Source organism: Dipodomys merriami, unplaced genomic scaffold (genome assembly GCF_024711535.1).
Source record: "Dipodomys merriami isolate MVZ:Mamm:240054 unplaced genomic scaffold, mDipMer1.0.p SCAF_291, whole genome shotgun sequence".
Taxonomy (NCBI): domain Eukaryota; kingdom Metazoa; phylum Chordata; class Mammalia; order Rodentia; family Heteromyidae; genus Dipodomys; species Dipodomys merriami.
The window spans coordinates 1400579-1465000 of record NW_027204393.1 but is presented as its reverse complement, the minus strand read 5'-3'; the positions used below and the strand labels follow the sequence as shown (position 1 = coordinate 1465000).

At 40.3% G+C, this 64422-nt stretch overlaps 1 protein-coding gene across 1 annotated transcript; it reads right to left on the bottom strand.

Moving 5' to 3' along the window:
* Positions 1-11676: 11676 nt before the first annotated feature.
* On the bottom strand, positions 11677-38452 carry LOC138839065 (somatomedin-B and thrombospondin type-1 domain-containing protein-like). Its single transcript, XM_070038727.1, has 5 exons — positions 38143-38452; positions 28132-28326; positions 19252-19342; positions 15983-16159; positions 11677-13816 (listed from the first exon to the last, which is right to left on the bottom strand). Exons 1-5 carry the CDS (start codon positions 38441-38443, stop codon positions 13699-13701), a joined length of 882 nt encoding a protein of 293 aa, XP_069894828.1. The 5' UTR covers positions 38444-38452; the 3' UTR covers positions 11677-13698.
* Positions 38453-64422: the final 25970 nt, after the last annotated feature.

The window sequence follows — 64422 nt, the reverse complement described above, 5'->3', positions numbered from 1 at the left end:
ATTTGTCCTTTTCCTATCAACTGTTTAAATTAGCCTAGGGCCCTCAAGATTCATCCCTGTTGTAGGATTTGCCAGAATTTCCTTTTGAAGACTGAGTAGTTAAGCTGGCACTAGTGGCTCATCCCTGTAATCCTAGCTACTTGAGAAGCTGAGATACGAGGATCATAGTTTAAAACTAGCCCAAGCAAGAAATTCAATGAGAGTCTTATGTCCAATTAACCACCAAAAAGTCAGAAGTGGAGCTATGACTCAAGTGATAGAATACTAGCCTTGAGCAAAAAAACTCAGGAACAGCACCCAAGTCCCTGAGTTCAAGCCCAGAACCAGCATGCACACACCTACACAGAGAGAGACAGACAGACAGACAGACAGAGAATGAATAGTTTCTTGGCAATGGTAGCTCACTCCTGTAATCCTAGCTACTTGGGAGACTGAGATGTAAGAATCACAGTTCAAAGCCAGCCCAGACAGGAAAGTCCATGAACATTTTATTGGACATCAGAAAAGCTCGAAGTAATGCTGTGGCTCAGTGGCCAGGCCCTGAGTTCAGGCCCCAGGATTCTCACTCTCACACACACAAACATAGATATGAATAGTATTTTTTATATCTACATACCACATGTATTTGATTTATTCACTCACTGATGGACATGAGTTGATTCCACAGAGGGGTTACAATTACATGGGCAAGATAATGAGTACATTTCTTATCAAGCATTGCAGCCTCCTCCTTTGTTTACCCTTCACATCCCTTCCTAGCCTCCCCCCCCACCATCCAATCCTCCCCCCCACCACCAAAGTTGTAAAGTTCGTTTTCGACATGACAACTTGTACTTCTCGTTGTTGCAACGGGTCCATCTGTATCTTAAATGACTTGTTTTTCCCCTTCTCCTCCACAAATTTTTTTTTTTTTTTTTTTTTTTTTTGTCAGTTGTGGGGCCTGAACTCTGGGCCTGGGCTCAAGCCTCATGCTTACCACTTGAGCCACAGCTCCACTTCCGGTTTTTTCTGCTTATGTGGTGCTGAGGAATCGAACCCAGGGCATCATGCATGCAAGGCAAGCACTCTACCACTGAGCCACCTTCCCAGCCCCTCCTCCGTAAATTATACCGACATCAAATATAGTGAAAACAGGGGTTATACTGTGGGGTGATTCCACATTTTTGTATTGTGAATAATGTTACTATGAACATTACTGTACACGTAATTCTTGGAATCCCTATTTTTCTATTTTTTTTTCTGAATCAGGGGAGAGGGATGTTTTTATAGTAGCCATCCAAATGAGCATGAGGTCTTGTTTTGTTTTGTTTGTGTGCCAATACTGGAACTTGAACTCAGAGCCTCATGTTTTGCTTAACATTTTTGCTCAAGAAGCACTTTTCCACTTGAGCCACACTTCTTCCAGGTTTTTATTGCTTAATTGGGGAAAAGAGTCTTGTCTGTCTGGCTTGGTTTTGAATTGTACTCCTCAAATCTTAGTCTCCTGAGAGCTAGAATTGTAGCATGAGCCACAGACACTTAACAAACTAGATTCTTTCTAAGTGTAATAATGTCTTCCTGGGGCATTTCTCATAGGCTGATCACAGTAAATAACCATCTAGAGTAGTCATATTTGTCCTTTAGTATGCCAAGAGAAGCAGTATTAGTTGGTCACCTGCTGCAATGTAAATATCAGTACTTTTTCATGTACAATATTATATTTCTTTCCACTTAAACATAATGTATTTTATTAGCATACATTAATATTATTTTTGTGTTTTTGAACAGAAATAACTACCTTAATATGTTATATGAAATAGTCATATGAAGTTCTTAAAATAAGATGAAATTTTTTTCACCTTTGAGAAAGATATTAAGCAGTTTTAATTAAAAATAGCTGCATTTATAGTAGATAGATGCATTCTTTTTAAAGAATTGCTTCTGTAAGTAACTGTTCCACTTTTTACCAAAAGGCATGGCTTTGGGAAGAAGACAGTAAGTTGAAGTCTGGTGTGAGGAAATTTGGAGAAGGACACTGGACAAAAATATTATTACATTACAAATTCAAAAACAGAACAAGTGTCATGTTAAAAGACAGATGGAGAACTATGAAGAAACTAAAACTGATTTAATCAGACATGACAATGAAGACTGATTACATTTGTCAGAACTTGGAAAAGATATTAAATACTGTCCCTACATTTTTTTGGAAACTTGGTGGCCATTATTTTATCTTAAAATTTTGTATAGAGCATTAATTTTTTTTCCTGTAACCTTAAGTGAATGAGGATTTTTGTGAACTTATATGCCATCATTGTATTCTTCAAAAATCTTTATTTTGACAAAAATGTAAGTATATTTTATGTATATAAAAATAAAGCCTAATTGACAACTAAAATAGTGTTCTATGAGAAAGTATATTTCTGTTTGTTTTCAGTGTCCATGGGATAACTTCAGCCTTATAAAATTGCACATAAAAATGCATTTTCTAAATAATTGAATTAGGATAGCCCTTTGATAATAAGGATAGCCCTCAGATAATGAATTGATTTATAACCTTAATAGGCTTCTTAATTATTAAGACATGTTACTAAAATGATAAATGTAATCTATTTTAACAAAATGTCTCAGTGGTTTCCTATAAAGAAAAAAAAACAAACATTATTGCCTGTAGGACAAAATTTATACTATTAGCAAGAATGGCTTTTAAATTTTACAACTTGAACAAAAATAAAGCTTCTTGAAACTTGATATTTGGTTATCTGATACTTCGATTTAATATATCAGTATGGGGTTTATTCTGTAACTGCTTTAGTTTGTATCAACTGTGATGTTCTTAACATATGTAAGTACTAACAAATATGGCACCGTTTTGATTAATTTATTCTTTAGAAGATTTAGCCAGAGACTAACAGAATTAGTTACCATTTAGGCCTTAGGTGCTGGACATAGTGACAGAAAATTGACTAGTGTATTCCTAAAATGTCATTTCTCACCTATTTTTAAAAATTAGATTATTTTTTGTTGGGTGCTGGTGGCTCAAGCCTATATATTCTAGCTACTCTGGAGGCTGAGATAAGAGGATCATAGTTCAAAATCAGCCCAGGCAGGAAAATCCATGAGACTCTCATCTCCAGTTAACCACCAGAAAGCTGAAAGTAGAACACTAGTGATAGTGCACTAGTCTTGAACAGAAAGGCTCTGGGACAGCGAACAAGTCCTGGATCAGCAAAACTAAGTAAAGATTATTCTTTCTTTTTTTTCTTTTTTTTTTTTGTCGGTCGTGGGGCTTGAACTCTGGGCCTGGGTGCTGTCCCTCAGCTCTTCAGCTCAAGGCGAGCACTCTACCACTTGAGCCACAGAGCCACTTCCAGGATTATTCTTCTTAAGATAATTCTAAGTACATATTCAGCTAATAACTAAAAAGATCTATACTTGGTACAGTTTTCCACAGTATTAGTATTTTCTAATAGTAATACATATCACCTCCAGGAAATAGTGATTGATATAGTCTTTAGTTTTGTACTCTGCATCCAATTCTGATTACTTGATTATCATTGTTTTTCTACCTCCAAAAGCAAGATCCTGAACATCCTTGATAGCAGGAGAATCTATCAAGTTGCTTATTTATTTTTTTTCATAATTCATATTAGATTTTATTGTTACATTCTTCACAAAGCTTTAGAAAGTTATTCCTAAGAGCTCAAAATATGCACTTAGATTGCATACAATGTTCTCACAATAAAATTATTTTAGCCTGGCCCAATAATATAAGTTGCTCATTTATAAGCCTCACTTCCCTCCATCCTTCTTTCTGCCCCTGACAACCACTAACTTAATCTGTTTTGAAATTTTAATTATTTCAAAATGTTACCCAGACTGATGATACTAAAACTGGCAGCATGAGGGATCTGTTCATTCACTGGAACCACCATTAAGGTGACTTTTTTGGAACTCTAATATCTGATTTAAAAAAAAATAACTTAGAAGGTGCTTAATGAAGATGTCATAAATTTTGAGCCATTTTGATATTTCCACACTCTCAGCTTGGCAGTTGTTAAAACAACCTGCATTCCTGGTACAGCTTGGTGGTGCCAAAGAAAGAGTACAATTCAGATCTTGTCTTCACAAAAATAGTGTGCATTTTGACCTGATGTTTCCTTGAGATCCAACTCAGAGATTCACTTTTGTTTCATCCTCTAGTTTGGATCAACCTCACAGGCAGTATTTGTCACAATCATTTAAAGATACAATTGCAGCCAAATGGGGCCAAGGGTAAGCTGCATATAGGTCAAAAAATCTGATAATGGAAGGCCAGAGAGGGGATATGTAGGGTTCATTAGGATTTGTGTGCACCAGGGAACCTGGAAAGTCATGCACTTGCCCAGGAATGAGAGGTCTTAAGACTTGCAACCCTAACTGATCTTTAGGTTCAGTGTAGTAATTATCAGAAAACAGAGCCTAAGACCCAGTTGTATATAGCCTGGCCACAGATTGAAGGAATGTCCCAATTCTAATTCAGTCTTCAAACAAAGTCTTGTTTTAATGTTTTCAAGTTTGTACCTTTAAAGAAATTAGATGAAATGTTGTTTTTTCTATCTTAATATGTTTACAGTATCCAATTTGTAGGTTTTATAGCTTATTCATTTTCCTTTCAAATCCATAATCCAATATAGTTACATGACATTATGCTATTGGTGAACATTTGGATTATGAAAATAAAACCATCCAAAGTAAGGATAACTGTTCAGACTTAGCTGCAAAGCAGTCAAAGGTGATTGCTTTTGTCTGATAGACTTTGTTTATAGTGGAACAGCTTCACAATGCCAGAAAAGCTCAGACAGTTAAGCTCAGTTGTTAAGCCCAAGGAAGTTAAGCCCAACGAACATCTGGCATTCTGTTTATCTTGGAGATATATTTTTTAGGCATTGGACATGAATTGGATGTAGTGGTGAAATACTGATGCTGACAGTCACTGAACTAATGCTAGCCATTTTGAATGGATGGCTACAAAAGTTGTCATTCTAGGATTGGTTGTTGCTGCAGAGGTTGTGAGTCAGTATTGTGTTGCATGCAGACTGTCCATTGTTAATATGTTCAATGTCACAGAATTGTTCACAGTTTCTGGCTGTTAAACTTTGGTATGACAAGAATTAACTCTCAAGCCATGGAAAGTTTGCGGTGAATATTATAACCTCTAGAGCAACCATTAGATGTACATACATAATAGACATGCAATAAAGTGTGTAAACAATCCAGAAACTAAAAGATGCCAAAACACAACAGGGAAAAGCAAGAAAAGACATACTTAAATCCAATCTAATCAATAATTAATGAATGTTAATGATGTAATTCCCCAAGTGGAAATTAGAAAAGTATGAAGACCAAATAGTAAATATTTTAGGATTTAAGGGGTCCTACAGTTTGTTTACTTGGAATTAATCAGATAATGAGTGCATATGGCTGCATAAATCTACAAAAGCACACTACAAGCTGTAGTTTGCTACCATTTGCTCTTGTTTCATCCTTTAGATTTTGTTGGAGTTTCTTCTGGCCAGATGTTCCTTGAATCAGAACTTTTTCGTGTGTGTTTGGGGTGGTTGGCTGGTTGACAGGTTTTTAGAAGGGTCTCACCATATTACATTAGGTTGGCCTCAGACAACCAATTCACCTGCCTCAGTGTCCTGAGTGCTGGGATTACAGGTAATATCACACCAAGGATTTCACTTTTTTTTTTTTTTTTGTCTTTTTTCGGTTTTGGAAGTTTCCAGGTTCAATTCAGAACCACTTTTGTTTTTCTTTTTCTTTGTGGGAGGGTAATGCTGGTTGGAACTCAGAGCTCTGTTCATATTAAGTATACACTCTCCCATTGTGTTATACCTCAAAGTCCCAAAGCACTTTTAAACTAAATTAACAAGTTGGGGTTCTGAGATAAATTGAGGATGAGAATTTGGGCTGCAAATCCATAAATTGGCTGACTAGCAACTACCTCTTTAGCCCAATACAGTGCTCCTAGAGTTTCTTTGGGAGAAGAGTGGACTTGTTTCCAATTCACCGTTCCCCTAAAGTTAAAACCTATTTGGTGTCCTTGCTTAATTATTCCCACATAGGTCTTTTATTCCCACATTGGGCTGTTACTTTTGCTAAAGAGAGGACAATGAATGAACCCTAGATAGCAAAAGAGCCCCCCTTTCATCCAAAGCTAAAGTTCAAGCCTTTTCCAAGAAGATCTACCCAGGGGACCGCCTGCTAGTGATGAAGAAACTGTCTATAGGGTGTAAGTGGTACTCATGTGGAATACAAAGCATACAAGCTACAGACTATCTATGTAACCCCTCTTCTGGAGGACCCAGGTCCATTGTGCATGCTTGTAAACCTAGCTACTAAGGAGTTGGAGATCAGAGGATCATTGTTCAAAAACAGCCCAGGCAGGAAAATCCAGGTGATTCTTACTTCCAATTAACCAGCAAAATGCTAGAAGTAGAGCTGTGGATCGGGCAGAGCAAAACCTTTAACCAGAAAAAGCTATAGCACACAGACACTGAGTTCAAGCTCCAGTAACAAGTGCTGGTGTACACACACACACACCACACACACACAAACACACACAGCTATAGCACACAGACACAGTTCAAGCTCCAGTAACAAGTGCTGGTGTACACACACACACACACACACACACACACACACACACACACACACACCTTTTAGTTAGCAGGCATAGGCAGTAATTATAGAGAGATGTTACAGAGTCCAACCCAGTGTCCAGTTATCAAAAAGTCAGGCAAAGAATCATGCTTGGAGCCAAAAGCCAGTAAGTTGGTACTTGGCACACCAGTGCTTTTATTTTTACCAAATTATGCTGCACCCACCTCCACCCCAAAACAATTTAATATTACATTTTCCTTAGTGATATTCCAGTGCTTTTCTGTTTTTTTTTTTTAACAAGAGACATAAGTAACTATTAGCTTTTCCTTCCTAATTATTATTTTTCCTCTCCTTGAGAGCTCACATCTGTCCTTAGGCTTTATCAATGTGCATACTGTTTTGCCTTGAATGGATTATGTCACATCTAATTCTTGCAAACCACTCATACATAATAATTGCATATTATAGATTAGGAAACTAAATTTCAGTTTATTTGACTTGTGCAGAATCACATTGGTGAGTGACAGAACTTTTATTTAATTGCTGATATTTCACAATAAAAACTTTTCATTGTTCAGGAAGAATTCTCTTTCCCTTTATTCCATTCATATATGTTGGTCAGGTAACAATATGATCAGGTGAGAGACCTCAGCCAACACTGATACAAATCTGTAGTTGCACAGATGGTAAAATGTACTAAACCCCTACTAATGTACCTGTGATTGAGGTATGTTCTTCATAAGTGTATGCTTTCATTATTCCAAGTGTTTTTCCTCTCATATGTGAGTCACCAGTTGGCAATAAATAATATCAAGTGCATTCATGTTTCTCTAAACTCCAAGCCTTTCTTCCACTACCACATGGGAAAAATAACTGTAGTCACTTTGATCAGCAGTTATTTGCAGGAATTCTCTGGTGAGTAATTGGAGAGGAGGAATATAAAATTGGAATTTTGAAAAGGATGTAGATTATACATGTGCTCAACACTTCTTAATCCTAGGGGACAGAGTCCTAGTATATGTTACGCATAAAAGCAAATGTGCTTCCAGCCAGTGTGCTTTAAGACTCTTGTTATTGTTGTTGTGGTTTGGTTTGGTTTGTTGTATTGTGTTGTATATCAGTACTTAGGGCTTGAGCTCAGGGTCTGATGCGCTCTCTTGGCTATTTTGCTCAAGGCTAGTAGACTACCACTTGGGCCACATTTTAGTTTGCATGGATTTTTTGCATAAAATTTTGATCATACTTTAATTTGCAATTTCTTACTGAAACTTTTATTTCCATTCCTATGAAAATAATACACATTCATGATCCTTTTAAAAACTAGAATTATTCTACCTGGCTTAAGATGAAGAACATTTTTACCTTGCATTAATTTTCAGCGCTCCCTAAAGGCATCCTTCTCAACTCCTTTAGCTCTTTCACAAGGTAGTTTTGTTTTTAAGTTTTTTGCAGTAATAAGATTTGAACACAGGGCCTCTACTACAACTATCCCTGCCAACACACACACACACACACACACACACACACACACACACACACACACACACACACACACACACACACACACACACACACACACACACACACACACACACACACACACACACACACACACACACACACACACATTTCTCCCACACATGAGCTTCTCTCCTGTTGTCTTCCAGTGTATTTGTCAACTTTTAGCTAAATGAGTAGTCAGCGTTTATGTTGTTATAATTCTGTGACTGTGATTCATACCTCAGAGAGTGTAATTTCCATGTGCCTGTCACTCATATCCAGACATGTGACTGACATTGAAATATGTCAGCCATTCTATTGATGACCTGATTTTGTGCCAACCCTCCTCTGAATCCCAGGTAATCTGGCTGGTCCCCAGGCCTGCTTCAGGACGTCAGGCTCCATTGTGCTTCTTCGGTGCCATTTATCTCTTTTCTGAGTATGTTTCCTATTTCTATTTTTTCCCCCATCGGTCATGGGGCTTGAACTTTGGGCCTGGGCAGCCCAAGGAGAGAGCTCTACCACTTGAGCCACAGTGCACTTCCAGTTTTGTAGGGGTTTATTGGAGATAAGAGTCTCATAGGCTTTTCTGCCTAAGCAGGCTTTGAACTGCGATCCTCAGATCTCAGCCTCCTGAGTAGCTAGGATTACAAGTATGAGCCACCAATGCCTAGCTGTTTCCTATTTCTTGAATGATCTTTCTTGGTTTACAGTAATGTTTAGATTGCATACCCCTTTCTTTTCCCTTTCAGAAAAGGTGCATAGAGAGGAAATTTTTGTATCTTACATATCTGAAAGTATCTTATCCTTTCCTCACATACGAGTCATAGTTTTACTGGATGCAGAACTAGAGATTGGGAAATGTTTTCTTTGAGTTTCAAAGGCATTATGCTCTGTTGTCTTCTAGCATGAAATATTGCTAAATTTAGGTTAACAGTCTGATATCTTTGTAATTACTAATCCTGTACAGGTGAACAACTGTTTTTTGTTTCTGAAATATTTTAGGCTCTTTTGTGCTCTGATTGTCTGGAATTTCCTGATAATGAGCCATGGTATGATGCTTTCCTTAAAAGAACACGATTGAGCCAGGTATTCTATGGGCTTTGGAAGATTCCCATTATACAGATGTTGTGTCTCTGATTCTCTAAGTCCTCATACCTCTGACAGTCCGCATTCTGCTTTCACAACTTAACTACCAATGGCTGACACAGAATGCTGGTTCCCAATTTATTTTCCCTAAGAGCTTGAATGTTTATTCTGTTCAACTTCACTCACTCATGCTAATATCTTCTCACAGAGTTTCCTACTCCTGAATTGATTATCTGTTTTGCTCTCTTTGAAAGCATTTGGATTTTTGTCTTTGTTGTTGTTATTGTTTGGTTTTTTTGTTTGTTTTGAGGGGTTTTTTTTGGCTTTTTTTGGGGGGGGGTCCTGTAGTGGGCCTGAACTCTGGGCCTGGGCACTGTTCCTCAGCTCTTCAGCTCAAGGCTAGCACTCCACCACTTGAGCCACAGCGCCACTTCCGGCGTTTTTTTTTTTCCTGCTTATGTGTTGTTGAGGAATCAAACCTTGTGCATGCAAGGCAAGTGCTCTACCACCGAGCCACCTTCCCAGCCCATTGTTTGGGTTTTTAATCCTTGATTTTCAATATTATAGTTTCTGGGCTGGGATGGTGGCTCAGTGGTAGAGTGCTTGCCTTGCATGTATGAGACCCTGGGCTCGATTCCTCAGCACCACATAAGCAAAAAAAGAAAAAAGCCAGAAGTGGCGCTGTGGCTCAAGTGGTAGAGCGCTAGCCTTGAGCTGCAGAGCTGAAGGACAGCGCCCAGGCCCAGAGTTCAAGTCCCACAACCGGACCCCCCCCCAAAAAAAAAAAAGTCAATATTATAGTTTCTTTATAGGAGAGTTTTCTATTTGGTTTTGGTTGGTTTGGGTTTGGCAGTACTAGAATCTGAATTCAAGGCCTTAACAACTTGCTAGAGAAATGTTCTATCAACTGAGCTTACCCCTCCTCCCCCATCCTCACCACCTTTTGACAAGTTCTTATTACATAGTCCAGTCTGGTCTCAAACTTACAATCTTCCTACCTCAGCCTCCTGAGTGTTATTATTACAGGACTGCAACAGCACACCCCAGCAAGCAGAGTTGTTGTTGTTTGAAATTCATCCTTCACTTAATGAGCTCTGCTGACTCTACAACAATGTTTTACACCTTCTTCTACAGAAGGGTAAGTCCTTCTATCCAATTCTGGTTTGGCCTTTAGTAGAATCTCATTTCCTTTGATCTTCAAAAGAAAATTCCTCACAATCACTGAGCTGATTCTTCCCATCCCTCCTCTGGTCTACTTCATAAACTTATACTTTCTCTTGCCAGTCCTGTAGCCTCTAGGAGGAAGAGAGAGTAAACAAGTCCATCTGACATCTAGAAGTATGCTCATCTGAGGCTTATACCACAGAAACCCCGTAAACAAGTCCATCTGACATCTAGAAGTATGCTCATCTGAGGCTTATACCACAGAAACGCCAAGCCTTGCTTTCTAAGTCAATTTATAATTATTGGTGTGAACCTCTCCAGAATATTCTCACAAAACAAACACCAGGTTTATTTTGCATGTCTCTGTGGATACCTAGAAAAGATGGCTCTAAGTAGCAACAAAAAAGATGACATTTTTATGTCTAAGGCATCCAAACAATTTAAATAATTTATATGGCTATGTATGTTGAATTATGTCATTCTCAAAGAAATAACCAAAGAAAGTCTCTTGAAAAGAGACTGATGTCATAATAGCTAATCTTTTTCTTTTTCCTACTTTTTTATCCTTTCTCTTTCTCACTTTTCTAAATCACTATAATTCCTAATTCCTTTCCCATTATTTTATTATTGGTTATATTTATTTTTGCTCAAATTATTTTCCATGTGTACTTTTAAAAGTCAGTCTAATAAGTAATTTTCAAGTCTATAAATCATTGTAAATTGCCCGTGGAAAGAGATCCAACACTCAGTGACTCAATAAAAAAGAATGCCATGTGGTCTTTAAATCCTTTGTTCTTTAACTTTGAAAATAAAAACTTTTGATTCACTAATCACTTGAACTACATTCAGTTCTGAATTGTTTCCTATGGCTTTCCTAGAATAAATAACAAGCTGTGCAAAGCCATCATTAAATAGTGAAGTCATCTAACCTTATGAAATTTTCTCAAGAATACAAATAACAAAAATTCAACTTCAACTTGATGGTAATTGGTGGTCATGCACCAAAAATTAAATGCATGAAGGTGCAAAACTGATTTCTTATAACTTCATTATGTTAGATGTTGTAATAGTATTGGAGCCATAAATGAGTCATAACTAAATTGCTGTTAGTTTTCAAGGTACCTATGCTATACCTATTAATTCTGAAGGATTTTAGGGGGTAAAATTTTATTCATTCATCTTAGAAATGTTGGATTTTTTTTTTTAGTCAAGCAGGTGCAACGTTTTTTATAAATGTGAACAGAAAATTTATTTACTAGTATAAAATATTTAAGAAATATTGGAAAATATCCAGACATATCTTCAAAAATTCTGTTGTACAATGTTTAAAACAGCCTCAAAATGTTAGTACTAAACATAGAATTGAAGTTAGCAGCCTTGTTAAGATTCAAATCTTTCTGATCAATTTCTGAAGAATTTAATTTTTTATGAAACAATGCTGGCAGTTAAATGAACATACAAGTCAGAAATACTGTTACTCTCCATGTTACATACTGGAATTTTGGCATTCCCTTTAAGTTTACTATTGCTATTCTGTCATTGCATGTTAAGCACCAAGAAGTACATATTTCCGTTAACCCTCGGTTAGTGAAAGACTACATAATACATCTGAATCCAAAGAAATTTTCCAGATAGTTTAAATCTCAGTTCTTAAGGGAAAACTTCCCAAATCTAAAATATGTTTCAAAACTGCAATGTGCAGTGCAGACTTAGACATAGCTGGGCTGATTTTCACCAAAGCTGAGTCTGAAGGAAGGACTCTGCACTTGGCTCCGCAGCTGAAAACCTAAGGATTGTTGTTCATCCTAGACCTTAACCATGCCACTCTGCCTGCGGTCCTTTCAGCTACTCATCATAAAAGAGACTTAATGTCTCTCTCGTTTTGTGTGACATCACAGCATCTACTATGAAATGTATGCCTTCTATCAGCTATCCTGCAGCCTTCCAGCCCAAACATGAGAAAGTGTATGCTGTTAAAAAAATGTAGTAAACATATTTCAACGTGGACTCTCAAAGATTATTTTCATTCAGACTCTAGTTTAAAAGCCTTAGAAGTTAATACTCTTAAATACAAACAGTGGTAGAATTATTATAATTAAGGCATTTGTTTCATTTATCAGTGCCAATTTTTTGCTTCGTAAAAATAACACTTTAGCCAGGTGCTGGTGGCTCATGCCTGTAATCCTAGCTACCCAAAAGGCTGAGATCTGACGATCACAGTTCAAAGCTAGCCTGGGCAGAAAAGTCTTTGAGACTCTTATCTCAATGAACTACTCAGAAAAAGCCAGAAGTGGTGCTGTGCACTAGCCTTGAGTAAAAGAAGCTTAGGGACAGCATCCAGGCCCTGAGTTCAAGGCCCAGAACTGAAACACACACACATACACACACTATAACACTTGAAGCAACTCCGGTTGCTCTATAATGGGTGTTCTTTTCAATTGACAAAGCAAATTTCTTCTTCGCCAAAAACCTTTTGCACACAGTTGTTGATTTCTCGGGAAATGCTTACTGAAATTTTAAACATTTTTCCCTGTGGAAAATTACCTGTGACAATTTGCTTAAAATAATTATGGGATGATATATGAGAAATAATGTGTTGAGAGTGTCTATATATGCACATTTTTATAGTTAGATGTTGCTTACTATTTTTTTTAATTTTTATTTATTTATTTTTGTCAGTCATCAGGCTTGAACTCTAGGCCGGCGCTCAGCTCAAGGCTCAAGGAGAGCACTCTACACTTGAGCCACAGTACCACTTCCAGTTTTCTAGTGATTTACTGGAGAAAAGAGTGCCAACAGACTTTCCTGCCTGGGCTGGCTTTAAACTGCCATCCTCACATCTTGGCCTCCTGAGTAGCTAGGGTGTGAGCCACCAGCATCTAGCCTTAACTTTCTATTATTATCTTTAAGTAGTTGTACAAAGGAGTTTCAATTCAACATGTCAATTTATGAGTGCACTGATCCAAGTCAGTCTCCCTAAAGTGAGAAGCTTTTAAGAGATTATAAACTGGAGAGAAATTTTACAAGATTCAGAGCAGGGGCACTGGACAGCCTACCCATCATAGGCCACATAGTAATAATTCCAGTGCAGACAGACAGGTACCTGTGTCGGGGCGGAAGGTCAAGGTCATAAGACCACAGAGGTTTTGAGCATAGGAAAAATTCAAAGAAAGATACTGTGCTCCCAACAGCAGATTATGAAGAAGACACGCCCAGGTCGTCTAGCCTAGCATTTTGGGAAGGTTTAAGAAGCATTAAACACAAATTAACAATATTAAGTACATTCACATACAAATTTTGAAATATTTCCTTGGCTATCTATATAAAAATGAAACTGTGGACAGCTGGACAGGAACATTGCTCCACTCGTCGGACTTTCCTCCAGGTCCCTTGACATCGAGGATTACCAATGGCTTGCCAATGGAGAGTCTGATTTCTGAAATGGGATTTTGGAAATGTTAGTTGTGCTAAAAGTGAACACAAGAAAACTCTTTATTACAGAATTATAAATTGAATCTTTTTAAAAAAATAAAACTGTATGCTGAGACCTGAGGATCACAGTTCACAACCAGCCCAGACAGGAAAATCTGTAAGACTCATTATCTCCAGTTAATCACAGAAAAAGCTGGAGGTGGGGCTGTGGCTCAAGTGGTGAAGCACTAATCTTAAGTGAAAGGAGCTCAGTGCCCAGGACCAGAGTTCAAGCCCCAGGGCCAGCAAAAAAAATCCCCAAAAGCAAAAACCCTGTGTGAACAGTTTTAATGTGAATTACAAATCAAGTTAAAGAATTATTGCAAATGGAGTTTCTCTCCCTTAGATAAAGTATGTTAGCAATAAATCCCCATTTGAGGTCATTCTCATGTTTTGGGGGTTACTGTATCTGATTCTACCACTTGATCTGAATATAAGCACTACGTAAAGGGAAATGGTATTCTGTGTGCATTTAAATAAGAAGGGTCTAAACCAAATTATTCCTTTCATTCCTTTCCAAGTCTTTGATTTTGCAATGAAAAACTGGGAGATGTGGAAAGAGAACAAAGGCAGGTTATTAAAATTACTGTTTTTTAAAGTCCATAGTACCTGAGCTAGGGCTTAAGTGCCCACTTTATTAAGTGCAAATTGAATTATAAATTCATTTAAAGACATAATATGGATGAGGTATTCAGAAAAGCATTAAGTCTAAATATTAAGTTTCATTTGATAGGCATTCCTTAGCCACTTTATTATTTATATGGTATACTCAATATAGACCACTAGGCACAGGTGAGTAATAAACATAAGTTCAAATGATTAAATATTAAAACATGCAATGGGAATAATGAATAATTGGGAATAGCAATGTTTTACTGCTTAATCTACATTTTCCACCTGATATACTGAAAACATAATCCATGTGGGACCTAAATTGGTCCTTATCCAATAGTTCTTTCAGTGTGAAATAAACCCGTCTTAATATGAATGATAGTATAAGATGCACTGATAAATGAAAGCAGGAGGGGATAGATTTGCAGATTTTTGTTTAGAAAAATCTATAATTATATAGGATTATCATCCTGCAGAACTGAGCCAGCCACTGTCCCAGGTACAAATTCATGTGAAAAGCCCCACTACACAGCAGATCTGAGACAAGAACGGGTTTGAACAACCTGGATAGGGTCAGTAAACTATGAGCCCTTGTAGACGAATTCCAGCCTACCTCCTGTTTGCAACGGACCATAACTAGAGTTGAGCTCTGGTGCCTCATGCCTGTAATCCTAGTTACCCAGGAGGCTGAGATCTGAGGATCTCAGTTTGAAGCCAGCCCATGCAGAAAAGTCATGAGACTCTTATCCTCAATTTATCAGCAAGAAGCCAGAAGTAGGGCTGTGACTCAAGTGGTAGAGCACCTGCCTTGCACAAAAGGCTAAGGGACAGCACCCAAGCACTCAGTTCAAGCCCTAGTGCTGGCAACATTGATTAATTAGTCAAGTAATTAAATGAATGAATTTTAGGACTTGAGAGCTAAAAGAAAGTTATAAATAACAATATTTTGTGACATATAACATTATATGAAACTTACGTTTCAGTGTCCAAACAGAAGGTTTGTTGGGACAAATCCAATGTATACAGTGGTCTGCCCTCATGCCTCTCTGGCCAAGTGAAGTGGCTGAGTTTGGTATATGATAGAAGCCATATAGGGTGTAAAGCCTAAATTATGGACTCTGGGGCATTTTCTAAGAAAAGTTTCCTGACTTCTGATTGAAGGGATTATTCAAAATCTACTGACAAAGACTCTGATTCCATTGGTCTGAAATAGGGCCAGAAATCTGCATATTTTAAATCTCTATTTCAAGAGAGTCAGATCAAGTGGCCTTCAGAATAGCTCTATGGAGCAACGGGGCTTTGGGTGGTCATTTGGGAACTTCCAAACTGACCAATTCTAATTCTGGCAGACAGAACCTCAGAATCCCATAGTGGGAACTGAAGCCTTGGACAGATTATTCTCTTCACAGTCCTAATCATGCCTTCACATGTAACATGCTGGTCAGCTGTGCTAGACAGAGAAGATAGATTCTCAGAAAGAACAATGAGAAAAGTCCTCTTATCTGTTTGTTTCTCTTACCCATCGGAGTCCAGGCCATCTCCTGAACAACGAAGGCTCACTGAGTTCATAGCTGGAGGCTGACAGTCCACACATACTGTGTATCCTTCTCGAAGGTACTGCATCCATCGAGTCAGGGGCCGGTTTTCCAGGGCACAGTGAGGCGTCAGCGACTCAGTCTTGAACTCCATACAGTAACTAAAGTAAAAGAAGTGATTATTTCACATGCTGTAACATGAGGGAGGCTAATGCTGTAGCAAATCTTAGGAAACCAGTGCATCTCGCAGACAGGAGCAGGGAAGGAGTGCATCTTCACAAGAACACATCGCGTGCATCATTCACAGAATGCATTTAAAGTCTCTCATTCACCTATACTGGCATAAACCTAACCATAGAACCTTTCTTGTTCCTTTTCAATCCGTGACTAAATTATGTTGGTTAACATGAATGTAAAGATTTGAGTAACTTGTATCCTCCAACCAATAAATTGTGTATAAAATCACCAGCACCTGTGACTCACCTGTAATCCTAGGTATTTAGGGGATTCAGGTCTGAGGTGCAAGGTTCAAAGCCAGCCCTAGCAGACAAATCCAAGCAAAAAGCCAGAGGTTGAGGTATGGCTCAAGTGGTAGAGCACCAGCTTTCAAGAGGTAAAGGCCCTGTGTTCAAGGCCCAGTATCTATCAACACACACACACACACACACACACACACACACACACACACACACACACACACACACACACACACACACACACACAAAAGCATGTGTTTGCCAGGTGCTAGTGACTCACACCTGTAATCCTAGCTACTCAGAAAGCTGAGATCTGAAGATGGTTGTTTGAAGTCAGCCTACGCTGGAAAGTCCATGAGACTCTTATCTCCAATAAACTACTCAGAAAAAGCCAGAAGTGGCTCTGTGATTCAGTAGTAGACCAGTAGCCTTAAGCACAAAGAAGCTCAGGGTCAGGGCCCAGGCACAGAGTTCAAGCCCTAGGACTGGGAAAACACACACACACACACACACACACACACACACACACACACACACACACACACACACACACACACACACACACACACACACACACACACACACACACACACACACACACACACACACACACACACACACACACACACACACACACCATGTTTTATAGGAAATTAGCCCTTGGTAATGTTGCAGCTATTTAAAATATACACATACACACATATTACATATGTATATTAAATATATATATTATATATAATAAGGATTTGTATGAGCCTGAAGGCCCTGAGGAAAGCTTGTCCTTGACACCAGGGCATCCCTGTGCTTTTGTGCCCCTCAAAAGTTGCTTGGGGCTTTCCCTATCTTCCCTACCCAGCCCACATGTGTGGTATGGGATCATGTCAATGAGTCTTGAAGTCAAGGGTCAAAGTTGTATCAGGCACCACAAATGAAAACAGAACGGAAGATACATTTTTCTGCAACAGGGTTAGAGTCACTTTATACTGAGCTGTGGAAAACTTTTTTTTTCTAGATTCTGAAGGCCGCAGGGACCTTCCAACTATGGGTGAATATTTAAAGCCTTAGTACTTAAAAGCAACACAATTTTCTAATTCTCCAGAGAAACAAAACATAATTTTTAAACCCCATCAATGTTGTAGAAAAAAACTTGTATTTGCAGCTCAATGGCTAATTTCTTTTCCTTTTTGTCTCTTTCTTTCTTTCTTTCTTTCTTTCTTTCTTTCTTTCTTTCTTTCTTTCTTTCTTTCTTTCTTTCTTTCTTTCTTTCTTTCTTTCTTTCTTTCTTTTTTTCCTGTTGTTGGTGGGGCTTGAAATCAGAACCTGGGCGCTTTCCCTGAATCTCTTTGTGCTCAAGGACATTGCCCTACTACCTGAACCACAACACCACTTCCGGTTTTTAAGCAGATACTTGGAGATAAGAATCTCATGGGGACTTTTCTACCCAGGCTGGCTTCAAACCTGGATCCTCAGAGCTCAGCCTTCTGAGGAGCTATGATTACAGGTGTGAGCCACCAGAGCCTGGCTGCCTCGTTTCTTTTGGGGGGAGAGGAGGAAGTGGTACTAGGGCTTGCCTTCTTGATTAGCTTTTTCAAGCTCAAGGCTGGCACTCCACCACTTGAGCCATACTTCGACTTCTAGCCTTTTGCTAACTAGTTGGAGATAAAAGTCTCTGGAACTTTCCTGCCTGAGTTGACTTTGAACCTAGAACCTCAGATTTCAACCTACTGAGCAACTAGGATTGCAGGCACGAGCCTCTGGTGGCCAGCTAATTTCTTACTAATTAAATTGTGAGTTGTAACAGATTATACAGAAGATGTTTAGAAATTCTGCCACAATGATGTTTAACCATAGTAGTGACTGCTTATTAGTAACTTCAATGATGGTTATTGAGGTAGGAAGTTCAACAATGCATCTTTAGTCAACAAGATACTGCAGTCGTCCCTCAGTACTGTTTTCTCATTAACTGTTTATACCAGCCCCATGTGATGGGTACTCACATTCATTTTGCAGGAATAAAAAAACCCAAGGTAGAACAGCTCATGGCTAGTGAGTGGCAATGTGCGAAGTGAGCATGCAACCATCCGGTCCTTCTTATCTGATGGCACAAGAATGAACCTCATTTGAGCAGAGGGGTGCCTTCCAGCCTTAGCCATGAGGTTTCAAACAGGAATCCTCTGAATTGACAGTATGCCACTTTCCATGATTCCATAAAGACTTATCAGAAGAGCATCTCATTGTAACTAATCAAATAATATTATTTGATCAGTGGTTCATGTCTGTAATCCTAGCTTCTCAGGAGTTTGAGATCTGAGGATCACAGTTCCAAAACACCCCAGGTAGAAAAATCCATGAGATTCTTATCTCTAATTAATCACCAAAAAAAAAGGTGGAAGTAGACTTGTGGCTCAAATAGTAGAGTACCAGCCTTAGGCAAAAAAAGCTAAGGAACAGTACCTAAACCCTGAATTCAAGTCCAATACAGGCATGTACTCACGCTCGTGCGTGCACACACACACACAAACACACACACAGGATTATTTCAATTTTATGTAGCTTGTTTCTTCTTGGAGATCAGAACTTGAAAATGGATAAATCTTCATATCTCACAAAAACAGAGAAAGGACAGATATTTTCCCAATTCAATGATTAAGTCATGTTTTACTCAAAGTTAACGGGCAAGTATCAGTCTAAGAAAACAGTCACAAGTTCACTCTTTTGGACAGACTTAACTGCACAACTAGAAAAACATAATGATAATTTAAACAATACCAAATTACCCAGCATCCTCTGTGTGTGTAGACCACTGTGGAGATGCAACTTGTCTTGTTCTCTCTTTGTTGAATGCAGAGGTAGTTATAAAGGCAGGGACTAGAAAAGAGAGAAGTACATTGAATGCATGCCACCAAAGTACTCGGAGATCTTTCTCACAAACTTGGTTCATGAGAACCTCTTGATCTTCTCACAAATTTTCTTCACAGACTTGGCTTCCTACCTGCCTAAAGATCATTTCTAAAGCCAAAGACTTGGGCACACCTTCAAGTAGCAAGGTGAGGCTCAGTTACAAGGCATGCAGAACCAAACTGACTGAAGATTTGTGCGCATGCAGATGGGCAGGGAGGGAACCATAGGCAAACACTTAATGTCTGCAAAGATAAAATTGGAAAGGAAAGAGAGGAATCCCAAAAGAGAAGCCAGCAGGAAACAATAAAAAGACGGGGGAAAAACAAGGGGAAAAAGGATGCTTATTGTGAAATGAGAAAGAGAATGCATCTTTTTTAAAATAAAGAGAAATTTTTTTCAAAAGGAAAACAGGAACAATGAAATAAGAATAGACCAAAAAAAGAGAAGGAAAGAGAGGGAAAGAAAACCAAAGAGAAAAAAAACAATGGAAGGAGAGTAAATGGAGTGCCAGAAAGAGAGGAAAGAAAAATGATAAAAAAAATAAAAAATAAAAAACAGAAACAATCAGTCACTGGTGGCCTGTAATAAATGTTAGGATCAGGGTTGAAACCCGCCCAGGCAGGAAATTCTGTGAGTATCTTATCTCCAATTAAAGATAAAACAACAACAACTAGAGCCCAGAAGCTTTGCCCACCAAAGAATGTCCCCATGTGACTGCCCAGTGCCAGCCAGCTCAGCGAGTCCCTCACAGCTTAAGAAAGAAAGTCTCCTGCAGCCTCCTTTCAGCCCTTTCCTTCTCCCAGCCCACCCTGACTCTGCCTCTCTGGGTCAGTGAAAAGAAGAGGTGCCAGGCACCTTTCCTTCTATCTCTGATTTCTTTGCCTTGTTTTTTGTGTCTCATCTTTCTTTCACAATAAGTCAAGGAAGGCATTTGCTATACTTAGCACCTCCAAGTAACCTTTTGACTCCAGTCTGCTTCCAACTCAAGAGGGGCTTACCTTATTCATCACTATACCTCTTCCTCATGTACACACCCAATGAATAGTTGTGCAATGGGTGAGTGGATGACTGAATGAATGAATGAAGTCATGGGATTGCCACCAAGGCACAGATGGCTGCTATATCTCTGTGGGTTCCTGTTCTGATACCACCACTCCTCTTTATCTATGCGTGATCATTTGTAGGACCTCCCTGGAGAAGACTAAGGTCCTAAAATACTCAAGACCCTCAAATAAGCGTGTTCTAGGTCTTACATCATCTATGCACAAGCTCTCGTCTCCTTTAAATACCCTAGATTATTATAATACCTAATATAATAAATGCTAGGTAAACAGCTATGTTTCAGTATTGTTTGAAGAATAATAACAAGAAATGGTCTGTCCGTGTTGAATACAGACACATCTTCCCCCCTGGAAAATTTTCCATCTTCTATTGATTGAATGTGCAGATTCAGTGTGTGGATGTGAAAGGCTGACTACTTAAGCTTTGAGGCTGAGACGGTTCAACCGTTCTTCCTGTCTTTTGTGTTAGAACCTAGATTGTCCTGAGAAAGGTGGATATAAGCAGATACTGCTTTGTGAGATGCCCAAATCATCAGCATGAGCAAAGCAGTGTGAGGGTGCTGGTAGCTAAGAAAATGCTGTAAGCCTATAAGCATGTTGACTTTATCTGGCTCCTCACTGCCACAAGATGGCAGCCCTTCGTTCTTTCTTTTAGCTTTTTCATACTGAGAGTCATGTTTCTATTACGATGGGAATATAAGACAAGAGTAGTCTGGTGTTAGGCCACAGGCTGTCAAGGGTTGCAGATACAGTTCTTGTCTCCTGTGGTTTGGTGCCTTCATCTCTCTGGCATGAAAATTATCCACACCTAGAGTATACCCTACCATCCCAGGCAGTGACATGTTCGTTTTCCAAATGGAGCATGTCACGCTTCATAAATGTGATTGTAGCTTTTGCATTTCTAAAATTCACAGACAGAATTAAGAGGAACAAGTGAGCACCTGTATCTGGACCCTTTTGTTCTTCTCAGACCCAGTAATCAGAAACAAAACACCTAAAGGCTTAGTTTTTCCACATGTTTTCATGTCTATTCTTTTGATATGTTTATGTATTTATTCACTAAGTGAAGGAGTAATTTACTGCTAAAGCCTTCCAGCATCATACAAGCATGAGTGTAAAATGTTTGGGCTCAAAACCTTCACCCTCTTATAATTTACACTTTCTATAGCCTTACAAAGTTCCAAGGTAACATAATGTTGTAGTTCAGAAAAAAATAGGAAATTAGGAAGAAGAAAGGAAGTATGAGCATAGCTCCTGATAGAAAATCCTTAGGAATTATTTGGTAGTCAGTTTCTAGGCACCACGCTAAGTCACTTTGCATATATTCATTTAATTTCACAGTCACTTTCAGGGATAGATTCTATTATTTCTCCAGTTCCCAAGGAGGAACAAATACAATATTCATTGTATGTTAGGTGAAAACTGAACTACATGAGGGTAGGAATGCGAGGAGGGAAAAAAAGGCAGAATCAAGGAAGGAGTGGCATTAATCAAGATGCATTGTCCTGACATATGGAATTGTAACCTCATTGCACAACTACTTAGTTAAAATTATAAAGGAGTCAGAGAGGGCAGAGAGGGCACAGACTAGCCCTGCTGCATCGCAGCCATTCTGTTTCTATAGTTAGCCCATCTCTGGAGTAATTCTACACCACAATTTCCATTCTTCATTTTAAAAAACCCTTTGTAGAGATAACCATTTTATTCATTAGAAAGCTGAGGTTCCTTGAAGAGAAGTTAGCTAGTATATGACTAAGCAAGAATCTCAATCCAGAAGACACTTGGTTTTTATAAGTCATCATGTTCACCAGGGTGTAGTATCCTAACCACTTAGGAAGGCTGAGCTTGGGAGGATCACAGTTGAAGGCCACCCAAAATATACAGGCAAGATATCCCCCCATCTATTTTTGTCAGTTGTGAGACTTGAACTCAGGCCTGGGTGCTATCCTTGAGTTTTTTCACCTAGGCATGTGCCTTGCAGAAGCATGAACTCATTTCAAAATTAACCAGTCCAAAAAAATTTTTTTAAAGAGAAAGAATTGGAGGTGTAGCTCAAATGGTAAAGTATCAGCCTTGCAAGTGCAAGGCTGTGAGTTCAAACCTCAGTATTGCCAATAAAAAACATTGTCTATGTTCAGTTTCTGTGCTGTGCTCATAGTTGGTGGCTATGGAGTGGGGGGGGGGAGGGGGCGGGGAGGTAGGATACCTGTTTTCAAGCCCCAACTCATCCTCATGCTCTCGCTTAGCAGTTAATGCACAAGGCTGGCATTCTACCACTTGAGCCACATCTCCACTTCTGGCTTTTTGTTGGTTAACTCAGGGTAAGCGTCTCTCCAACTTTTCTGCCTGGGCTGCTTCGAACTGTGATGCTCAAATGTCAGCCTTCTGAGAAGCTAGGATTACAGGCATGAGCCACCAGCACCTGGCTGGGGTGCATTTTAAAAGCCAGCCAGTTACTCAGAACCTTGCTTCCCCTTGTCCCTGCCTGCTGCCCTGGGGTTTGGATGTCTGGAACATTCCATTACAAGGTCATCCTTCCCCCCTGTCAAGATTTCAGTAAAAAATAGACCAGGAGCCAGACCGCCTGGAGTGCTCCAGATCAGAACCACTCTTTAATTTATCCCACAAATATAATGTTTATTACTTAATCCTGATAAATGATTTAGAAATTAATCCTGCATATGTATTTTAGCATGGAGCTGATGCCCTGGGACAATGGCTCTCCATAATGCTGCTCCCCCTTTTGTTCCCCTTTCTGGCAACAATATTCAAATGTAATACATTCTTTGTTCACAGGCCATTTGCCAACATTTCTGGCAATCTAAGAGCCTACCATTGTTCAGTTTTACAACAACTTTCATGGCACTGCACATATTTCCTTTGAACATGAAAGAAAATTAAATTTGCTTGGGGAATTTCATAAGCCCTCTGACAGGGGTGGGGAACCATTTTTATCTGCCAAGAGTCATTTATGTATTTATACACATCCATCATGAGCCATACAAGATGATCAATACAGGCACAGGGCCACGGCAGCTGACCAGAAACATAAGATAAGAAAAGGTGTCTGCCCTGTTACATACCAAAAGATTTGGGAGTTTTATATGACCCACAGGTCTGCCATTCCTCATTCCTGACTGTCCCAAACAGAGGTGAAGAATGCAATGGGAATTTGACAAGTAGTATTTTATGCTTCCAAACTGGAAGCATGAAGTTTATAATACGCACCCCCAGTGATGTCCTCTTAGCAGGAAAGAATGCACATAAATATCAGTAATGTGCAAACGAATTCAGGAATTCATCCTCTTTCAGTTATTTTATGATGACATATAATCAAATGTATTCACTGAAATAGGGAAAATTCATTAACCCAGTGGTATTTCCTTCATTGGCTTCAAAGGGCCTTTTTGTTTCTACTTAATTACCTGAATCTGCAGTCACAATTTTAGCTGGAATGATAACAGATATCAGAAAATAATGTAAGAGTAAGTCCCTATAGAACCTATAGCTGTGAGATTTGGGGTTCCGTTCTGCTCGCTTTTCACAAGTGCTGTCTTTCCTCCCCAAACTCAAACATTTTGATGTGTAAGCCAAAAATAATGGCCTTCTACCCTTCCTATGGTAAAGAAGATAATGGCTATCCAAAGACAGACATGCCCTAATCTCCAGAACCAGAACCATGGCATGCCACATGGCAAAGAGGAATTAGAGTTATAGACTGGAAGATTTTTTTCTTTTTTTTAAAAAAAATTTCTTATTGATATTAAGTGATTACATAAATTTCACAAATTTCACAGTACTGTGGGATAGTGATACTTAGTTAAAGTCACAAATACATTTTAACCTTCACAAGGCAAGTTGTCATTATCATGGTCTACAATGTTTGTGAATTCTATGAGCTTTGACAGTACATCAATTTCTTCCACATTGGGTGATATGTACAAGATCGGAAGATTCTTATGGACATAGGATTCTTGGAATCAAGAAGTCCTGTCAGTGAAAGATGTGGCTAGAGAAGAAAGAGACAGAGAGATTTGACAGTGCTGGCTGTGAGCATGGGGGGAAGAAATGAAGAAAGGAATGTGGTCAGCCTTAGAAAAATGTAAGGCAACAAACTCTCCATTCTAGCCTCCAGAAAGGAAGGTAGCCCCACTGATTGATATCCTGATGTTAGCCCAGGAAGACTCCTGTCTGACGTCCAATCTACAGATCTGAAAGATAACAAATGCATCTCCTTTAGGTTACTAACATTGTAGTCATTTGTTAACTAACTTTTTGAGATAGTAAAAGGTCTTAGAAATTACAGTATTCTCAGTATTTTCTCTAGAACCTATTTTCTTAAGAGCAACTCTCTCTCAATTTTAGCATCTTTTGCTGTTTTGGTAGACTGAGAATTTCCTCAAACCCTGGTTCCAGTAATATTAAACTTTTTTCCTCCCTCAATACCCATTCTTTCTCTCCTGTTTTACTACAAACAGCAAGTAGAAACCAGCCTAGATTTGCACCCTCAACATTTTGCTTAGATAAATATTCGCAGCAGTTGATCATTCACAAGTTCCCCTCTCCACATACTGCAGGATGAAATCTGCTATGCTTTCTGATCTTGTGTATCATGGACTCCATTTACAGGCCAGGCACCAGTGGCTCAACCCTGCAATTCTAATTACTCAGGAGGCTGGAATATTACTGTACAAAAGCCTGCCTGGGCAGACAAAGCTGAGACACTCTTATCTCCAACTTATCATCAAAAAGCCCAAAGTGAGATTGTGGTACAAGTGGCAAAGTGCCAGTCTTCAGCAAAAATGTTAAAGAAGTGTGCAAGGACCTGAGTTCAAGCCTCAGTCCTGTAAAAAAAAAAATCCTGTTTATCTACAAAAAGGCAAGGCAATGAGGGTTCTTGCTAGAGTCTGCATAAACAATATATTTTTGCTGACATTCTGATTTTAGTACAGGTAGGCCTGTGTTAAGGTTCTCTCCCACAGAAGTGTAACATAATATATTTGTGTTTTTTTAGGCCACTAAGTTTCTGACAATTTGTTATAGCAGCTGCAAAAAAAAACCAAATATATTCCCTTGTAGACTGCTACAAAGGTCTGAGCCAATAATACCTACACAAACTCTCTGCCATGCCAATGTGACAGATATGCTCAAAGTCACTCATAGCTTTCCTGGGTAGATGGAGACTGTTTGCTTCTTCTAATCCTCTTAGTGGAGTTTAGTGGCAGGAGTAGCAAGATAGATCATTTGTAGCGGGTATAGCCAGCCATAGAAGAAAGGAGTGGACATGACCAGGCAGAGAAGAGACTCTACCCACAAGGGCCAGGCATGTGCTAAATTTGCCCAGTGCTACATTATCCCACAATCATACTGTTTGGCCATTGTTCCATAGCATCCCCTTCTTGACCTGGCCACAATATACTGTTGTAAAGAGACCCAGAGATAGGAAGGAGGGCACCGCAGACTGGGGGAGCAGTCAAGGGCCTAAAGTGCTGAGGAAACACCTCCTGACAGCCAGATACCATACAGAAGCAGAGCAGAGTCTTTTCCTATTGAGTTGATTCCAACAGCGACCAAGAAAACCCATAGTTCATATAGTAACCTCCTCCCAGAACCTCCCGTGTTAGTTGTCCTCTATGACTGCTTCTGTAAGCAACCACCATGGAAGAAATAAATTCTTTCTTTGTACACTTAATGTGATGGCTGACTCATCATAAGACCCCCATCTCACCCCTCTACTACAGAGTGATCTTTTCCAATCCTAACTGTGATTTCAATGGTCCCTGCAGAAAATTACTCTAATGGCTCTCTAGGATTCTTCAGAAAAGAAGTACCCCTACGTGACAGCCTTGTTTTGGTGTCTCAAATGGCTCTTATACTTTCCCAATATTATATAAACAAACCATGGATGGTCCGCAGCTTCAGTGGTCACTGCAGGCTAAATTCCTGTAGCTTAAAAATCTGCTGGCACCACTCCCAATTTTTTTTTACACACGCAGTTCTTTTAAAAATAGCCCCCAAAGCACATTATTGGCCATGTAGGGCCTGTTTTCTTTGCAGAACTGTGACTCTATATCCAAGATCCACTGTCCACTGATTTGGCACAACCTCATGGTTCAAAGAACCTACACTGTCATTGACCTTTGTAGTTTCTGAATGCTCTCCCCTCTATTCTGAGAGTTCTTGCACCCTCTTCTTCTATTGCGGCACTCCCACTGAGCCAAGCCTACCCTAAGCCTCTAGACAGCCTTGTGCTGTGAGAATTTTCCCTTTCATGTCATTTGTCCAAGCACTTCCCAATAAGGCCTGCTGTGTTACAGCCTCTTCTGATCATGTTTTGACCTTGATCAGCCTTGAAATCTTTCACAGCCCCTACACCTGACCACAGGATTTAACTCTTCTAGTCTGTCTGACTGAGTTGTTCTGCATTCTGAGCCCTGTCTCCAGGGAAGTCCTCACTGTTCCCTACCTATTTGCTCAGAGTTCCATGGGCTGCTTGCTCATTTGCTACTAACTCTACTCATTACCACAGCTGTAATTTTCTGGGATTAATTTGCTGTGATAATCTGATAACTGTGTTCCCCTCACTAGATAATGAGCTGCATGCTAGCAGGCTCTGGGTCACCTTTCTTCCCCTCCAGGGGCCCTGGCCTCCAGCCCATGCCTGATAGCAAGTCAATTCTCAATAAATAAATATGGAGTATAATAGCTTGATAAGGATTGTGTTGACATAACATTTTCCATGCTCTTATGGGAAAAAAACCACACATGGTCTTTGTTATCCTGAGTAGTCACTGTTTTGCCCTATTGGGTTCAATCTAGATCAACACATTGACACTGGTTTTTGTGGGGGTTTTTTTCATCTCCTTTCTGAGGCTGTGGAGGTCCTAGATCATTCATGATCCAGCTCCTAGCCCCTTCATTGGCTAGTCCATAACCTCAGCTATCTTCCCTCCCTCCCTTCTCTCCTCCCCAGCCCTCTCTTGAGACAGAGGCCTGGCTATGTTGCCCAGCCAGGCCTTCGGCAGTTAGGCTTAAGTGAGGCTCCTACCTCTGCCTCCTAAGTAGCGGGGACTGTGGTTGTGTTTACCACCTGGCCCAGTCCAAGAAATTCTTCCAAATCAGCACAGTAGCCCTCGTCCGGTCAACTTAAGAGGCAAGTATTTTCAAATAAATCATTTCTTCCATTTAAAAAATTGACCACTTTTTCTATCATTATCACATTTGTGCGTGCACACACAACAGTAAGAGGTAAATTAAAATCCCATTGGACTCACAGTGGAAATAGAAAGATATTATGGCTGTATTTAAGTCCTCTGTCACCTGCATGATAGGTTCAGAATAATGCACATGCGTTATTCTGAGGGCTAGGGCTGTAGCTGGGGGTGGGGGGGAGGAGAGGGGCGGGGAGCACCATGTCCACGTGATTTATTATTGAATGCATGCACAAAGAAAATAAGCCATTAGGTTTAAAAATCACACTGAGGGAAGGGAGGGATAGGCAAGCATTTGTGCAGCGGGTCATTAATGTCTTTATTAAGCATTTCCGGAGCTTCCTATCTACTTGGGGCAGAGCAGCCCAGCCCACTGCCTGCAGAGTGTGGAACTTTCCCCTGACAGCAAACGGCCTCTGATGGAATGAAGCGGTTAAGAAGTCATCAAAGATAACAAGGATAGAAACCAGGAAGACACCAATACCAAAGGAGTGCCCGCAGTCCTGGCCCTGTGACGTGGAGTACTCCAGGCAACCGGCTCTCTCTTCCAGGGGCGGGCAGGGCGCCCCACCGTTCTGGGGCTCCTGGCGCACCACGCGCCTGCGCACGCGTGATGTTGGCCTGCACTGGCCTGCACAGCCACTCCAAGGGCTCCACTCTCCAACAAAGCAGGGCCGAGCTGGAAAACAGCAGAACAGGTTGGTCACCTGAGTAAAACCACCCAAGCTGCCAGGTAGTTCCTGCCAACACAAACAATGGAGGCTAGCCCAAGTCAACTTCACCTTGGTCATAGCCATCTATCAGGGGAACGCACAAAGCAGGTCGCAGTTTACATTGACTCCACCAGCCCTGATGGGTAACTGATAATTAAGTACCTCTGAGAGGCAGGCAGATACTCTGGGATCCGAAGCCAGGTTCACACACCCAAATAAATTCCTTCAGGCTACTTCCGCATACCCCCAAAGACATCTTTGCTTTTATTTTGTCCTTGCTATTAACTTTATCTGTGCCTGCTCATAATATTATTTTCTTTTTTATATCATGTAGTTTACATACATATTTATGGAGTACAGTGTGCTCTTTAAATACATGTGTGCAACGGGTTACGATCAGAGCTAGATAACTGGCATGTCTACCACCTCATAGTTAGCTATCCTCTGTTGTTTAGAACATTCAACAGCAGGGCTCTGCTGGCTCCTATCTGAAATCCTAGTTACTCAGAAGACTGCATTCTAAGGATCATGGTTCAAAACCAGCCCAGGCAGACAAATCCAAAAGACTCTTACATTAATCACCAAAAAGCTAGAAGGGAAGCAGTGGCTCATGCGATAGTGTCAACCTTGAGCAAAGAACCTAAGTGACATTATGCAGGCCCTGAGTTCAAGCCCCAATTCCAGCATCAATCCCCCCACCCCTGGAAGAAAAAAAAACAAACCCTAAATCACACTTGAAATCTTCTCTACCAGACATTTGAAATACAGAAGTTATTATCCCAGCCATAATCACCCTATTGTGCTATAATTAATTTGTTTCTCCTTAACTTTATCCACATATGGATAGTCATTTTCTCTCCATCCTCTCTGCTCAGAGTATTTGTTATTTAATAATAATGCATATTTATATATAGACAACATAGGGAGAGGAAAAAGAAATTTGAAGAAGAAAATGTATTTTCATCCACCAATAAATCTCATCACTTACCCAGTCAATTCTTCTCAGCAAATGTATTGACCTGTAGCTTAAGGCCACATACAGGGTCTGTATACTCTAGGCTTCTCCCTCTTTCTCTCATCTCATCCTCCCTGGATCACAGACTTATGATCTAACTGTAAGAGCTAGAATTCAGAGATGAGCAGTCAGCAGCAATGAACAGAGAAAGTCAGGGCAAGACTAGATTTGGTTCTAGTCTTATTCTAATCAGTACAAGTACACATTTGGTACATGGTAGAACTCAGCTGGTTTTTAGCAACAGGGCATGTGCCAGATTGTTCTCTAGAGTCAAATGACATGTCTTAGGACTAACCTGATGGGCAAAGCCAATCAGTTTCTCATTGATTACCAGATCTGAAGATGGGATTCAGATTGCAGTTTTCTTACCCATGACTAGCAAATCAATTGATTTTGTTATTAATTATTCCAATGAAAGCTTTAATGAATCATTTTAAAGGACAGTAATGAGTTTTTATTTTCAATTAATTAATTGATTCTCTAATCAATTAACTAATGTGTGTTTGTGATGGGAGTCTTATTATGTTAGTCAGGCCGGTTCCATTTCCTGAACCCAAGTGATCTTCCCACCTCAGCCTCTTTAGTACTGGGAGTACAGATGTGTGCCACCTTGCCAGCCTGTAATGAATATTTAAATTGAGTTGTTTCTGGATTCGAAAGAGAATATGAGAGAATAAAAGAAAAAGAAGACAGAATACTTCTGAAACAAATGATAAAACTTTCATTGCCACAAAATGAGACCCACTTTTCCTATGACCTTCATACTTTCAAGTTCTTGGCATTTTGTGCTGGAAATCACTCTGACTGCTTTCCAACCTTGATTTGTACTTCTGTCAGTTTGTATGTGAAAACTCATTTTGCCTATCAGCACATTCTAGTTTAGGGTTCATGGTCTGGGAAAGACATATTTGGCAGCACATAGCTTACCTCTGACATGAAAAGGATCACAGACAACATCACATGTCAGTAATTTTAAATTTTCAATACTATGTGTTATAACCTTTAAGCAGTTGTACAAAGGGATTTTAATTCAACAAGTCAACTTATGAGTACACCACTCCCCTCCCACAATGAATGCTATTTTAAGCATGATTTTCTTTCACTTTAAAATCTATTGGTCTCAAAAACCAACTATGCTAGAAATCAAGAATAAGCCGTATTAATTTTTATTTATTTATTTTATTTCAATTTTTGCAAGTCCTGGGGCCTGAACTTAGGGCCTGGGCACTGTCTCTGAGCTTTTGTTGCTCAAGGTTAGCACTCTACCACTTGAACCACAGCACCACTTCCAGCTTTTTCTGTTTATGTGGTACTGAGGAATAGAACCCAGGACTTCATGCATGCTAGAAAAGCACTCTACCACTAAGCCACATTCCCAGCCCTCTAGTGTTTATTTTTTATCTGCATGCATAAATCTTTTGGAAAAGTCAGTAACAGTTCACTTTTTGCTCTGCTCGCCTCTTGTTGACCCCTTCCCTTTTATTTTCATGACAACATTATTTCATTGCCCATTCAGCCAAAAGACATGCAGACTGGGAGCGAGTTTGAGGACTGCTATGTCCTTTATCCTGTAAATACAACATTTCCTCATCCTTGAGTCTAGATAGTCCTGCCCTGATGTGTTGGACCTGAACAATACTTAATACTTTTTTTTTTTTTTGCCACTCCAGAGGCTTGAACTCTGGGCCTGGTCACTGTTCCTGAACTTTTGTGCTCAAGGCTAGCGTTCTACCACTTGAGACACAGTTTTACTTCTGGATTTTTGTGGTTAATTGGAGATAAGAGTCTCATGGACTTTCGTACCCAAGTTGCCTTCAAACTGTGATCCTCTTAACCTTCTGAGTGGCTAGGATTATAAGAGTGAGCCACCAGCTCCTAGTAATACATTTTACATGCATTTATTTCAAATGTTAATATTAGGACTATAATATAAAGTTTGCACTGTTAATAAAAAAATGTAGTAATATCACCTTCAGTTTGCCCTATCCATATCGTGAAAGGGCATATTGGGAAGAACTTTCTGACTAAATTTAGGTTCTTAGGAATTCTTTAACAAATGTGTTTCTTGACCAACATTTAGTTTATTTGGTTTCATCCCATTGTTGAAGTCCTAAAAATCACAGATTCATTACATCAGTTGTTGTTCTTGTTGCTAAGTTTGTCCTTGACAGAAAGCTATTTCCTGTTTTTCCAATCCATGACTTCAAAAGCCTTATAAAGAGCCAGCCACAGTGGTGCATCTATAGTCCCAGCTATTAGCAACTGAGGCAGGAGGATGATCACTTAAGCCCAGGAGTTTGAGACTAGCCTGGCAACTTAGTGAGACTGTCTGAAAAAGGTAAATAAAATAAAATAATTAAATAAAAAATTAATGACCATAAAGAGAATCACAAAGTCCAGGAACATGACATAAATCTTTATGACTTTATCATAAGATAAAATGGGTAAAATCTCATAGAGAATCACACAATATTATTGTGTGTTGGTAGGTTAATCTCAGGTATTATCTTCTAAATCAAGATTTTATTTTTGATTCACTTGTGAACTTTTGACTATTTGCGCTGGAAGTCATCATAGATCACAAGAGATCTTTGGTCACAGAGGTTAGGGGAAGCACAGGAACTTCTGACAGATTTATTACAAGTCATATATTACAGCTGGATGACACACATTTCCTTCTGAACTATTCCATTAACATTGTCCTTTTCCCCATTGAAGCTTGTCTAATTCACATCGATATACAGCATTCTAAAATAGTCTCTGTATCTAACTTGGTTACCAGCTGTTACCAGAAGCTGGTAGATTGTGTTACCTGGGCAGCTAGAGGCATGATTGCCCTAGAGTCCAAACTTGTCACAGCTTCTTAACTACTAATAGGATTCCATCACATCATCTCATCCCATGCAAGGGAAGGAAGACTAGAATTCATGGATTCAGGAAGCTCCTCAAGCTTTTTCTTCTCTTTTTTTTGTTTAAACTCAGACCAGGTTTCCCAAAGAAACAATCCACATCATGAGATATGGGTTTGAAAGCAAGTTATGTCTTTGGGAGGTGATTCCAGGAAGCACCAGAAGGGAGTAGAGCCACAAAGTAGATATCTAGGTTGCCACTGGAAGGTTGAGTGGGCACCTCTAGAACTCAGCTCACTGGGAAGTGAAATAATGGATAGTCCAGAATATAACGAATGACTGAGCCCTTCTTGACTTACCAACTCATCTATCCCAAGAACTTTCTGGTTCTCATAAACCCCAAAACCCAGACACAGGAGAGTGGCCAAGAACAGCTATATATTTCAGTGATGAACCAACACATAAGAGTGGAGCCCATTTTCTCATGACCATATAGTTTGGACAGCAAGTCAAATGCAAGCAAAATTCTCTTAGAAGATATACATTTTTGGGGGGGGGTGGGGGGAAGTGTTTACTTTGTAAACTCATTTCATTGGGGTTTCAAAAGCATTCTTATCTTTTAAAACTTAAATTTGTATCTTCTTTTTTTCTAGTTTACATGATGTGTAAAATTCTATTTGTCTAATGAATTCCATGGCTTTGCTAGCATTTCTTTATCTAGTTAATGTCTGTAAACCATTCAGGACTAGATAACACGGAGGTAAAAATACTGATCAGTTCACAGGAGCTTTTTGAAGGGTAACTAAGGCTTTGGACAATACAGTCTCTTTTGGTTCTCAGAGAACCCATGGCAAGGTTGTATAGAAAAGGAACAGATGGCAGATATTTAAAATTGTGTTACCATGACATGAATGTGTTTATGAGGATGCTGGTAGAGGTGGGGGTGGGGAGAAATGTTTTCATTTTCCTTCCACAGAGTATCAAGAAGTAATAGCTATGCATAAATGGGTATAGCTGTGAGCAAATAAAGTATATAGAGAGTATTTCCATAGAAACTATTATGACTATTTGAACTTGATGTGGAGGAGAAAGCAGTTGGTTGTGGGTGGCCTTAGACATTGAGATGGCAAAAAGCCAAGCAAGCAAGGCTAAATTACAGAGGAGAGCACTTGACTCTGTGTGATTAGCTAAGGAGACACCGCTACAAGAAAATGAGAACAAGGCTTTATGCTGAAGAATAAATGATCTAAACAGTAGTTTACAAAGCAAAGTACTCTTTCTTGAATAGAAGGTTAATTTGTGGTTCTCTGTAGGCTGTGTATATGCATGCGTGTGTGTGTGTGTGTGTGTGTGTGTGTGTGTGTGTTGCACCATCACGAAAGTCATTAGAAAAACACCTTTTCTTATTTATTCATTGGTAGGTACCTACGGAGAATACTGTGTTCAGTTCTGTTGGTACAACTCACCAAACTGTGAGTGGATCTGGAGAAAATCCAGCCAACTGCAATATGAAAGGTGTCCATGGAGAGCTAAACTAGAGTCCCTTGTGTTTGCAAATTCATGCTGGGAGTGAAAGGAACATTTGGAAATGGTATGACAGCAAGTGGTACTGAGAAAATAAACATAAAATCCTTTCGACCATCTTTTGAAACTCATGAGTGAGGGAAATTGCGATCCAATAAAAGGGAATACCCCCCTTCACACTACAGATAATAAAATGTTACTTGTTACTTGTAAGATGTACTACTGGAAGGGGATGTAAATATATTAGAAAGGACTTGAAGGACAACCAAGAGAGGTTAAAGAGGTCGTTAATTTTAAAGCATAGAAAATAATGTTCCTTCCAGGTGACACCTCCTGTATTCACCACACTAGTCTTGGTTGAGAACCCCAGTGCTTTTGGCTATAGGAGCCTCTGATTTGCCCCTCTCGTCCTGCTCTCTTTCTCTGGACCTTCACTCAGTGTTTTGGCTTCTACTAATGAGCAGACTACATCTAGTCATGTAGAATGTTACGTAGGGAGGACTTAGCCAATGCCTTTTTATTTATTCTTTCATGCATTCAACAAATACTGAATACTTAGTGTGTGCCAAGTACCAGATATCAAATAAAAAATTATCAGTCTTTGGAAGCAACAACAAATTATAGAGCTATGACAAGGCAAGAAATAGCAAACTTCAGGAGAAAGTATAGTGTTGAGGAAAGGACCCTTCTTATCAAGAAGAGCTCCTAAACTAGACACCAGTACCTCATTCCATCGATTGTAGCTACTCAGAAGGCTGAGATCTGAGAATCACAGTTCAAAGTCAGCCCAAGTATGAAAGTTCTTGAGACTCTTATCTCCAGTTAACCACCAAAAAGCTGGAAGTGGACCTGTGGCTCAAGTGGTAAAGCCTTGAGCAAAAAAGCTCAAAGACAGGCTCAGGGACCAGGCCTTAATTTCAAGCCGTAGGACTGGAACAAAACTAAATAAATAAAATAAAAAAGGCTTGGATGGATCTAGAGCTTATTGTATTGTCAGGTTTCATTAGAATGTAAGCACCTCAGTTCCTCAAGAGACTAAACATAGTGGTCCCCTATGATCTAGCAATCCCACTGCTGGGCTTTTACCCAAACAATCACAAACAAGGCAACACTAAAATTACCAGGACAACTATGTTAATTGCATTATTTGCCACAATTAAGATATGGAACCAACCCAGATACCCCTCAGTAGATGAATGGAACAAGAAAATGGGGTATTATACACAATGGAATTCTATGTTTCCATCAGAAAGAATGATATCGCCCCATTTGTAAGGAAATACAAAGATGTGGAAAAATCACATTGAAATGAAGTAAGCTAAACCCAAAGAAACATAGGCTCTGTGGTTTCCCTCATTTGTAATAATTAGTATATGTCTAGGATAATCCTAGCAGAGGATCACAATAGCTCAATAGTTATGTACATATGACTATATAAAATTATGCTAATTGAAATGAACTCCAAATATTGAAACAAGAGGTTTTTTGTTTTTAATGTACTATGTGAAGTTATTCCTTTTTGGGTTTTTTTTCCCTCCTCTTTGGTTTATCCCCTGTTGTCACTGGTTTTGATTTTGGTACCCTGCTTGTGTAATATATATATATATATATATATATATATATATATATATGTATATGTATATATATATATATATATATATATATATATATATATATAATTTGGGGAAGGGAAGGGGAATAACAAAATGTTGAGACAAAGGACAAAAGTTGAACTAATGCAACAGCGATACTCAGGAAACACTATGTTGGAAATGAACTTTACAACTTTTCAGGGGAGGGAGTCGGGGGTAGTGGGGGAGAGAGAAAGTGGGAGAAAACAAGGAAGGGGTAACAATGTTCGACAAGAAATGTACTCATAACCTTACGTAACTGTAATCCCTCTGTACATCACCCTTACAATAAAATCAAATAAAATAAATAAAAGAAAGCTCCTTTCACCGCACTTGCCTAACCTTTCCCCATCATCTAGAATGCCTGAATCTCTTCAGAGCCGACATCCCCCCACCCTTTTCACTGTTTATCCTCCGCGCTTGGCACAGCTAATCATGACCGTCTCAGTGTCCCCTTCTGCTGAAGACCTCTCTGTTACTCTTAAGGATTAGGTTGCCCAGAACTTCCTTTGCAAAGTCTTCCTTGAATTCCTCAGCTCGAGGTTTTTCTTCCCAGATCACCTATTTTGGTCATAATTCTCCTTCATCCCCAATTTCAGTTTCAGGAATCCACAGCAAACCATTGTGTGAGCATATTAAATTCAAAACTTCCAGTAATAAATAATTCATAAGTCTTGAACCGTACATTGTTCTGAGTAGTGTGATAAAATCTCTTACTATGCTTCCCTGTCTCACCTTGGACGTGAATCATCCCTTTGTCCAGTGTATCAGTGCTGAATAGGCTACCCTGTCACAAGTCACTTTGTAGCTATCTTCTTCGTTATCAAATCAACTGTGGAATATCTGTAGTGTGTTTTATGTTTAAGTAATCTTTACTTCATAGCAGTCCTAAAGCACAATAATAACTATGCAAAGGCATCATCAGGGCATAAAACATGGGAGGATAGATTAATGTGGACAGCTATATGACAGCATTGCAATGATACAGGAAAAGTCATAGTAGACCTAGAGTTAGCATTACCGATCGTTTCAGGCATCCACTGGGTGTTTTGGGATGCACCACCTGCAAATAGGAGGGGACTACTCTATTGAGCATGTTACACTCATTTTTGCATGTATTCCTGGCTAGACAAGGAACTCCATCTCCAATATCTTTCCATCTCTGTGCATAGACCTGGATATGTTATCTGCACTACATAAATCCTATGATTATCTTTCAAATATAGACAGGCTCCTCTTGAGCGAATGACTGCAGAAGTGGGAGGAGCTTTACTTGAGTCATGCAGGTCAGGAGGCAAGAGGTTTAAGAGGCTGTGAGGGATGTTGGAGGACATCTGGCTTGAGGATGCTTCATTTCCTGAATACCTGCCTTTCCTCCCTTAATTTTAGAGGTATAATAAGATGCTCTTGGAGCAGAACCTACAAGGAAGTTTATCAAAAAGAAAATCTTTATTCACAAGGTAAATCATTAGCTCTTAACTAGAGTCAACAAATCAGGTTTTCTGAGCATCAGGCCTAGGGATTGGTCTGGCCTGGGCCTGGGAGCCCCTTCCCTTGGCAAAAGGCAGAAGCACTCAGCCCCATGTGGTCTTCTGCTCTCAGGGCCTGAGGACCCCGTGCTGGGATCCTGAAGCTTGAATGTGTGTGGGCTCGCAAAAGGTGTGGGCTCTGGGGAAGTGAGACTAAGAAGGAGCTTTGCCACTTTTGACTTTCAGAGCTAGCTGCTCTCAGATAAACACTCTGGTTCTTCAGGACTGTGCTCACCATGTCTTCCCTTACTTTTTAACCCAATCAAGCCAGCATTTACTGCACTCTCCAGAGTGGAGAGGGTCTGTGAGCTAATGTGGGAAAGACCCGACTCTTAACAGAAAACCAGCAAGGTGAAAAAACACAACAGGAGCTGGTTGTGAGTCACACCTATAATCCTAGCTACTCAAGAGGCTGACATGTGAGGACTGTGGTTCAAAGCCAGCTCAGGCAGGAAAGTCTGTGAGACTCTTATCTCCAATTTAGCCACCAAAAAAGCCTGGATAGAGCTGTGACTCAAGTGGTAGAGTGCCATGTGTGAGCAAAAAATTCAGGGACAATGCCCAGGCCCTGAGTTAAAGTGCAGGACCCCTCCCCCCACCCCACCCCCACACACGGGACTTTGAAATAAAAATCCTGAGGCTACATAGATAAAACCGAATCCTAAGAGCATACTGAACTGAGCTACATCATAGAGTCCAGAGGTGAAGAGTCCTCAGTTCTCCCAGAATTTGCTCTTTAAAGAGAAGGGCCCTCTCCATGCAAGCGTAACCCAAAGTGGGATGGATACACTTTCTTTCTCTGGCCATCACTCCAAAGATCCCTGGAGGTTCACTGAATCTGGCCGAGCCTGGCCTAAGGGCTCCGCCCTGGCAGTGACATCTTTCCAGAACTATGCGGCCCTACCTAGCTGGAGCTCCTGAGTCACAGAGGGGATCTCAAATTCTTCCAAAGGATGAGCCGAGGGCCCTAGCCGCAGCCAGCCAGACCCTGCTGGGGAGGGGTGCTGCGGAGCTGTCTCAGCTGGGGAAACGGAGAGGCCCTAAGCGGCCTGAGCTGGGTATGCTGGATGGAGGTGGCTGGGATGGGCCGGAACGGATGGATTGGACTGGACGCGCTGGAATGGAAGGGACTAGGAGACGTCTAGCTTTGGGGCTGCAGACCAGTGCCCAGCTCTATGCCAGCTGGCTGTGGGCGAATGGCTGGTGTCGCTCCCGGGGCCCCCCGGCCACCCACCTGGGCATGCCCTGGCGTAGTCGAAGCAGCAGTCCCCAGCGAGGCGGCAGGCTTGGTCGCAGAAGCAAGTCCCGTAGACCCTGTCCAGCCTCCAGCCTCGGGCAAAGCAGGCTGGGTCCCGGCCCGGGCAGCAGCGCCCGGCCTCGGCGCAACCCGCTAAGACCCCCGGCCACAGTCGCGCCAGCGCGCACAGCACCAGCCACAGGGCGCTCGTGGCCATCGCTCCGACGGCACCTGCCAACGCCACGGACCCTGGGGACAAGCGCTCGGCTCGCACCAGCCCCGGAGCCGCCAGAACCATCCGTCCGAAAAGCACCGGTCGGCCCGGCCCCGCGCCGCCGCCCCCGCCCTCCGCGGCCCAGGGTCCTCGGCCCTCCGCCCTTCCCCGCGGCCCCTCCCCAGCCTGGCCCCGCGCCCGACGGGCGCCGGCTTGGGGTGGCCCCGGCCCAGGTGGGACGCGCCCACAGCCCGCGCTAGGGCGCCACCCACTGCTCGCGGCTGCCAGCCTGTGGGCCGGCCGCGCCCCAGCCCCGCGCGGGGCACGGCCTAGGGCAGGGGGAGACCGGAAAGCAGGTGCTCCGCGGGCGGGAGAGGGGTGTGGGGAGCCGGCTGCGTCCACGAACCCGGCCCAGAAAGACTTCTTCTTCTTCTTCTTCTTTTTTTTTCTAATTTTTTCCGGCTCCAAACTTTGCTTCTTGATCTCTGGGGACCAATTAGGGACCACTGGACCGAGCGCCTAACGGATGTCACCAGCACCCACCCTGACCTGTGCAGCCACCCATTCTACAGCGTTCTACAACTTTCTGCGCCCCCTTCGGACCCAGAGAAGGGAAGATGAACTCGGGACGCAACTTTTTTTTTCCCTTCGATTTATAGTGGGATTTTTCTGCCCCAGGAAAACGCCACTCTGCTCAGTGACACTTAATCAGTGTATAGGATAATAACTATGAAATGTAAATAACGAAGTAATCCCCCTCATTGTATCTTAGTCTCTGGTCGCTTTCCCGAACTTCTGGCCCGAAGCTAACAGTCTACCACCTGAACCACAGCTCCACTTCCAGCTTTTTTTTTTTTTTTTTTCTTTTTGGTGGGTTATTGACGATGAGTCTCTCTGACTTTCCTACCTGGGCTGGCTTCAGTGAGTCTCAGATCTCTGCCTCCTGAATAGCTAGGACTACAAGCTTAGCCACCAGTGCCCGGTGGTAACTCCCATTTTAACAGACTATTTGCCTATCTCTAGGTTTTATTCCGTTGTTTGTTTGTTTACCTGTTTTTTCTTTTGTTTTTGAGGGACTGGGGATTGAGTACAAGCTTTCTGAGCAACACTCCCAAGCCTTACTTTTTAGATGTAGTTTCTTCCCTTTCTCTCTCCAAATGCATTATATTCTCCGTTCCCTTTCTTTTTTTATTCACTAAAATGTATTCTACAATGTTCATTTTATTATGTTCTTGAGTCATTTAAACTACTATGTTATTGTGAGAAATGTTTTCTGCTTCCATGAACCTAAGATCGCAAATTAAATTCAGACACTAATTTTCTTCCTTATTCCTTGGAGGAATAACAAAAATGCCAAAACTAAAAATGAAAAATAAAACCACTTCACAACAAAATTAGTAAATATATATATAGCAATCAAATCTAAAAAATAAATCTATTATATAAGAATCATATCTTGTCAACTCAAACCACAAATAAAGTCTGAACAATGTAGAACATAATCTTACTTTATCATCCAAAGAAAATATACTCTAAAATCAAAAAGAAATTCTTTGTGGGTTTATACAAATAAACTCAGCTTTGGAAAACTTTTGTTTTCTTCTTTGAGTAAATCTCTTGTCCTTTTGTAGTTTAAAGAAACAGTCCATACTTCTCTATTTTTCTGTATTCTTAGTTCTTCATAGTTGGAACTCAATAATCTTGACAGCAAATTATCCCTTCTACCTTCTATTCAATTTCTACATTTTTATTAGGAGTTTTTAACTGACTGGTTCCTGTCATTTACACACACACACACACACACACACACACACACACACACACACACACACACACACACACACACACACACACACACACCTTCTTTTGGCTGTCTGCTTCATGGGTTGCCTTTAGGCAGATAATTATTCTTTAATGCCATAACAATCTGGAATGGTTCCAGGACAAAGTAAAGGAAAATGATCCACTGACAAGTTCCTTTTCTGGAATAAAACATAAAACAAAATGCTAACAGAAAGGAGACAATCTCTGGCACAACAGAAGTAAAAATCGAATGCTAAATGCTTGCTCAGATTCCATATTTTTCATTCTTTTTTTTTTCCTTTTACACACAGACTGCAACCAAAACCAAAAAGTCTTGAGACGGGATGAGGATGTTTCTCACTGATAGACACTTGCCCAGCTAGTAGGAGGTCCAGTTCTGATGCTGTTTTACTAGTGTGCAACACAGAGGAGTAGCACAAAGTAAGAGATGAATATATATAATTATATGTATATAATTATATATATATATAGTCAGTTGTGGGGCTTGAACACTGGGCCTGGTTGCTGTCCCTCATCTCTTCAGCTTAAGGCTAGTGCTCTACCACTTGAGCCACAACACCACTTCCAGTTTTCTGGTGGTTGACTGGAGATAAGAGTCTCATGGACTTTCCTGTCCGGGCCGGCTTTGAATCACAATCCTCAGATCTCAGCCTACAGGCATGAGCCACCAGCGCCCAGCTTGGAATGACTAATATTTTAAAGCCAACATATTAAGAATTTTGTCTCCAGTTAAAATGGTGAAAGAAACTTCATGTTCAAACTTATACAATCACGTTCAAGCTTACACGATCTTGAATCCACCACAATGAGCATCCCCACCCCCACTACCCTCATCAGGCAGTGGGGAAGGCAGCATTCCTGACAGTACCAGGCAAAGTCAGGGGACACTGACATTTATGGCAATGCCTTCATGTCCTTACTGGAAACTAGATGCAGTCAAATGTAACAATGGGTGGCTTTGTTTTCCATGCTATGTGGATGTGGGGAGAACAGAAACCATCTAGCAATCGTGCGGATGAACATGGGAAGTCATCAAATTTACCTTAAAAGACATCCTTTCTTCTGAAGTGTTGTCTCTGGACACTGTCCAAGATTGGTAAAATTATAGAGGGGAATGGAGACTTATCTGTTTATCAGGTCCTGAAATACAGTAATTTGAAAGGACCTCCACCTACATGATCTCACTCCATCCTGCTTAACTGTGAGGAAAATATTAGCACTTCTATTTTGCAGATGACAGATCAGACAGGTAGCTAATTAGTGAAAAAACAAGTCTAGAAGCTAAATTATTCTTTCCAAACCACTGCAAGTTTCTTCCCATAACTTAAAGGGTGCAGGAGAGGGGAGGGAAGGAAGATGGTAATAAAAAATAGAGACAAGTAAAGACATTTGCAAGTCCGTGTTCATTGCTGCACTACTTGCAATAGCCAGGTTATTGAAACAGCTCAGATGCCCACAACAGATTCATGGATCAACAAAATGTGCCATATACACACAATGAAATTTTACTCATCTCTTAGAAAGAATAATATTATGTCATTTGCAGGGAAATGAAGAGACTGAACAAATCATGCTAAGTGAAGTAAGCCAAGCTTCGAGAGACAAACAGCGCGTGTTTTCTTGCACATGTGGAAGCTAGATCTAAAATACAACTGGAGATAATAACCTATGCAGGACTCTAAGCATTCATGCACAGACTAAAGGAGGATAACTTTAGGGGAGGAACACAAAGGTGTAACTTCTTGGAATCTTTAAAATATTATTAACGGAGACAAATTCCAGCAAATGGAAATAGGGGTTTGTTGGTGGCGGTAGTGGCGGTGGTAGTAATGGTTGCTTTGGGTTTTTTTTCTTCTGGTGGGGACTGGGAGTGAAGAGGAAACTGAAAGGGAGAGAGGAAGAGTGAACTAATACAATCATGCTATTCACTGTGGAAAATAACCTAAATAACTTGCGGGCAGGGATGGAAAGGGGAAAGTAGGGGAAAATGAAGGTGACATCACTCCCAAAATGCACTGATCACCAGACTTATGAAATGGCAGCCTTTCTGTACAACACTTTAATAATAACAAAATTATATTTTAAAAAAGAAAAGAAAGACAAGTAAAATTAAGCTCTGCATTAAAGGTTATAACTTGGATATGTGGAAATCGAAATACAAGTAATTTCCTAAGAGAATATAAGATACAAGCTTTATGTTTTTAATCTAGGAAAGGTGGATAAGGAGTTAGTTATTAAAATAGCTAGGATATTATGAAATCTTGAGACTCTCTTGGGATTGACAAATGTGACAATTGATACAATTTGGAAGTATCTGTCAAAGGTAGAATATTTCCTGAGTCAAATTTTGTTTACTATGAGATACCTTTCATTGTAAGATGTGCAATTTTATGACCAAAAAATTACTTATGAAACTATGATGCATGCTTATATACAGATTGTAAGATGAATTTAAGTTGCAGAGATGTGCATCCTAGAATCAAGGAAAAACATAAACAGATAAGTAGTCTTATTACACACTTTCTGGACGACTATAGGGTCGATATTGCAAAAGAGGAGAGTCAGAGGGGGTAAGTGAACTGTGTGGTGTCTCTTCGGTTAACATGCTCTCAACCTCAGAACTAGTGATGATCATCTGGTTGTAGTCATTCTCTTCCTGAGGTAAGATGGTATTCCAGGCTGAGGAGTAGCAAAAAGTGGTAAAAAAAAAATCTTCCTCTCAGAAGACTAAAATCTAATGGGGGAATTTAGACATGCACAGTCCTTATAGCATCTTTTTTTTTTTTTGTTTGGTCGGTCGTGGGGCTTGAACTCTGGGCCTGGGCGCTGTCCCTCAGCTCTTCAGCTCAAGGCGAGTGCTCTACCACTTGAGCTACAGCGCCACTTCCGGTTTTCTGGTGGTTTATTGGAGATAGGAGTCTCACGGTTTCTCCTGCCCGGGCTGGCTTTGAACCGCGATCCTCAGATCTCAGCCTCCTGAGGAGCTAGGATTACAGGCGTGAGCCACCAGCGCCCGGCCTTATAGCATCTTTTGAGGATATTTGATAATTGAAAAAAAGGAAGAATGTCTAGAGCTAGATAGACAGAAGATTTTGAATTTGGATTATAAAGTTCAGTCTTGGGTTACTGTTAGCTCTTTTTACTTTCTGCCTTGAAACTACAGAGCCAACCACTAGAAAAATCTCCAGTGACTTTTGGAAAGTTCCTTCCTTGGTTGGATGGTATCTATTCATTTAATAATACCAAAACATGAAGACAAGTATCCAAAGAAGCTTAAGGTTGGTGTGCATAGCATACCAGGAGAGCTTCTTCCACTAACACCTTATAGCAAGCAATCAAGGGAATTGCTCCCAAGGTCTCTGCTGCCAGTTCTATATTTTTAATCTTATTGGTTAAATAAAAATGCAGTGTGGTTATGGAGGTAAACTCATTGGTTGCCTATAAAAGATCAGGCTTTCCTTCTGATTTTTCTAATAGCCTTCAGAATTTCCTTTTCAGAGGCACGTTTACCTCTAAGAATGACCCTTGAGGGTTAATTTTCTCCTGAAATTAACTACTCAGGAATTAATCCAATTCAAGTCTTTTAAGTTCAGGACACTTGTTCACTAGATACATTGGTTTTTAGCTCTATCCTTACTGGGGGATGAATGAGACCATAACCCACACAATGCAGAGATTTCAGAGCCAGGGAATAATAGGGCTTTCTATAAATGACCCTTGACGTCCATCAGCCTCTTCTCAATCCCCTGCTCCAATGAGTCCCTCTTATTTATTTCAATTTCAGTTGTAATATTTGTGGCTTAAAACAAAAGCATTCAACTAAGGTGATAGGGAAAGCATAAAGAGCTCAGGGACCAGGCAAGGCAGGGAGAGGAAGGGCTGGGTTTTTGTTTGCTTGGTTGATTGGTTTCTGCTAGTTGTGAGGCTTGAACTCAGGGCCTGGGCATTGACCCTCAGCTTCTGTGCTCAAGGTTAGCACTTTACCACTTGAGCCAGAGCTCTACTCCCCCACCCCGTCGCCCCCCCGCCCCCCCCCCACCCCGACCTCCTCCATGGTTACTTGGAGATGAGTCTCACAGACTTTCCTGCCCAGGCTGGCTTTGAACCATGATCCTCAAATCTCAGCCACCTGAATAGTTAGGATTACAGGGGTGAGTCACAGGCACCTAGCCAAGAGCTCGGGTTTTTAAGAGAAAAGTAGATTTGAACTGTGACTCTTTGCTTACCAATCATATAACATGAAATGAATTTTGTCAATTCTTCAAGCTTTAGCTTTCTGCTAAATGAGATAAGAGAAGATGATCCAATTTATGCATGCCTATATAGTTTCTGCTACATAAAAGTGAGTTGGTAATTATTTTGTTTTTGCCTTGGATTTTTCTCAGGGGTGGGAAATGTCTGACCTGCCAGCTGTACATGGCCCACAAAATCATTTCACACATGACAAGACAGACATGAAATGCTTTTTGTTGGCTGACCAAGGCCCCTATAACTATACTGATAATCACTGCTCTTGGCAGTGAAATGTTCCCCATTCCCTATTTGAAATGACTGAAACACCTCTGTACTATTAATCCAAATTGATTTTGATCCTGCCAGTGAATTATCTTGAGCAGTTCATTTAATCTTTCTAGATCTCAATTTCCACCTAATTGGACAATATGAGCCTAGAATACTTCCAAGAATCCTCTTAGCTCAAAAAGTACAATCATTAATTTAGATAGCATTATCAATCACAGCAAAGAGGTCTCCTACTTTCCTTTGACCCTAGTGTTAGCCTGCAAGTAACACAGAAGAGAAAGTGAATCTTCAAAGTCCACGTCTCTTCAAGCCAATGTAAGAGAGCTAATATGGAAGCAGGCATATTTTTGACAGTCCTGGGGCTTGAACTCAGGGCCTGGGTGCTATCCCAGAGCTTCTTTTTGCTCAAAGCTAGTGCTCTACCACTTGAGCCACAGTGCCACTTCCAGCCCTTTCTGTTTATGTGGTACTGAGGAATCGAACCCAGGGCTTCATGCATGGTAGGCAAGCACTCTACCACTAAGCCACATTCCCAGCCCAAGAGGGGGGCATTTTTATTTACAAATCAATTACAAGTTCAACATGAATTTTGTATGGATATTATGTTGGTCAGTTTTATTTTACTATAACAAAGTAGTTGAGGTGATTAATTTATAAAGACAAAAGGCTTATTTCAACTCTTGATTCTGAAGATTCTAGTACAAGATTGAAAGGCTTGGTTGCTTTGTGCTTTGACCTCTAGCAAGGATAATACATCCCGGTGGAAGTGGATGGCAGAGCCAACCATTTACCTCATGAGCCAGGGAACAGAGAAAGAAAGGGGGATCTCACAACTTTCTTTAAGGTCATGCTTCTAATGATGACCTAAGGACCTCATTTTTAGCCCCACTTCCTCAAAATCCTTTCCATCTCAAAGTGCCACCCTGGGAGCCAAGCCTTTAACATATGGACCTTTAAGAGATGCTCATCTAACTATAGTAGATATCTACCTGTCATCGAGATTATTAAAACATGACATGGTTTGTCTTTCAAAAGTGAAAAAAATAGATTTAGGGATCAGGATTTAAATCAGGATTCACTTTTTTCTCTATTAGTTACTACTTGTATGTCCTCCTAGGAAAAACATTGAATTTTTCAGTGCTTAGAATCTCAGCTATAAAATGAAAGGCTTTGAGGGACTTTACAAGGCAAACCCACTTTATAAAAAATCCTCTAATGCCGGGTGCCAGTGGCTCATACCTGTAATCCTAGCTACTCAGGAGGCTGAGATCTAAGGATCGCAGTTCAAAGCCAGCCCAGGCAGGAAAGTCCGTGAGACTCTCATTTCCAATAAACCACCAGAAAACTGGAAGTGGAGCTGTAGCTCCATTGGTAGAGCGCTAGCTTTGAGCTGAAGAGCTAAGGGACAGTGCTCAGGCCCAGAGTTCAAGCCCCATGACCAAACCAAAAAAAAAAAAAAATTCTCTAGTTCAGGAGTAGGTAACATGCCCATTTTTGTATGGCCTGGGGGTTAAGAATATTTTTACTTTTTTTAACACAAGGAGGTAAAGTCAAAAGAAGAATATTGTTTTGGGTCATGTGAAAATTACATGAAATACAAATTTCCATTTTTCTTTTTTAAAAAATAACTTAAAATGAGTCTGCTTATTGAAATTCTTCTAGAAGAAACCCAGAATAGTTTCTTGAATTACAGCTTTTGGCAATGAGTAAAAGTCACAATAATAATATGCCCAACTTTCCATAGGAGTTTATATTTTCCTGGGGGAGAAACTATTTTCCTAGAGAGACACCCATTTGGATAAAATATATATCAGACTCTTTTTCTAGAGTGCCCAAAATTATATGATTTCTATAACTTTAGACAAGAGTTGTAAAATAGAAGAATGCACCAATTTAAATGCTCAAGAGTCCCTACTTTTGATAAGAGGGGAAGAATTTTGCTAGGAAAGAGTTAAACTGAAATCCAGGCAAATAAATTCTAAACCTTCATCTTCAGGCTCTTCTTTAATATTCTGTAACAATTGGCTCATTTGAATCTAATAATGTGGTTTCAAGCCCCCAGGGCATTTTGTACAATTTTATTTTCATAATTCCACAATCAACTTTTAACAGGTAAGTTTACTTTAGTTTGGTTTAGTTAGAGTGCTGGAGATCAAGTCCAGGGCTTTGTGTATAATAGGCAAGTACCCTGCCATTGAGCTAAATCTCCAGTCCTTAGTTTTGTGAGACAGGATCTTGTTATGTAGCTCAGGTTAGTCAGGAACTCCTAAGGGCAGGAATTACAGGTAAGCATCCCCACATCCAGTTTATTTGCTACTTTCTCATCTACCATTTTATTTGTTTGTTCATCTCCCTTGTTTTCTTTCCACAAATTCCAGAGGCTAATCTTCTAAGAGTGCTTATTCCCAGTTGGGCACCAGTCATCCCCAAACCCAAAAGGAATGACAGGTACTAACCTGGAAAACAGTCAGAAACAGGGCAAATGTAGCCATAGGCTTCCAATGAGCTTGCCTGACCACATGAAGCAGGTGCAGTGGGTAGGACTGCAGAGGGTGAGTGGTTACTTCACCACCATCTTGGCTGGATGATAAGCTGAGCTGAACCCAAGGCGCTAAGGTCAGGTAAGGACTGCCAGATCTGGCAATGAGGAACTTGCTGCACTGCTGGGCAGCCACACCAGCTCCTCTACCTGCTCCCTGTAACCTGGCTTACATTCAGAGTCTGAATGCTGACCACTAGCTTTTTTTGCTGAAGGTTGGCACTCTACCACTTGAGCCATACCTCCACTTCCAGTTTTTTGCAGGAGATAAGAGTTTTATGGACTGTCCTATCTCGGCTGGCTTCGAACTGGGATCTCAGATCTCAGCCTTCTGAGTAGCTGACAGGCATGAGCCACCATGCCTAGTGCATTTAAAATGTTATCTTGAAACAGACTATGCTGTTTTCATCCATTTTCTGTCTTGATAGGGGAAATAAACTGGACAATTCATAAGGAATAGATGCCTACTTGAGCCTATGCATCAGGGAAATTCAAGACAGCACCAGTACTTCTCAGCTTCTAGTGAGGCCTTCTTACTGAATCAGAACACAGACAACTGTTGTCCCCCATATTCAGACAGAGCAACTGAGACAGAGCAAATGAGCCAAGCTCACTTTTACAACTAAAGCCATTAGTTCGTTCATCCATTCATGAAGGTAGAATCCTTATGACCCAATTATGTCCCAGAAGTCACACTTATTAACATTGTTGCATTGGGAATTAAGTTTCTAGTACAAACTTTTGGAGGTCACATACAGAGGATATCACATGCTTCAAGCTACCAGGGAAGAGGTGAGTCGTTACAGCAGACCAAAGCTGTAACATCTACAAGCCTAAACTCTTGCTTGAGCAGCTACAGAAAAGTCTATTGACCTGTAGCCAATTAGCTCTAAAATTCTGTGAACTAGTCTACATTCAACACTGCAAAGTACTTTGCATATATCCATATGTTAGGGGTGCTTGTAAAATACCATTCTGAAATTAAAAAGGCACAACCTGAAGACTCATGCTAGAAAATACTATTTACCATGGCCAAGCTATGGGCAATGCCAAGATTAATCCTGTGCTGCTAGAAAATTCTTTGGAATTATAAGCATAGCTAAAAAGTAAAAAGGGAAAAATCATCTGGATAACATTAAAGAAGTCATGTAATTTTGCTTCTTTTACAGTAAAATAGCCTCTGATCCACAGCCGGGATTTCAAAAATATATATAGCAAATTGTTGTTTCTTCCTATATGCAAACCTTCACTGTGTCAGCACAGGGCACAAATCTCTAAGACAGTACCCCACAAGCCAGAGAGAAGAATGTCCCTACTCCATTTAGTCCTACAAGTAAGTGGAAGGGAGTGCACTACTGACCAGCAGGCAGCCCTGCGTGGGTGTGAAGGCAAGCTGCATGTTATGACTTTGACCTTGATCCGAGATGTTTGCAGGGAAGAAAATGTGTTCTTTGCACGCGAAGGCTCTAGATAGTCTCATTATTGGGAAGAATAGAGCTAACATTTGTTAAGGCCTATTTGGTACCCGGAGCTGTACTGAATACTTAATGTATCTTATCTTGTTGGACTCCTTACTCTTCATCGGTGAGGAAAGTGAAGTTTGATGATGATAAATAACTTGCCTCAATTGGAGATACTCAATCAGTCCTATGCAATTTTAAGACTTCCCATTTTCTCCTCAGAAAATATCCTATAATTAAAAACTGGGTTTCTTTTTTTCTTTTTTGACAGTCCTGGGGCTTGAACTCAGGGCCAGGGCACTGTCCCTGAGCTTCTTTGGCTCAAGGCTAGCACTCTACCACTTGAACCACAGCGACACTTCCAACTTTTTCTGTTGATGTGGTACTAAGGAATCTAACCCAGGGTTCCATGCATGCTAGACAAGCACTGTACCACTAAGCCACATTCCCAGCCAACAACTGGTTTTCTATTACAAGTTTATAGGCTTTTAATGATAACATATTGATGGATAGGGCATGAAAAGATCAAGCACATTGAACCATATGTTATTTTCTGTTAATAGTTTCTTAAATTCTCAAATCTTTAATTAATGATAGACACTATCAAACTGGAGAGTTGAATAATTTGGTGCTAATTCTGCTTTTGCTGCTCTGTAACCCGTGTAAGTTGGAGCATTAAACTCTATAAGCTTCAGTTCTCTTCATCTATAAAGTAGGGACTCAAAAATCTACCTAAAGAACACTACAAGGATCTTGTGATATAATCAGGTAAAAACAGTTTACATACAAGTGTTTTATAAATGCTACTTATTGGTCACTACAGATTCATTTTTTAGTGAATTTTATTAATATTAATCTCCCCAAATAAACAGGAACATATCTGAAAGTTTTAAGTAGACATAAATGTAAGCTTTGTAATACTACTGATTTAGAAAAATGCCAATGAAAAATGTATGTCTCCTTTTGGTAAGCTTAAAAGGGCAAGCTGTGGGACTAGGGGTGTGGCTCAGTGGTAGAGCTGCTTGCTTGGTATGCATGAGGTTCCGGGTTCAATACTCAGCATCACACACAGTCACACACAGAATATAATGGTTATCACAAAGAAAAAAATTAAAGTTTGTACAAGATACTGTACAAAGAGAATGGCACACTAACAACTGTGAACCTTTAGCAGTTGATGTTTTAGTCAGATGTGGCAAAAGTTTAAATCCCACGCCTGTGAAACATACTGTAGACATTCACACCAGCCTAGATTATAACTACCAAAAATACTTCCCACGAGTCCCTGCTTTTGAAATCTTCCAAGAATCACAGGAGATGCAGGCTTAGAAATCATGGCTAAGCATGCTACTTGACTACTGCACCTGCAAATACTTAACAAATGCAAACTAACATACTTCCTTCTCTTAAAAGAGCTGTTTCAATCAACAGCTCCATCTGCTGGCTGACTCCAGGAACTAAGTCAATGTCCTCTCACCTAACAACTTTCTTGAATTAGATGTCCTACTCAGACTTCTGTAATTCACAGTCCACCATTCAACTAATTCCACCTCAGGAAATCGCCTTTTTATATATTCACACATTCTCTTTCATTCCTGAAATGGTAGGGCTGCCGAAACAAAGTACCTAAAACAAAGTGGCTTAACCAGAAATGTACTACCTCCCTTCTGGAGGCCAGAAGTTTGAGATCATGATGAGTTTTGATAGAAGATTGTTCCATGGTCTTCTCTTTGGCTTGAGATGGTAGTTATCATATTCACAGGACAATCTTTCTGTATACATCATGTTTCTGTGTCCAAAGTTTTGCTTTATATAAGAACAATCCTATTTGGGGTATAATCCTCTCAAATGACCACAATTTAAACTTAACTACTTTTTAATGACATCCGATGTAACCTTATTTTTTAAAAAGTTCACTGACTAGGAATTCAACAGATAAATTCAACCCACAGTAACTCCCCTTTCTTCTTCCTTGCCCCAACTTGCTCTAATACCCCAAAGGTGATCTTCTGTTTTCATTATCTCCCTACTTTTGTCAGCCAAATGAACTATCCCATATGTAGTAGAAATGGACATGTTTGGAGGGGAAAAATCATGTGCTTTGAAAGTCAACTGGCCTTGGATAGAGTTGTGAGGCTCCCTGAGACAGCTCAAGAGATTTGACTCTCTTTAGAAAGTCATTTGCATTCTCCTCTATTTATCCTAGTTTACCTTTTCCTAAATACAATCACTCAGGGTAAATATTTCTATACCAGCATCTTCCCATTCTATTAATTTTCAAATCATATTGTATGCTGCTGTATTTCCATCACCACTGTACAGTAAATTTTTTTTGTCAGTCGTGGGGCTTGAAATCAGGACGCTGTCCCTGAGCCTCTTTGTGCTCAAGACTAGCACTCTACCACTTGAGCCACAGAGCCACTTTCTGAGTAGCTAGGATTATAGGTGTGGGCCATCAGCACCTGGCCTTTACAATATTTTAACTGTTATAAAATAAACTGGAGTAAAAGTCCTGAGAGGATGGTAAGGATCTACCCACCCCTTCCCATCCCACTCCTCAGAGTCTTCAACACAATTATTTCTCTAGGTATTTAGTGAGTACCAACTATGTGCTGGGCATTGTGGCAGCTGTTAGAGAAACAAATAAGTGAGTCATAATGTCTGCTACAAAGACACATACAATCTAAAGGGACAGACAGGCATAATTAGTGCTTTAAGTCTTAGAATAGTGGTATTTGTAAGATGATATGACAGCAACAAGAGATGGAATCAGGGATCAAAAGTTGCCAGTCCCTGTCTATTTAATAAAGGGAAATCTTCTTGGTGAAGGCATAAATTTTCTATTAGACTACATGAGAAGAGGAAAAGCCTAGCGAACAGACAAGAAGGGCTTTCTAGCACACTGGAGTGAAACAGGAGGTAGATGGGGTGTGCCAGTGTGATTTCAGATCAAAGAATCTTTGAGCAGTCTTCTACCAACCATTAGTCTCAGTCTACGGCTTAGTTAGATTAGCTTGCATTTGTTCATCCCTGGTATGTTAAAGTGATGGATACCATCTTTGACCTCAGGGACATGCACATGGCTGACTGGAAATGAATGAAATGTTTCTGAGCTTGCTTTTAGAAACTGCAATTCAAGCCTCTTCATCAATTTACAGGAGTCATTATAATCATCCAACCAATGAATTGTTGACACGCTATTTCATCTACCCTACAAATGACTATTATGAGCTGTTATGTGCCCAGTCATCCATACAAACTTTTAATTTTCTCTTGGTAGTTAGTTTCACATCATTTCTACCTCTGCCAATTCCAAAGTTTATTTGAGGCTGAATTATTTCAGACACTTGCCATACACTCACCAAGCTTAAACCTGGATGCACTTCTAAGTAGGCTGTAGAATAATTCCTTGGGAAGAACAGTTTCAGATCTCAGTTGTTGCCACCTGAACAATGTGATTGTATTTTCAAACCCGAGGAGGAACAAATGAGCATGGGCTTTGTGTATAATGCCAAGATTTCGTCAGAATCTCATACGCAATTACCACTGACTTCTCACTTTCACTTCTCATCAATTAGTGAAAAGTAAATTTAGTTGCTTTAATTTGTTTGTTGGATGTCCCCCAAAGGCCCATGTGTTAAAAGTATGGTCCTCAGTGTGGTACTATTAAAAAAATATGGCCTTATATGAAGTCTTTAGGTTACAAGGAATGTGCCCTTAGAGGGAGTAGTGGTAATGGGACCCTGGCTTCCTCTTTCCTCCTCCCTCCCTCCCTCCCCCCCTCACTCTCTCGCTCTCTCGCTTTCCAGCTATGAGATGAGGTTTGAGTTCTGGCTATTACCATTCAACCCCCCCCCCACACACACACACCAGAAATCAAAAACTAATGTCCACCAAATAAACCTTTTCTTTCTCTCAATAACTTAGTTATCAAGGATAGTTTGTTAGAGAGATAGAAAGTACAGTATTCATGACACATGTTGCTTCAACCAGATCCTATTTCATTCCTTGGAATGGATTCTGTTCCCAAAAATTTGGTGCAGAGCCAATAAATTTCAGAATATTCAAGCTGAGAAAGTCAGAGCTCATCTTATCCACCATATTGGGGAGAGGGGAGAGTTTGAATCACTCACTCAACTTCAGACTCACTCTGAAGTTAGACTTGAACTCTGTAGTCCAGGCTGGCTCAGCCTCCTGAGTGCTGGAACATTCCAACATGCTCAGCAACTATATACTTTTATAGCAGAGAAGTTGAGGTCGGAGAAGTTACATGGTGGTTAAGACTATACAGAAGCTAAAACAGATCCAGCTGCGTCCACACATATTCAGTTTTGCTTTTAATGTTTCCTATTCTGTTCTCTCCTGTTTCTATCCTCGACCCTTTCTGTATGAACCATATTAAAGATTTTGATCCTTGTCTAACATGAGAGGATCTACTGAAGGACTTAAAGCTGAGGTAAACATCAACTGATTTATAATTACTTTAAAAAAAACTCCCTATATCTTGCCCATGTAATTGTAACCCCTCTGTACAGTATTTTCACAATAAAAAAACCAAACTCACTAATGACAAGAACAGAATGGATTGAAGAGAGATTTTCAGTCCATTGTCCTTCTATTTGTTGACCCTATGTGACTCTTGATGCCTGCTTATCCAAACCACAGCTCAGTGTCCTTGGATGTTGCTTGACTCAAGAGTAATCTGTCATCAGCCATGATAGACAGTCTGTTCAAATACAGATATGTGCTCTTTCTCTTCCTCTCTCTCCTTTTCTTTCCTATCTTCCACCAAGAGATTGTGATTGAATTACCATGGGTGAATAATGAATTCTTAAACTTTTTGAATGTCCCAAGTGATTTCAATGACAAGCCCATCTTGGGAGTCATTACTTTTAACTAATCTACATTAAGATATTCAGAAACAGTTCTCAGGTACTGGTACGTCTCTGATAATAGAGCTTGAGAAAATTCTGGGCCATGTGTCAAAAGAATGATTCAGAGATGATTCTGGAGGAATAGAGGAACCTGTGCAGAAAGGGGAGGGACAAGAAGGCAAAGAAGGGACACAGGACTGTTTCTGAATTCCAAACTGCCCAAACCTGCCATACTTTTATTCCATGACTCCATAACTTCTAAGATCTATGGACCTTTACAATACCCCTTCCTACCTTCTCTCTCCCTTTGTGTGAATGTGTATAAGTACGCACATGCATACTTACTGAGTAGTGCACTGATCTTTACTATTAGAACACCCATTGAGTTGAATGAAGTGCATAGTTCAGAGTCTTTCCTTATCATTTTCTTTCTTAATTCCCTCTTCTTTCCTCCCACCTCTACCCAGACGTTTATCAAGGTCAGCCTTGGATCTAATCCAAGATGAGGTGGTTTTAAATGCCAAAGGAAAGCTTTGTTTGGGGTGCTGTCTATCTGAAGGCATGCTTCCACAGGATAACCTTCCTATAATTCTTACAGTTCACACAACAATGCTTCTTAGAAAGTCTAGAGACCAGAGTGAACTGAGGAGGGCAGTGTATGAAGACCATCTTGAGAGGCTAACTTACTTCCCATATTTCAATCATACCTTGTCAGTAGAAAACACAGAAACCTACTCAGAACATTCTGATTTCAGCATCTATTCATAGCCCTGAATATCTATCCCCAAATCATGCTCACAAACAAAAATTTTAGGACTAATCTCAGATAATGATGACTCAAAATTCACCTCCTATTATATGACCTGATAGGTAGCTCCGTATAGATGAAGCTGAAGATTCTCTACTAAAGAGACAAGAAGATTCTCTTTACCACTGGGTCAGTTTGAGGAAAGTCAGAGTCAATACCCGTAAGGAGCCAGGCGCTGGTGGCTCACGCCTGTAATCCTAGCTACTCAGGAGGCTGAGATCTGAGGATCGCGATTCAAAGCCAGCCCGGGCAGGAGAAACCGTGAGACTCCTATTTCCAATAAGCCACCAGAAAACCGGAAGTGGCGCTGTAGCTCAAGTGGTAGAGCGCTTGCCTTGAGCTGAAGAGCTGAGGGACAGTGCCCAGGCCCAGAGTTCAAGCCCCACGACCAACAACAACAACAACAAAAAAATACCCGTAAGGAATTTTATTTCTAATAGAATAATCCTTAATGTGTGAAAACAGAGAGAGACAAGACAGACAGACACACAGAGAAACAGAACTTCTGAATCCCCAGAATGTTCAGTGACATGAACTTCAGATGAAGCTATTTAATGCATGTGTTTTCTTTTGTTTAGTTCTGGGTTATCTGTATTTCCCTTAATATTTTATCATGAACATTACATTTACAATACTGTTGAATTTGTAGGATAAGGAAAGGAAAGAAAAACCATTCTAAGAAAATAGGAAAGGGCGGAAGTGGCGCTGTAGCTCAAGTGGTAGAGCGCTGGCCTTGAGTTGAAGAGCTGAGGGACAGCGCCCAGGCCCAGAGTTCAAGCCCCACGACCGACAAAAAAAAAAAAAAAAGAAAATAGGAAAGGGCTGGGAAGGTGGCTCAGTGGTAGAGCGCTTGCCTTGCATGCCTGAGGCCCTGGGTTTGATTCCTCAACACCACATAAGCAAAAAGAAAAAAGCTGGAAGTGGCGCTGTGGCTCAAGTGGTAGGGCGCTAGCCTTGAGCTTAAGAGCTGAGGGACAGTGCCCAGGCCCAGAGTTCAGGCCCCACGACCGGACCCCCTCCCCCCCCAAAAAAAAAGAAAAAAAGAAAAAGAAAATAGGAAAGAAGAAAAGGAAAGGGGCAGTGAGTAGAGAAGGGAGGGAAGGAAGGAGGAAGAAGAATTTTAGAAATGCTACTGCCGTTGTTAGACCCACCAGCAGACTCCTGCGAATGTTCTGTTGAGCAGGTCTGCTGGGAGACGGGTTTCCAAGGCATGGGCAAGAAATGTGGAGTCTAAAGGTACCAACAAGGAGGGAGAAACAGACGGGAACCAGCTGCATGCTGAGAATCTCCTCTCACAGAGGATTTGTAAAATTAAAAGAAAAAACACTTTGTTCCTGTTTCAAGTTTGAATTATAGCCACAGTAACATTGAAAACTCGGTGAAAGAATCATTCAGGTCAACTTCAAAGCAGGGTGGAAAGCAGGCTGACAAGAGAGCAGCCACACCTCCACCTCCACCTCCTCCCTGGGACCCGCCCAGCCTGAGACTACAAAAGTCTCGCTCACTTTGTTTGTTCTCCAGGGGATTTAACTGATGGAATCAAGATGAGGGGACTTCAAAGGTGTTGCATTTTTTTCCTGTTTTGTTTTTATCCCCCCCTTCTCCCCTACTATTTCTTTGTATCTGTTTACTCTAGAGATTTATAGTCCTCCCCCTCCACCCCCTACCTCCTCAAAATCCCTGAATGAAAATCTCCTAAAACCCAAAGCATCTTGGTGTGTGTACATAGGGTGTGACTATGTGATTCACAAATTCATTCCTAGGTAACTAGCTGCTAGCTTGGGACCTGAAGCTGAGAATTAACCCAGGGCCAGCTTCCCACTGGAATTATCAAACAATCTTTTAGACTTGGTAAGAATTCTTTAAATTTTATTTTTAAGATTACTTCAAGGATCATTAAGGACCTTTGCATTTTTTTTTTTAGAAAAATACTTTTTTTTTGGGGGGGGGTGTGGGGAGTCCGGTCATGGGGCCTGAACTCTGGGCCTGGGTGCTGTCCCTCAGCTCTTCAGCTCAAGGCTAGTGCTCTACCACTTGAGCCACAGCACCACTTCCAGCTTTTTTCTTTTTGCTTATGTGGTGCTGAGGAATCAAACCCAAGGCCTCATGCATGCAAGGCAAGTGCTCTACCACTGAGCCACCCACCTTCCCAGCCCCAAAAAATACTTTTTAAAAAAATCTTTGTGTGTGTGTGTGTGTGTGTGTGTGAAAATACCGTACAGAGGGGTTATAATTACATGGGCAAGATAATGAGTATAAGAAAAATACTTTTTTTTTTTTTTTTTTTTTTTGGTGCTGATCCTAGGGCTTAAAATTCAGGGCCTAGGCAATGTCCCTAAGCTTTTTTACTCTACCACTTAAGACACTGCTCTACTTTCAGCTTTTTTTTGGTGCTTGGAGATAAGTGTCTCACAGGCTTTCTTGCCCTGGCTACCTTTGAACTATGATCCTCAGATCTCAGCCTCTTGAGTAGCTAGGATTACAGGCGCAAGCCATGGCACCTAGCACCATTTGTTTTAACTTTATTTTAATATAGATAAACCCAAGGTAAAACTAAACAGATCAGATTAAACTAGCATTTCATTGATCAACCTACAATTCAAATTCTGAGTCTCAGAGGCTAAATTTTAAAAAGGTCATTTTCTTTAATAAAAGTAATCACTATTTGTATTTTGTTTTTAGTGGATACAAAGAATTTTTACCTCATTGTATGGAACTCAGGGCCTCATGCCTACTAAGCAAATGTTCTACCTCTCAACTACATCCTAGTCCTTTATTTTTTAAATTATTGTCTTAGATGAACCTTTCTGTAAAGGTAATAATGTAAGTATTGTATTGGCTCCAGTTTACAGAGATGGTAAAACAGACAAAAAGAACCTAGTGAGCTCCAACCTTTGGAAGGAGGTAGCCGTCTGGGGAAAGCGCTGAGGGTCAGTTTTGGCCTAGGCTAGGCTCTTTCTCTCAGCTCCATTGCCAAAGAGACTGCAACTCCTCTTCCTGGACTCTTTCTCACTGTCCTCAGGCACCAACGCTAGAAGGCAAAGGCTCCCTAAAATAAATACATTTCTCATAAAAAAATATATTTTTTGATCAACTGATTGTATTTGATAACTCATTCCATTAACACAATCTTAGAGACCTTGGGAAACTAAAACATTTATATTTGTGTAAGTATTTTATTGTAGACAATTATGATGGGTGGTTCTTAAAAATTTCCAAGCATAACAAGATAACAGGATAAAATTATACTGGAGATGTGTGATGGAAATACAAGCCCAAAGAAGCAAGAAAACCTTGGAAACTTTCCCACCATTAGAGAAAAGTTTTTCAATGGATTACAAATTCATTCCTGGTGTTAAGGTAGTGGTATGCTAACCAACTAATTGATGATAGTGGTTACAAAATAACTAAACTATTAAGGAATAAAATTCTTAGGAGTTAATACAGTTGTTTTTATGTGTCAATATTTAAAATATAATAGAAATTACATTCTTAGTATTATATCAATGATTTAAAAAACTAGGTCTGAACAATTTTTAAGGGCAAGGTATAAAGTTGTTGTTTTTTTTTTTATATTGTGAAAATACCATAAAGAGGAGTTACAATTACATGGGCAAGGTAATGAGTACATTTCTTATCAAGCATTGTTGCCTCCTCCTTTGTTTCCCCTTCCCATCCCTTCCCATCTCCGGCCGCCTCCCCCTCCCCCCGCCCCACCTGCCAAAGTTGTAAAGTTCGTTTTTCAACGTAACAACTTGTACATCTCATTGGTGCAATGGGTCCACCAAGGTATAAAGTTTTTGAAGATATTTTGAAACAAATACTTTAATACTCACTGTATTAGCGAACCTTTAACCTGAGTGGTGACAACAGTCCAACTGTTTTTGTCTTCCTAAACAACAATTTTTCTTAATAAACTGTAAGGTAGAAGAGAAAAATTTAGAATAGGCCCATGTAGATACAAGACTTCATTTTCTGAACATGAGCTGAATGTATTTTTAAATTAAATGTACTTTTAAGTTTTTCTTTAAATCAGTATACGGTGGGATTTTGGTTCAAGCTATCCGTTTATGGGTATATTACTTCTTGATCAGTGGCACTTCTTCCATCATTCCTCCTACCATCCATCCAACCTCACCCCTCCCCGCAATTTACCTAGTTCCATTTTCACATATGTATGTTTAGTATTGTGACTATATTTATTCAACATTCCTCCTCCCCATAAACTTCACTTCCCTCAGCTTCCTGGTATTCATTTTGGTAAACTATCAGTTTATTCTCAAAGGAGTCACAGCAAGGAAATCTATCCTGTGTATACAATACTTTGGTCATAAACATGACATTTTAAATGTTTCAGTTGACCCAAAAGCTGTGGAATGGGCAAAATGATTTAGACAGGGTAGCTTTAAAAGCAATAATGGGAAAATGTGAACTGTTTTGTTTGGAATCAAATTCTATTAGTCAATAAGCTGCTTAGACATCTCTCTACCAAAAGTATGGTCTTTTCCTTTTAATTAATTCAGTTGAGCAATAAGTGGCTTAGGAGTAGCACTAGTCAATTGTACACTCCTTGGAAAAGGTGTAAGGCAGTAAATGTTTCTGATCCATAGAAACTGCAAGAAACAATCTCAGTAGTAAGAGGCACTAAAGTTTTATATGTGTGTATAGTATGGGATGCCTTGAAATACCTCTCTTGATCTTAGCCAGAGTGTGTATATGTGTGTGTGTGTACATCTTGCTATAATAAGATAGCATTGGAATAGATTTTATTCCTTTTTATACAACCATTAAGAATATTTGTTCACATAAACAATCGAGAATAGAAGGCTTTTGTTGTAGTTTTCATTAATACTGAGGTTTGAACTCAGGGCTTGCTAGGTCATATATCCCCAACCCTTTGTGCTTTGTGGTTTTTTTTTAGATAGAGTTTCATATATTTGTCCAGGGGCAAACCTCAGTCTGAACTCTTCCTATGTGTGCTTCCACCATCGTTAGAATTACAAAGGTGGGCCACCATACCCATGCTTGTTTGTTGAAGTGGTGTCTCACTAACTTTTTGTACAGGCCAGCTTTAAACCATGCCCCTTCCAATCTGTACTCCTGGGTAGAGGAGGGAAAATGTTTTGTTATATCAAAAGTTTTTCAACCCTCTTAGCTTCATTAGAGCAATTTCTAGTAGGGTGTTTTGTTTTGTTTTTGGCAGTACTAGGGACTGATCTCAGAGTCTTACACTTGCTAGGTAAGTGTTCTGCCACTTCCTTAGTCTTTTTGCTTTTAGTTGATTGTTGATTGTTCAGATAGGTTTGCACACTGCCTTTTGCTCAAGCTGGGCTTGAACCACAAACCTCCTGACTCCAGAATAGCTAGGACCACTGGTGTGCACCACAATTGGCTCCTCAAAATTACTTTTTGATGATCAGCTTAAAGCTCTAAAGTTTAACCTTCAATTTTGACAACTACCCAAGTTGCAGAAATATATATGTTAGCTGACAATTTAGAAAGTTTATGTCACTGCCAATACAATCTGTCAAATTCACCTGTTAAGAATAGGGCAGAGCCGGGCGCCGGTGGCTCACGCCTGTAATCCTAGCTACTCAGGAGGCTGAGATCTGAGAATCGAGGTTCAAAGCCAGCCCGCGCAGGAAAGTTCATGAGACTCTTATCTCCAATAAAACGCTAGAAAACCGGAAGTGGTGCTGTGGCTCAAGCGGTAGAGTGCTCGCCTTGAGCTGAAGAGCACAAGAACAGCTCCTAAGCCCAGAGTTCAAGCCCCATGACCAACAACAACAACAAAAAAGAACAGGGCAGAACAATGCAGTGTAGGGGCTAGGGATATGGCTTAGCGGTAGAGTGCTTACCTAGCATGCATGAAGCCCTGGGTTTAGTTCCCCAGTACTACATCAACAGAAAAAGCCAGAAGAGGCACTGTGGCTCAAGTGGTAGAGTGCTAGCCTTGAGCTGAAGAGCTGAGGGACAGCGCCCAAGCCCAGAGTTCAAGCCCCATGACTGGCAAAACAAACAAAAAAACTTACCCTATGCTGCTTTCCAAGGCCACAGTCTTAACCATCACACCTCTCAGAAGTCAACACTGCATATAATCAGTCACCACCAGAATAGTTGGAACGATAGCAGAGTAATAAATATTTTACTACAGGAGTAGTGAGTATGTTCACTGTGTGTACCATCATCCCTATCCAATCTTAAAACATTTCATCATCCCATTATTCCTGATCCTTTTCTTCTGCCTATCCCTGGTAACTACCAGTTTGTGTTCTTTCTCTGTGAATTTACTTCTTCTGGTCACTTCGTATGAATAAAACCATACAATATGTGACCTTTATTTGTCTAGCTTCTTCTACTTAGCACAGAATTTTCAAGTGGTATTCACATTTTGGTATTAATCAAGAGTTCATTCCATTTTTTTGGCTCAATAATACTCTGTAGTAGGGATAGTTCATATTTCTTTGTGCCTGTTCATCCATCAATGGACATTTGAATTCTTTTCACTTTGTGACTTTTGTGAAATGAAATACTATTTATATGTATATAAATTACTTTGAATTTCATCTTTAAATGTTCAAGAAACTGTTAAATTTTATTCCACAGCAGTTATACCATTTAACATTCCTATCAGCACAGTGTGAGAGCTCCAGTTTCTCCATAAACCTATCAACATTTGTGTTTTCCTTTTTAAGAATGACTATAACTGTGGCAATGTGTGTGAATGTGATTGTTCTTTTGACTTACTTCTTCCTAAGTGCTAGTTATGTTGAACATCTTTTGAAGTATTCATTGGTCATTTGTGTATCTTCTTTAAAGAAATGATTATTCAAGCTCTCTGATAACTTTTTTTTGACAGTACCAGAACTTGAACTTAGGGACTCACATTTTCTTGCTTGCTTGCTTGCTTGGCCAGAGATCTGCCGCTTGAACTCATGCCTCTAAGCCCAGATTGTTGCTTGTTACTTTGGAGTTTTCCTAGGCTGTCTTCTAACTTCCAGATCTTAGCTTCTTCTTTTTTTTTTTTTTTTTTTTTTTTCTTTTGGGTCTGGTCGTGGAGCCTGAACTCTGGGTCTGGGCGCTGTCCCTCAGCTCTTCAGCTCAAGGCTAGTGCTCTACCACTTGAGCCACAGCACCACTTCTAGCTTTTTTCTTTTTGCTCATGTGGTGCTGAGGAATCAAACCCAGGGCCTCATGCATGCAAGGCAAGCACTCTACCACTGAGCCACCTTCCCAGTCCCAGATCTTAGCTCCTTGAGTATTTGAAAATGCAGGCATGAGACACCAGTACCCAGCTCATTTGGCTATTTTTTTTTTTTTTTTTTTGCCGGTCATGGGGCCTGAACTCTGGGTCTGGGCGCTGTCCCTCAGCTCTTCAGCTCAAGGCTAGCGCTCTACCACTGGAGCCACAGCGCCACTTCCGGCTTTTTCTGTTTATGTGGTGTTGAGGAATCGAACCCAGGGCCTCATGCTTGCAAGGCAAGCACTCTACCGCTGAGCCACCTTCCCAGCCCTCATTTGGCTATTTTTAAACTGAAGTTTAAAAAAATATACTGATGGTCTGGCTCAGTGGTAGAGTGTTTGCCTTGCATTCATGAAGCCCTCAGCACCACATAAGCAGAAAAAGCCAGAAGTGGCGCTGTGGCTCAAGTGGTAGAGCACTAGCCTTGAGCTGAAGAGCTGAGGGACAGCACCCAGGCCCAGAGTTCAGGCTCCACAACTGACTATATATATATATATATATATATATATATATATATATATACACACACACATATGTGTGTGTGTGTGTGTGTGTGTGTGTGTGTGTGTGTGTGTGTGAGTTACTCTACAAAGTAGTGTTTGGTGTTATAAAACTATTTGTGGTTGTATCTTTCTAACTTTGGGGCAATGAAGATCAGTGTTCTGACTCATTATTGTTAGAATGAGTCTATTGTTCTGATGCAATTCCAAAACAAATGCTAAGAATTTTCTTTTGGAACTGTTCTCTGATTACATTTTAATAAAGGACTGACTTTTTTGTGTGTATATACCTTGAACTTGGAGCTTTTTGCTCAAGACTAGCATTTTACCACAACCTGTGATTCTCAGATCTCAGTCTCCATGGTAACTAGAATTTGCAGGTGTGAGCCACTGACACCAACCCTGATTTTTTTCTTCAGTCCTTACTATGTCCTTATAGCTTTAAGTGCCTTTACATATATTAACTCAACCAATCCTCAGAACAACCTTATGAAATACATCTCATAAAGGTAAATATTGAGACTTCATGCTCCAAGTCACAGAGCTAGAAAATGGTAGAGCTGGAATTTAAACCCAACTTAGGCAGACATCAGCAAAGATTTAAAAAAAAAAAAAGATTAGGTTGAAGTAGTTCTCAGCTCAATTTTTTCTGCACTGGTGAGAATCTCTAAAATGTAATCTCTAGATGAGTTTATGCTCCAAAATTCTGTAAAGCTCTTAGGAAAGGAAGATGAGCTCCTATGTGCAGAACTGAAATATATTCAAGAGAACAAGTAAGTGAAAGCTTATCTATAAATATTGCAAAAGGGATTGACAACAGTTCACACCTCTGAGTGTGAAATGGACACTTTCATTGGAAAACTGTATGACTTACCACTGTGTGGATGGGATTGATGATGAAAGAGAGGCGAGGAAGAGGAGAGCAGCTCTTCAAAGTGCTGAGACCAACATCTAAATGAAGAGAACACATGGTCTGCTCTTTGCCTTCATCAGAGTGATGGACAACCATGCCAATGGCTTGTAGATGCATCACCAGATGCAAACTTGATGAAAACCAGAGCACCAAAATGCTCACTAGGGAATTTTTTTATACAAATAAAAGCTCAGTGGTCTAGACAATATTTTAGCACAAAGGAAAAGCCTTCCTGAATACACTGAGCAAGCTTTTCTTTTGGTAACTGGATTCATTAAACACAGGATGTGCCCATTCTTCTCCCCCCAAATATGCTAAGTAGCCTTTGAACATGTTGTTGGCTCAATAGTAAATGTACTCACACACTTAAAAGCGTAAATGTGTTCTGACATAACTGGGTCCCAAACTTGTGATGATATATATCCCAAGATCCTTCATTTCTCTATATATTTCTATTACTCTACATATTTAACTCTTTCTTTTTAAGTCTCTCCTCCCTCTCTCTCTCTCTCTCTCTCTCTCTCTCTCTCTCTCTCTCTCTCTCTCTCTCTCTCTCTCTCTCTCTCTCTCTCTCTCTCTCTCTCTCTCTCTCTCTTTCTCTCCCCTCCTGCCCTCTCTCACACTCATTCTTGCTCTGGAAATTACATATAACTTTTCAGCCAAATTTTAATTATATAGGAGATTGTAATGTTGGCTTAATGTCAGACCCAAGTAAGGGAGGGAGAAATTTGGGGGACTGGGGCAGAAACAAAAAACAAACTTAATTTGGAGTAGAGGACAAAACTGGCAATGTACAAATAGAGAAACTGCCCAAGGATATAGATTAGGGTCTGTGCTTCATGTCTGCTAGTGAATGGACTCTGACTCTATATATAGCCAGTTACTTACTGCATGGACCTTAATTCTTTAACTATAAGCAGACATAGAACACAAAATGTTTCACCAAGATAAATGTAAATAAATACAGTTCTGAAGTTCACCACAACTGCTGTGCAGATAGCTCAAAGAGGTAACAGAAGACAGCTTTTGACTCCATCAATTTTCAAATGATGCTGTCCTCTGAGGGGTGAATAGACGTGGTCATGGGAAAGCTGCGGGAGGGAAGAGAGATGACTAGACAGAGTTAGGAAAGATGTCCCTGTGGAGACGGGCTTGGAAAAGGTTCTGTGGAAAAGAGAGGAGGGGGGTGAGGGGCAGGAAGGATGTGGGAGTTCTCAGCTGGGGTGGGGGTGGAGAACAGAGATGTCTGGAAGAAAAAGAAAGAGATGGAGAGTTTGTCCACCTGGGCAAAATGAGAAAGAAGAGCCCACCAAGTGAACAGGATGGAAACACCATAGTGTCCCAGTACACAAGTACAAGAGAGAGGAGCTGCATGTTGAGA

Excerpts from the sequence above, each read along its gene's own strand:
- LOC138839065 (XM_070038727.1), bottom strand. The coding sequence starts at position 38,443 with ATGGTTCTGGCGGCTCCGGGGCTGGTGCGAGCCGAGCGCTTGTCCCCA. Across the intron at positions 28,327-38,142 it reads CTACGCCAGGGCATGCCCAG|CTCGGCCCTGCTTTGTTGGA; the intron begins GTGGGTGGCCGG and ends GCTGTTTTCCAG. Across the intron at positions 13,817-15,982 it reads GATGGCCTGGACTCCGATGG|AAATCAGACTCTCCATTGGC; the intron begins GTAAGAGAAACA and ends ATCCCATTTCAG.